Here is a 71,028-nt window from a genome sequence, read left to right on the forward strand (position 1 = left end):
TCAAGGCAGGCTCCGATGCCGGCCTCGCTGGCCCCAGCACCGGCCTAACCCCTTGGCAGGCTCTTATCCTGGCCTCGGAGGCCCCAGTACCGGCCTTGCCTCACGGCAGGCTCCGATGCCGGCCTCGCTGGCCCCAGCACCGGCCTAACCCCTCGGCATGCTCCGATCCCGGCCTCGGAGGCCCCAGCACTGGTCATGCCTCACGGCAGGCTCCGCTGCCGGCCTCGTTGGCCCCAGCATCGGCCTAACCCCTCGGCAAGCTCTTATCCTGGCCTCGGAGGCCCCAGTACCGGCCTTGCCTCACGGCAGGCTCCGATGCCGGCCTCGCTGGCCCCAGCACCGGCCTAACCCCTCGGCAGGCTCTTATCCTGGCCTCGAGGCCCCAGTACCGGCCTTGCCTCAAGGCAGGCTCCGATGCCGGCCTCAATGGCCCCAGCACTGGCCTAACCCCTCGGCAGGCTCTTATCCTGGCCTCGGAGGCCCCAGTACCGGCCTTGCCTCACGGCAGGCTCCGATGCCGGCCTCGCTGGCCCCAGCAGCGGCCTAACCCCTCGGCAGGCTCCGATCCCAGCCTCGGAAGCCCCAGCACTGGTCATGCCTCAAGGCAGGCTCCGATGCCGGCCTTGCTGGCCCCAGCACCGGCCTAGCCCCTTGGCAGGCTCTTATCCTGGCCTCGGAGGCCCCAGTACCGGCCTTGCCTCACGGCAGGCTCCGATGCCGGCCTCGCTGGCCCCAGCACCGGCCTAACCCCTCGGCATGCTCCGATCCCGGCCTCGGAGGCCCCAGCACTGGCCTTGCCTCACGGCAGGCTCCGATGCCGGCCTCGCTGACCCCAGCACCGGCCTAACCCCTCAGCAAGTTCCGGACCCGACCTCGGAGGCCCTAGCACAAGCCTTGCATCATGGCAGGCTCCAATGCCGGCCTCGCTGGCCCCAGCATCGGTCTAAACCCTCTGCAGGTTCCAATCCCGGCCACGGAGGCCTCAGTAGTGGCCCTGCCTCACAGCAAGCTCCGATGTCGGCCACTGGCCCCGGCGCCCGCCTAACCCCTCAGCAGGTTCCGATCACTGTCTCTGTGGTTAGTATTTCAAAGGTTCCAGTTGTAATGTATCAGATCTCTGCCTCCCCCGAATATTGGCCACTGGCATTGCCACTGCCTCCACCGTTTCAAATCCTTCCCAGGCTCTTTTTCCACTCTGAATGTTGTCCAGTGTTCCTAAGCATGCGTGATGGTAGCATTCGACATTTGGTGTAATTTCTCCAAAAAAATAAAGTTGGTAAGATCCGGTTTCTGCTTCTCCTGAATACAAGTCTCTACCACCATCGCGAAGAACTCTTTCAACACCGCATTTCTCCTTGGTCTCCGCTAAACTCTCTCCTTATATGTGATGTCTGAGATTCTTAACAATATAGAGAAATAGCAGCCCTCTTTCACGGCGAATTTTTCCATAAGTTCCAGTGCATTTAGATAAGTTTTGTCTGCATCTCCAGTGTCCTGGCATCCATAACGGCTTTCTTACCACCTCTCCGATATTTTTCTTTATCTTTTTCTGTTCTGGGCCCGGTTTCTCCAGGGGTCTGGCGTGCTACTCGCAGTTCAGCCGGGAACCAGAGTCCCGCGATCAGGGCCCCAGCTGGCGTGCCCTGTGCTCGACCCCCGCCCAGAACCCGGCGTCTTACTGGGCCTTGTTTCTCCAGGGGTCTGGCGTGCTACTCGCAGTTCGGCCTGGGGCCCAGAGTCCCGCGACCCGGGCCCCATCTGGCGTGCCCAGCCCGCGACCCCTGCCCAGAACCCAGCGTCTTACTGGGTCTGGTTTCTCCAGGGGTCTGGCGTGCTACGCGCAGTTTGGCAGGGGCCCAGAGTCCCGCGACCCGGGCCCCATCTGGCGTGCCCAGCCCGCGACCCCCGCCCAGAACCCAGCGTCTTACTGGGTCCGGTTTCTCCAGGGGTCTGGCGTGCTACGCGCAGTTCGGCAGGGGCCCAGAGTCCCGCGACCCGGGCCCCATTAGGCGTGCCCCGCCCGCGACCCCCGCCCAGAACCCAGCGTCTTACTGGGCCTGGTTTCTCCAGGGGTCTGGCGTGCTACGCGCAGTTCGGCCCGGGGCCCAGGGTCCCGCGACCCAGGCCCTGGCTTTTGTGCGCCGTGCGCGACCCCTGCTCAGAACCCAGCGTCTTACTGGGCCTGGTTTCTCCAGGGGTCTGGCGTGCTACTCGCAGTTCTGCCTGGGGCCCAGAGTCCCGCGACCCGGGCCCCATCTGGCGTGCCCAGCCCGCGACCCCAGCCCAGAACCCAGCGTCTTACTGGGCCTGGTTTCTCCAGGGGTCTGGCGTGCTACGCGCAGTTCGGCCCGGGGCCCAGGGTCCTGCGACCCAGGCCCCGGCTTTTGTGCGCCGTGCGCGACCCCTGCCCAGAACCCAGCGTCTTACTGGGCCTGGTTTCTCCAGGGATCTTGTTTTTATCTTTGATACTGGAAATTGAACACAGGGGCATTCTACCTCTGAGTGACTCCCTTACTCTGTTTTATTTTTTATTGGGAAACAGAGACTTGTTAAGTTTCTGAGGGTCTCAGTGAATTGTTGAAAACAGCCTTGAATCTGCTATCCTCCGGTCTTAGTCTCCCAAGTACTGGGATTACAAGTATGCACCTGGAGGAGAAACTTGCATTTTAAATAAGCAGAGAAACAGAAAATTGCTGTTTTGGTTATTGGAGGAATCCCTATTTGAGTCCCGTGAGAGCAAAAGCCACCTGTGGGTATTTAGGCTAACCATAGCGCTTTTTGCACTCATAAAGTGAAACCAATCTTCCATCCTTCCTTCCTTCCTTCCTTCCTTCCTTCCTTCCTTCCTTCCTTCCTTCCTCCCTTCCTCCCTTCCTCCCTCCCTCCCTTCCTTTCTCTCTTTCTCTTTCTTTCTTTCTTTCTTTCTTTCTTTCTTTCTTTCTTTCTTTCTTTGGCACTAAGGATGGACCCAGGAGCATTCTACCTCCAAGCCACACCCCAGGCCTATTTTTTTTTTTTTTTTGCGGGTCTGGGGATGGAACCCAGGGGCAATCAACCTCTGAGCTACACCCCCTGCCCTATTTTTTATTCTTTATTTTGAAACAGGGTCTCACTAAGTTGCAGAGGGCCTCACTAAGTAGTAGCTGAGGCTGTCCGCGAACCAGGATCCTCCAGTCTCAGCCTCCCGAATGCTGGGATTACAAGCGTGCACCACCATGCCTGGCTCCCTGCCCTATTTTTAATTCTTTAATTTGAAACAGGTTCTCACCGAGTTGCAAAGGCCTCACTAAGTAGCCGAGGCTGTCTGCAAACCGCGATCCTCCAGTCTCAGCCTCCCGAGCGCTGGGATTACAAGTGTGCGCCACCACGCCAGGCTGAAATCTCATTTCTCTAAAGGCAATGCCTTTATTTACTGTCTTCCTGAGAGGATGGTGAGCTCTTTTAGGGCAAAGGCAATCTTACATGATCAATCTACTGTATCTCCCGTGAAACCAGCGGCACGCTGTACCATTGTGGGTGTTCAATAAATATTTGTTAGGGAATGATCCAATTTGTGGTTTTAACTCCTACAAATTTTTATTTCCAACAAGATTTTCTCCACACTTAGCCTACTCTATGCCACCCCTCCCCGACTTGCCAGTCAACCTGTGCTGAGGGTATGCAAACAACATGTTAATTAGGAAGGCAAATCTACTTTGAAAATGCACTCCTATAAACAAATGTAGGCCAAAGGCACATTTAAATGATTCTCGGAATTGTCTGCGGTTATTACCCGTGACCCTATGCTGGCCCAATTTTTTCAGATAATCAGGTTATAGTTGGTATTGGTTCTGTATTTCCACTTTAGAGCAGAGGAAGAAAGTGGGAGGAGGCTGTGAGCATGGAGAAGGAGAAAATACAGTTATAAAAATTCAACAGTGGGTGAGCTGGAGAAAACAAAAACAAAGGGATATTATTTTTCTTAGCTGAAGTCTGTGCAAATTACCTTCAGGCCATCCCTCAGCAAATTCCTGTTCTATCTCCTACCTCATCAGGTGCTTTGGGGCCGAGGTGGGTATGGGCAGTAGGTAGGATTTGTGTAACTGGCAGTATTTTGTTCAGATTTGTGTAATCTTCTCTTGAGATGACACTGATTTTTCCAGCCAAGCCAGGAAAGGTTCTGGTTTACAGCTTTTGCTACCACACCTGCATCACTTCCAAAAATTTGGGGTTGCAGGAGTGAAAATGCTTCTTTCCGCTTCAGAGGGAATTTGTAGAGGACAAGGGATCTGCACAGCTTAGGTCAGGGCACGGGCTTGGCGCTGTGAACTTAGCCAGGGGTATTTGGAATGCTATTGTCTTGCCCAACATCGAGGAATGCACTGTGCAATAGGTGCTCAAATAGGGTAACTCACTGGAGAAGGAGTGAGTGGTCACATGAATGAAGCTGTTGGAAACAAAGTGCTCCTGTCCTTTGTCCTTTGCCCACACATTAGGATGACCCATCGCTCTCCCCTTTAGAGGAGGGCCATATATCCTTGCAGTGGGCCGTGAGTTAAGCACAGCAGTAGGGGGACGCTCACTTGGTTTAGATCAAAGGGCTAAAGTTCTTATCTCCCTCCACATTTTGTGTCATCTCCTGTGACCGGTGCCTTGGCCGTGGCCTGAAATTCCTACCATTATTATCGTTTAGGAGTTTAACCAAATTGCATTCCTTCGGACGTCAGTGGAAGTTTGGATGGAGAATGTCCCCCAAAGGCTCATGTGTTAGAAGCCGGGTCCCCAGTGCAGCACTATCACAGGTGAAAGAATTGAGTCATGGGGGTGCCAACTCATCAGTGGATTCGTACATTGGTGGATAACAATTTGAGTGGATTTCCTGGTGGTAACTATAGGCTAGTGGGGCCTGGCCGTAGGAAGGAGGTCACTGGGGGTTTGGCCTTGGGCACTGGTGTGTCCCTGGTCTCCCCTCCCCCCGCTGTTGTGAGCTGAGCAGCCCTCCTCGCCCACGCTCCCCTGACATGATGTTTCTGCCTTGGAGCTGGCTGAGCGTGGACTGAACCTCTGAAACTGCAAACTCCAACAAACATTTCCTCCTCTTAAGTTGTTCTTGTCAGATATTTTGGTCACAGTGAAGCAAATCTGACTAATGTATTGGATGAATGTATTTATTTAGGTAGTCGTGGATAGCATAACTATTTTTCTTAGGGCTGTCATGGTAGATGACAAATGACCATTTCCCAGGAGTTTGTCAGGTCAGCTGGTTGATCCCTTTGTCCAATACAGGCGATATAAGACAAGGATTTGTTTTAAATATATATTTTTTATATTATTGAGGGTGGAACCCAGGGGCTTTTCTACCTCCGGGCTATACTCCCAGACCTGTTTTGTGCTTTATTTGGAAACAGGGTCTCACTAAGTTGCTGAGAGCCTCACTAAGTAGCTGAGGCTGGCTTCGAACCTGCGCGATCCTCCTGTCTCAGCCTCCCAAGTGCTGGGATTACAAGCGTGCGCCACCACGCCTGGGTTATAAGAGAAGGATTTTTAAAGCAGGGTGCTCCCTCATGAAAGAGGGAAGAGTTGATGGTAGATGACAGGTCAAGGGTTACAGCCCAAAGACTGTAGGGTCCCAAGACTGACTGCGGAAGTCAAGATCTTTTGTGAGTAGCGTTCAGTTTTCTGGGCTGCTGGACATGGGGTTATATGCAAGAGGGACCTTGAATTCAACCTTGTTGTCTAAGCTCCTCCCAGTAGAGGCTACCTTTGAAGTAAGTGCTGTAGGAACCTCCTTTAAGATGACACTTAAGGGTACACTTTAAGGCAGAACACGTTGCAACTGTCTCAAGAGAAAAATCAGACAGACGGTTGCACCTGCCTTTTCCTCGGAGTCTGCCACCTCACTGCCCAGGGAAGTTTTTTAAAATGCTGCTCTCCTGATGTTGCAGTTCTGGGAAGGACATATCCACTCGCCTGTTGTCCATCAGTTCTAATCCTCACTGCTCTGCTTTGGTGCCACCGATTTCACTTATTTGTTTCATTTGGAACAGAGATGAAGGTAGGCAAAGAAGAAATTTTACATGTCACGTTTGATATGCTAAACGTGTTCTCAAGAAAACATACGTTGGGTAAATTTATTTACTTATCTATCTATTTATCTTCTGTCTTTCTATTTGTGGTCCTGGGGATTGAACCCGGAGGCATTCTACCTTCAAGCTCTACCCCAGACCGATTTTTTATTTCTTATTTGAAAACAGGGTCTTGATAGGTTGATGAGAGTCCTGTTACTTTCTGAGGCTGTCCTTGAATCTGAAATCCTCCTGTCTCAGTCTCCCAAGTACTGGGATTATAGGTGGGCACCATCACACCTGGCTACATTGGGTAAATGTATATGGTGGATTTATTTATTTTTGGGTACTGGGGTTCCTGGAAGCCCTTCTACCTCCGGGCTACACTCCCAGACCTATTATATATATATATATATATATATATATATATATATATATATATATATTTTATGTGGAAACAGGGTCTCTTAAGCCAGCGCGTCTGGCTCCGAACCAGCGCGATCCTCCTGTCTCCGCCTCCCAAGTGCGGGGATTACAAGCGTGCGCCACCACGCCCTGATAGATGATGGATTTATTAGGATAGTTTACAATATATATAATTTATTCATGAAGATTGCGGAGCTTGGAATGAATAGTGGACTGGGATTTAGAAAACTTGAATCCCTCTTTTATGTTACTCATTATAAGTTCCTTCCTACTTTCCTGTACTAGGAATAGAATCAATGAAAATTCTACCTCCAAGCTACACCCCAGATCTATTTTATTTTTTTATTTGTGTTTTATTTTTTGCAGTACTGGGGGGAACTTCACTAGGTTGCTGAGGCTGGCCTGGAACCTATGATTCTCCTTCCCCAGCCTCCCAAGTGTGGCGTCTTTATTTTCCCCAAAGGAGGTAATCCACCAGGTTGCTCTGATGGTTAAATCAGAGACTGCAGAGTCCTTTTGAGTACACAATTTAAAATTCAAATCACTTCCAAATGTGGCATCTCTTCAGCTAACAAAAATGAGAGACCGTATTAATTTTCAAGTAAGGTGCTATCTTTGTTTTGTGTACTTACTAAGATGAGAAATCTGACAGAATGTGCTCAGTCTTCCTGAGATACCCAGGATTTCTGGCAACTTTGGCACTGCATGAAGGCCGGGGTGGGAGGGGACTAGAGGGTGGGGGATTCCCTGTGCGCTTTCTGCAGCCAGGGTCACCTGGACCCAGGGTCTCATCTGCAATTCCACCCTGGATAGGCACTTTCTCCCCTTGAAAGAGAAGCCAACAGGACTAATGTTTCTATTACATTTAAAGGTAGAATGCTAAGTGCTGAGGATTGGTGTGCTCATTAAAATGTACAGAAGCCAGGTGAGTTCCACATTCCCGTAATCCCAGTACTTGGGAAAGCTGAGACAGGAAGATTGCAGGTTCAAAGCCTCAGCAACTTAGTGAGGCTCTCATCAGTTTCCAAACAAAAAATAAAGTAAAATGGGGCTAGGGGTGTAGCTTAGAAGTAGACTGACTACCCCTGGGTTCAATCCAAGCACAGAAAAAACATACAGGGACAAAGTGAGCCCCTCAGTGGGGCGCGGCTGTGCGTGGGGTACTGGGGAGGGTCAGGCTGGGGTGAACAGTCAACAGTCACACCTGCCTTTTTCCATTTTCCAGGGCAAATGGCTCCAGCTGCCACCCAGCAACAGCAGTTTCGTGAAAGCCTTTGAGAGGAGCTTTGAAAATGTGTCAGCCAATGGCTCAGCAGGCCCTGGCCTAACAGCCGAGGGGTGCCCTCCCCTCGCTGGAACAGAGAACCGTGAAGAAGCAGAAGAGCAGAGAGAGAGGCCTTTGGAGGCCTTTTCCCGCCGGGTCTCTGGCCACAGTGCTCTGCTCTGGATACCCTGCAGCTGCGCCCAGGGCCAACCCTTCCCAGAAGCCCTCTGCAGTCTTCCCCATGGGGTGGGAGGTGTCAGTCTCATCCAGGGCGGGCACCCTGGGAGAGCTTGCTCTCCGGTGGATTCACTGAGCCTTCTCACGTGTCATTAATCAAGCAGCTGCACAGGGCTGGCACTGCTGGAGCGCAGCATTCATTAGCGTTCCCCGGGGATCCCTTTCTTTAGATCTCAGAATGTTTGGCTCCAGGAATAGAGACATCCGTCCTGCCAGGAAGGCTCCAGGCCCGCGGCACCTTGCAGGCCACTCCAGGGCTTTCCCCGCATCCCTCCTGGGATGCAAAAGCCCCGCTGCAGTCCCCAGGGCTTTGCGAGTCCACCTGGATTTCTGAGGATCCTGCAATTACCCAAACCCGACTTTGGGGAGCCCCAGCACAGGGAGAAGAGTCTCCAACAGGGATCTGTCTGGAAGTTTTTGAGGACACAGCCTCATGCTGCACGTCTGTCTTGGTTTGTAAAATGTTTTCCCCTCCCCCATGGCTAGTGCCAATGCCGGGGGGCTGAAAGTTAGGAAAGTCCTCGGGCCTGCTTCTCTTGGTCCCTGTCACTAAGGCCTAAGTCCCCAAGATGAACTGTACTCCCAGGAAGGAGGGAGGAACTGTCTTTCTGCAGAAGCCCCACCCCCTCAATCCCCTTCCACACACACCAGGAAAGTCCTTTCTTTGATATCTAAAGAAAAACCCCATATAGCCATGGGTCTCCTTTCAGGGTTTTTAATTCCAAGTGGAATAAACCAAGTGAATGAAGGCCTGCCTCTGGAGTGATGGGAAACCCCTCTGGCCGAGCGATGGAGACTTGCATAGGTTAACAGTACAGCAGGAGGGAACGAAACTCCCTGTCTGCAGTAACATCTTCTCCCTCAATCCTAGAAAACACTCTGATTTCTTCCAAACAGTTGTCTAATCACGTCCAGTGCGATCGTCCAAAGATCTGGTCATGTAACTTAGAGGCAGGAAGACTGACTTGCTCATGGCTTCAGGTTCAGTCCCTGCGAGGCTGGGGACCGCGGATCTCAGGGCATGGTGGAGAGAAGTGAAGGGAGGGGAAGTGCGAGACTTTGTTCTCACATCATGGAGGCCAGAAACAAGAGGGGAGGAGAGTCATATTTGATGCCCAAGGCCATATCCCCAGGGACCCACCATCTTCAGCCACACTCTACCAGCCTAGACATATCCACTGCTGGGATCACAGCCCTCATGACTCTGTTGCATCAGCACCAAACACCAATTTGTGAGCTCTTAGATGCCATTCTATATCTGACTATAACGATACTTTTATGTCTTTTCTGGCTCTCTTTCTTTGCAGATGTACAGTAAGTCTCTGAACACTTACTAAACTTTTGGGGCATATGTAATTACACACTCATAGACATGTGTGCACAGTCACACGCACTGTTTGAGTTCATGCAGTGAATTCTGTGCTTGTGATAGGATTATTTCAACGTTAAGCAAAAGCACCTGACTTGAGCTAGGATGAGTCTACCCTCTTCCGATTCAGGACTGGTGAAAATTTGAACCTGAAAAAGGAGAATGCTCAGTTGCAAACATGCTGTCAACTAAATAATATTGCTGACACATTGTTTTTTCTATTCAAAAGAAAAGTAAAAATACTAGGGAAAGAGATATGTGACTTTAAATTTGGGGGACTGCTGGTCTCTGTACTGGCAGGGGTAATGTGATAAAAGAAATGCTCTTTAGACTTTATTCCTGATCTCAAAGAGGTAAGAGTTTTGCAAGAGGCAAACTCCCCAAGCAAAGCTTAGCGCTTTCTTTTATTACAGGTTTACAGAATTAAGGCTACGTCGTTAAGTCATTGACTATCTCTGGCTAAAGAGCAGAGCATTGGGTTGGGAATGCTTTAAAAGATGAGTTGTAAACTGGGCGTGGTGGCACATGCTTGTAATCCCAGCATTCGGGAGGCTGAGACTGGAGGGTCGCGGTTTGCGGACAGACTCAGCTACTTAGCGAGGCCTTCTGCAACTCAGTGAGACCCTGTTTCAAAATAAAGAATAAAAAATAGGTGTGGGGATGTAGCTTGAAGGTAGAATTCTCCTAGGTTCCATCTCCAGTGCCGCCAAAAAAAAAAAAACAACAAAAAAAAGATGAGTTGTTATCTGGTAGTGTTGCAAGAAAGGCAGAGGTTGCTGTCTTCAGCTCCTTTTTGGGGTAGTCTTCTACCCTTAAGCAAAGAAAGCAAAAGGTGTAGTAAGACAGGAGGAAAGAGCTTAGATAGTGTTAGACAGTGAAGGGGCATCAAGGTCACTGTCTTTAGTTCGTTCAAGAAGGCAGTCTTCTGCCAAAACAAGCAAGAAGCTATTAATCCATAAGCCAATAGTTTTTAGACTTAGAACAGTTTCCCACAAGGGACACATACACATTAGGAAGGTTGTTCTGGTTACACTAAGACATTATAGAATCTTTTTTTTTTGGTATAACTTTCCAGAGAAAAGGGATTATTATTTTTCAAGGAACTTTCAAGTTGAAAAGTGATCATAACAAAGAGTGTTTCCATGTGGCAGATAGTGCTGCAAGTTACAAATATCAGCTCATTTATGATCCCTGTATTATGGATACCAAACTGAAGCACAGCAGGGTCACTTGCCTAAGGTCATACAACTTTTTAAGTGGTAGAGCTATAGTTTGAACCAAGCCAGTCTGGATCCAGAGTCTTCCATCTTGACTAATTTTCTAGACACAGTAGAACCAACCAACCACGCTACCAACCAACGAGCCAACCAATCAAAGAATGCCAGCCGATGCCAGCTCCTTATCCCAAGGCTACCAACCAGGTTGTAGATGCCATAAGACTCCAGCTTCTCCCTTTCTCTGGATTTTTACATTTTTCTCCGTCCTATTGGCCATTAGCTCTGTGTCACAGGAAGCAGGGGAAAGGAGAGAAAGGAGATCTCAAATCTGTTCAGCCTTAGTGATCGTAAGCCGTTCTAGTAAATGCAGAGAGAGGAAAATGCGTGTCTCTTTGTGTCATTCTTCCTGGGGTTCCCTGAACTGGGGACATTAACACACCAAAGGTCTTGGAGTACTGGCAGGTCCCATGGCCTTACTTTTCCCTCCTTCAGTTTGACTTGTTCTAATAAATATTCAATTGGCACTTGCCAATGAAGAGCCGTGTCCCAATAGAATACTAAGATCCCATCAATTAAAAGATAAATTCTATGATTATGATTATTTTTTATGGTACTGGAAACTGAACTCATAGGAATTCTACCTCTGAGCTATACCCCCAGCCTTTGTTTATTTATTTATTGTTAATTTTGAATCAGGGTCTCACTAGGTTGCTGAGAATCTCACTAAGTTGCTGAGGCTGATCCTGAGCCTGTGACCCCCCTGTCTTAGCCTCCTCTAATCTGGGATTATAGGTACTACCATGCTAAATTGTGTTTTTATTACAGATTTACTTTTTGAGGTGTATTGGATAGGGTGAGGAGTTATCCACCAACCTTATGATGTTATAGGAACGCATTTATTGTACGGCTTCTTGGCTATAGAAATGTTCAAAGTGAAGAAAACAAAGTGTTTTAGAATCGAGAAAATGTGCTATTTTATCTCTGACTTTCCACAAGGATTGAGCCTTTTGTAAGGGTTCTTCTTGCGTGGTTTGCCCTCTCTGGGTATCAGAGTTTTGATTACAGTTGTCAGCTGGAGTTCAGCCTGGTTCAGATATCTATTTTTAATAATAGCTGAAGGGGTTTCTTTTTTTCAAGACAAGAGAAAGATTGCTTAATAATAAGGGAGCTGGCTCCTAGATGGGGTCTAAATTTCCTTCTTGAAATGAAGGACTGGCTTCAGGGGTTACCCCCTAATGGGCTGAAAATTGAGTGGAGATTCTTGCTTGATGGGAAGTCAGTGAGATGAGCCAGGCTTGACAGCCCCAGGGAAAGCAGAGAGATTTGAACTCTCGAGGTAAATTCAAGCTCCTAGGTTATGGTAGAGTCATCCTAAAAATGGTCCCAATTTTGTTCTTCTCCCTACATCCATGCCTTTAGAATGGAGCTTTCTCAGCCAGGCGTGGTGGCGCACGCTTGTAATCCCAGCGCTTGGGAGGCTGAGACAGGAGGATCTCACAGGTTTGAAGCCAGCCTCAGCTACTTGGTGAGGCTCACAGAAACTTAGTGAGACCCTGTTTCCAAATAAAGTATAAAATAGGTCTGGGACTCTAGTCCGGAGGTAGAGGAGGGTTCCACCCCCAGTAACCACCAAGTACCACCAAAAAAAAAAAAAAAAAATGGAGCTTTCTCATCAAGACATGGGGTATATTCCCACCCTCTTAAATCTGGGCTGGTTTTATGGTTTTCTTTGGAAGACAAAATGTAGCAGAGTGAGGCTATGCCACTTTCAAACCTGGGCTTCAAAGAGGTGATCGCACTTGTACTTTTTCTCTTGGGGCTCCTGCCTCTGCTGTTAAAAAAAAAAAAAAGTCTCTATCCAGATGGCTGATTGGCTGACAAGAAACATGCCATCCAGCCCACAGACAGCCAAATGCCAGGCATGCAAGTAAGACCCTTCTAGACCTGCCAGCTTCAGCTGGTCCACCAGCTGACTTGAGGTTCATGAGCCAGCCCAGCCAAGATCAGCCAAGCCTTGCCCAGATCAGCAGAATCAGCTGAAATAACTCAGACATACATGACCAATAACAAATGGTGATTATTTCACTAAGTTGCTCAGTTTCTGAGTGTTTTGTTACATAGCAATAATTAACCAGCACTAAGAGAGGATTAAAATCAGGGCAGTAGAATCAAGAGTTTAGAATCAGAGAGAGACTAGGTTTGGAGTAATAGCAATTCAGAAATAAAAGAGCAGCGAATGGGGCCATTGTCGAGCCTATTCTTGGGATGCTTATGAGTTGAATAGTTGGCGGATTCTTGAATTGACTGGGTTCTGCGGGGTATGGTACCACACACCTGTAATCTCACTGTTTGGGAGGCTAAAACAGGAGGATTGGAGGTTTGAGGTTAGCCTCAGCAGCTAGTGAGGCTCTCCTCAACTTAGTAAGACCCTGTTTCAGAATAAAAAATATAACATAGGGCTGTGAGTATAGCTTGGAGGTAAAATGTCCTTGGGTTTAATCTCTAGTATCCCCAACCCAAATATATGTGTATGCATGTATACATATATATGCATATATGTATGCATGTGTACATATATATGTATATCTGTATGTATGTGTACACATATGTATATGTGTATGTATGTATACATATATATGTATATATTTGTATTTATATGAAAGAGAGGCACGCTGAGTCTGACAGAGGCAGGGTAGGGTGAATGCGAACTAAGAAGAAATAAAGATTGTTTTGTTCATGGGAAAAGTCCCAGCAATGGTATCCTTAGCACAGTGCCTGGCTCATAGAAGGTGCTAAATAAATACAAATTGAAGCTGAGTATGGTGGCACATGCCTGCAATACCAGTACTCAAGAGGTTGAGACAGGAGGGTTGCAGGTTCATAGCCAGCCTCAGCAACTTGTTGAGATCTTGTTTCAAAAAAAAAAAAAAATGGCTGCTGGGTAGAATGCTCCTGGTTCAACCCCCAGTACCACCACCAAACAAACACCCAAGTTGATTTAATGAATAAATAAGCTCTCTTCTGAGCAGATGATTCATTCATTCATTTGTTTGTTAACACTTTCATTCATCCTTGCCCTTTTAACAAACTTCATATTGAACACTGCATATCAGTGTAGATGCTCACACAGGGGAAAATGTAGGTGCAGGATTCTTTGGGACTTGTGAAATCCCATGCCTTCCCGATGCAGAATTGTCTAACTCAGCGTTTGTCTTAAGCATGTGCACGCTGACATCAGGCTGTAGCCTGTGCTGCTCTTTGGTTCCAGTCTCTCCTATCTACTCACAGTGAATGACTCAGCTGGTGTGGACCAGGGAGTGTCTTTTCTGCTCTGGAAGGCCTTCTCTTGCTCATCCCTGTCTTCTGCATCGTCTGTTGATCACTTCTGCACTCCAGGCCATTTATATCTTATTTTATAAAGTGATGGCGATAGCAGAGAAGAATTTTTAAATTATCTTTGGAAAAATAAAAGATTGGAAATTTTAAAGTAAAAGTGGGAGGTCATAAAATGCACTTGATTCACAAGGCTGGAAGTCACGGAGAAGGTATGATTAGCTCCTTCCTCCCTTCCTCTCTCTTTCCTTTCTTCCTTTCTCTCTTTCTTTTTTTGTGTGATATTGAGGATTGAACCCAGGAACATTCAGCTTTTAAGCTACACTCTCAGCCCTATCTTATTTTTTATTGTTAAATAGGGTCTTCCTAAGTTACCTTGTGCTGGTCTGGAACTTGTGATCCTCCTCTCTCAGCCTCCCAAGTACTGGGATCACACGTGTGCCACTGCACTCGGCTGGAGTTAGCAGCTTCCTTTGTTCCTTTGAATCTTAACGCTATCTATCTATCTATCTATCTATCTATCTATCTATCTATCTATCTAATTTTCTTCTACCTGAAATCTGCTGGCCCCTTCCTGCCCCAGGACTGGGTTCTTCTGCTTGTGTTTCTGCTGTTACTTTCTTTCTTCTCACTGGCAGTCTTCTCTTTCTCCCTGCCAGAGGCTCTCTCTCATAGGGAGGCGGCCTCCTCTACTTTCCCCCTCTTAAACCTCAAGCATTAACTGTATTCTCTGTGGCAGACAATACTTTAGAGGGGAGCAAAGAAAGCCATGCTCAATAGTGGCTAATCAATGGGGCAGATAAAGCCTTTTTTTGCTGGAGGTTAACATATGCCTGGGAAGGGAGGGAAGCCTTACAAAATATTCAGACTGAGCTGGGACGTTCACTTGTGGGAGAGAAAGAGAGAGAGAGAGAGAGAGAGAGGGAGAGAGAGAGAGAGAGAGAGAGAGATATTTAGACCTTTCATTTCACTGAAAGACGGGCAATCTAATTTCTAATTTGGGGTCCCAATTGTCTTCTATATCTCTATATTGCTTATTAATAGTCATTATCTTTTGCTTTTAGCTCCTGTCTAAATGCAGAGATGCCCTTGCTACAACCAAGAACAGCCCCTCTGTATTAGTTTTCTGTTGCCGCTATAACAAGTCACCACATATGTACTGACTTAAACAGCACAGTTCTAGTACCTTACAGTTCAGTAGGCTGGAAGTCTAACCTACAGGCTGGGGTCTCACTAGGCTGGATTTTGAGTGTTGACTGAGCCGTCTTCCTTCCTGAAGCTCTAGGGAAGGTCTGTTTCCTTGCCCATTTGGGTCCTTAGGCTGCATATAGCTCCTTGCAATTGCATGGCTAATGTCCTGCATCCTGGAGGGATGTCAGCAGAGGCGGCTTCCAGCTTCTAGAGGCAGCTGGATTCCTCAGCTCCTGCCAGCCTCCTCCACTTTGAAGCCAGCAAACACGGCTTGGTGACCTCTCGGGTGTCATATCTCTCCTGCTCCTCCTCCTGTCCTATCTCTGGCCATCTTCTGTCTTCCACTTTTTTTTTTTTTTTTTTTTTTTTTTTTGCGGGTTTGGAGATGAAACCCAGGGGCATTCAACCTCCAAGCTACACCCCCTGCCCTATTTTTTATTCTTTATTTTGGAAACAGGGTCTCACTGAGTTGCAGAGGACCTCAATAAGTAACTGAGGCTATTCGCGAACCGTGGTCCTCCAGTTTCAGCCTCCCGAATGCTGGGATTACAAGCGTGTGCCACCATGCCCGGCTTGTCTTCCACTCTTAAGGACATAAGTTCTTAGAATGAGATTGTCTAGATAATCCAGGAGCATCTTCCTGACTTGAAGTCTTCAGCCTTAGTCACATCTGCGAAGTCCCTTTTGCCATGTAAGGGAACATGTCATAAATTCCAGGGATTAGAATATGAATGCCTTTGGGACCATTAATCTGCTGACCACATCCTCTAACTATGCGCTTTCTCCCCTGCCTTCCTGAATCCTTCATACCTGGCTTTCCCCTCCTTCCTTTCTTCCCCATGTCCTTTCTACACACAATTCTTTCTTACTTTTCTAAAAAAGTAAAGTCTTTTTTTAAAAGGGGGGATTCATCTATTATGTGACAGGCACTGCTGTGCAGATAGACAACAAAGAGATTAGTAACAGCTCCTTCCCTCAAAGAGCTTACAATTGAAGGGATTGAGAATTCATTTCAATTAAAAGAAAATAAACAGACAAAATAAAGTTTAAGGTGGTGTAAGTTTTCATAATCCAATCTTTTCAGTCTGTCTCTGTCTGTCTGTCTGTCTGTCTGTCTCTGTACTGGGGATTGGATCAAAGGTGATGGTAACTGTGAGCTACAACCCCAGCTTTTTTTTTTTTTTAATTTGTTGTTGTTTTGAAATAGTCTCACTAGCTAGGTTCCTGAGAGTGTCGCCATATTGCTGAGGCTGTCCTTGAACCTGTGATCCTTATGTCTCAGCCCCCAAGTACTGGGATTACAAGTGCGTGCCACCATGCATGCCTAGTCATTTCTTTCTTTTAATATTTAATTTCCAATCCTAGCTAGGTGTGGTGGCACATGTCTGTAATACCAGGAGACTGAAATAGGAAGATTGTAGGTTGGAGATTGGCCTCAGCAATTTATCAAGGCTCTCAGTAACCTAGAGAGACTCTTTCAAAACAAATAAGTAAAAAAGATATAGCTCAGAGTTGAATATGGGTATAGCTCAGAGGTTGAAGGCCTCTGAGTTCACTCCCCAGTACAAAAACAAAAAACAAAAAACAACCCCCCCAAAAAAACAAAGAATTCCCATCCTAAAAAAGAAAATAAACATTCTGTTAATTAGATAGTAAATTAATAAAGGGATTTACACAATAGCAGAAGGTTTCCAAACTTTGCATCTATAGAACAGTAAGTGTATAGCTAGAAAATTTTCATTGTAAGTCTATATAGCTATACCATGGATTATAGTTCGGCCCAATATCTCTTCCAGTCCCTGTTACCAAGAAAGTGGTGGAATTTCTTGGCCAGGGATGGGTAAAGAACTGTTTCCACTTTCTCCAACCTGGATTTCTTCCTTCCTTCTCCCTACAGTTTTGGTCTTGGGTCAGTTGGTTTTGTAGTTTCCATAGGCAACAATTCCTTCTGCCTCACTCTTCCAAAACAACTTGACCTCGATAGTGCTTTTCCCTGAAGCCGAGCCTGTTTTGCTTCTGAGTCTGACTTCTCCCTTCAGTTTCCACTAACAAATATAGCAGCTTCTACATGGTAGATGCTTACTTGGTGCTGAAGATACAGAGATGAGAGTCCCTCTTCTTCAGAGCAAAACCCATTTTTGTTGCTCTGACAGTTATTGTCCACTCATTCTGCTATTTGACCCTTTCCCTTTCATTTCTTTACAATGAGACTTCCCAACCTGTTTGCTTAGCATATACCCCCCTTCCTCCTCGTCCTCCTCGTCCTCGTCCTCGTCCTTCTCTTCTGCATTAGGGATTGAACCCAGGATATTTAACCTTTGGGCTACTCCCCCAGCCTTTTTATTTTTTGTTTAGAAACAGGGTCTTGCTAGGTTGCCGAGGGCCTTGCGAAGTAGCTGAGGCTGATCTCAAGCCTTCCATGCTCCTGTCTCAGCCTCCCAGGCACGCACCACCATGCCTGGCAGCATACACTTCTGTATGCTGAGCTGTTTCTTCCCTCAGCCTTTGGGCAGCCTGGCAGGGCCCTGGGTCCCATTTACTCCCGTGTCTCATATGAAAATCCCTTGCTGCCCGTGTTGTGCTGTGAAAGTCTAATGCCCAACACCCGCGGCCGGCCATCTTCGTCTTTGGACTCACGCCGAGTTCCCTCGGTGTTTGGCTCTTCTCAGAAGCCTGTCTTTCTCGACTCCTCTGCCTTTTCATTTCCCTGGCGCTTCTACTTTCTACCTGATCTTCTTCTCCGCATCTTCACTCGCCTCCTTCCTTAACTGTAGCTGCTTCCCAGGGCCCTCGGCCCCCGTTTCTTCCTGTCCTCGAGTGATTTCATGTCCTCCCATCATCTCTCATGCTCAGCTCCCACCTGGTGCCGCGTCTCCATCTCCTCTTCATCTTCTGTCCTGGCCTGGCAACGGAGCTCAACCGATCCCCAACCAAACACACCACTGGCTTCCTTTTACCAGCCTGAAGCTGCTCTTCCTTTGAGGTCTCCTAGCCTTTAAAATGGGTTGTTCTCTTATTGATTGATTGATTGATTGATTCTGGCTATTGGACCCAAGGGCGTTTTACCCTCAACACTACAAGCTCCACCCCCAGCCCTATTTTTTATTCTTTATTTCGAAACAGGGTCTCACTGAGTTGCAGAGCGCCTCACTAAGTAGCTGAGGTTGCCCGTGAACCACGATCCTCCTGTCTCACCCTCCAAATTCTGGGATTACAAAAGTGCGCCACCACGCCGGGCCCTATTGCATTTTTAAATTTTGAAACAGGGTCTCGCTAAGTTGCTGAGGGCCTTGCTAAGTTGCTGAGGCTGGCCTCAAAACCTGTGATCCTCCTGTCTCAGCCTCCCAGGTACTAGGATTACAGGTGTGCGCCACCACGCCTGGGTGAAACTAGTTCTTAAATGCAGATGGTAGAATTGCTCTCACCTTTTCCCATCCCCCACCCCATTCAGAACTCACCCAGCCCCTCCTGCTGAAGCAGGCGCTGTGGACACGCCCTCCCCACGTCTCCCCCTGCGTCCAGGCCTCTCAAGCTCCTCATCTTGTTGTGGCTCTCCTCTTCTCTCCCCTCTGAATTAGCAATGACTTTGGATTCACTTTGCTTCCCTCTAATTCCTCCACACTCAGTATCTTCTCAAAACACAGGCCCTGGGATGACAGTGATTTGGTGAATCTATTCTACTGTGGCCTCCTAGCACGCTCTGCCTTCTTCTTCTGCCTCCCCAGAAACAACTCTTACAGTCGCCCAAGCACACCAGGCACCTCTAGACTGTGCCCTCTGTCCAGGCTGTTGTTCCTCAGCCTTGAATTCTCTGTCTCAATCAACTCCACTGTTAAAAATCCAGCTGGGTGTGGTGGTGCACGGTTGTAATCCCAGCATTTGGGAGGATGAGACAGGAGGATCCGGATTTGCGGACAGCCTCAGCTACTTAGCGAGGCCCTTTGCAACTCAGAGAGACTCTGTTTCAAAATAAAGAATAAGAAAATAGGACTGGGGGGTGTAGCTTGGAGATAGAATGCCCCTGGGTTCCATCCCTAGTAACACACACACACACACACACACACACACACACACACACACACTCCACATATCTAGCTGGGCATGGTGGCACAAGCCTATAATCCGAGTACTTGGGAGGTTGAGGCAGGAGGGTCACAGGTTTGAGGCCAGCCTCTGCAACTTAGCGAGGCCCTCTACAACTTAGTGAGATCCTATTTCAGAATAAAAAATGAAATAAAGAGTGGGGTGTGTGTGTGTGTAGCTCGGAGTTGGAATGCCTCTGGGTTCAATCCCCAGTACCACAAAAAAAGAAACAAAGCAAAGAAAAAAAAATCCATGTCACTGCCAACATGCGGGTCAGATGTTGCATCCTTGAGGCGGGTTGGGTTCTTCAACTTCCCAGCTGGACTTGGTCTCCTTTGCTCTCACCTCCCACCCTCCCCGCCCCCCAGCATTTCCAGGACGCTCCTTAAGCACGGGCTCACTGGTGCACACATTAACATCATCTATTTAAACCTCTCTCCTCCTCTGGGCCACCTGGCAGGACGAGGTCACCTTTGTCGTCCCTGAATCCCCTTGGCCCCACCCCGCACATAGTAGGCTCCAGGCTGATTTTTTTTCCCCCTGGATTTTCCTGACTTTGTAAAGTGGGTGCTGCGTTTGGGCCAACAGTGCAGTAGTTATTTGAGTGTCCTGAAGGTAGCAGCCATCCCCCGAGGGGTCCTCTCCTGGTGCCCGCTGCTCAGGACGGCCTGACTGGAGAGGACCAGGGTGTAGGGGGAAAGGGCGGTTCCCTGGACGGCTGTAGCAGCCTGGTTCTTTATCTACGGTGCAGCTGTCCCCTCCCTCCAGATGCCTCTGTGCGAGATCTTGTGTCCCCTTTTCCCTTCATCAGCTGCGTTCCTCACTGAAAGGCCCCCAGCTGCAGTTGCCTGTGGTCTCCGCTATCGCTGTTTATTTATTTCCCTGTCAGCCTCTTTCCTGGGCTGTGGTTGTAGGCAGAGTCGGTGACCGTCAGCCCTAGGCCTGCGTGGCGAACCTGCGGCTTGTCCACTCTGGAATGGATGCGAAGGGTTGGCTCCGGGCACTGGCCCAAGCTGACCAGAAGGTTTCTCTCCTGACCATCCGGGTGGAACGTCACAGGCAGAAGCGTCACGCGGCACACTCTCACCCCTCGAGCCTTCTCTCTTGCCCCTGTTCCTGCTGCCTCCCCCATCCCACCCCTACCCCAGCCACAGGTTGGACAAGTGACAGGGACACTGGGGCTTGCCTCCGCCTAGGGTAAAAAATGACACTGGACACATTCTGTGTAATATTCCTCTATGTTTACTTTTTCCTCCTTTTTTGGTGCTATTCAGGATTGAACCCAGCCCTTTTAAAATTTTTTGGAAAAGGGTCTCGCTAAGTCACTGTCGCTGGCCTCAAACCTTCGATCCTCCTGATCAGCCTTCCGATTACTGGGATAACAGGCATGTGCCACCATGCCTGGCTTTCCCTCTACTGTAAGAATGTTGGAGGTGTGCTCAATATAAATTGCCTGGCCGTTCCAAATCTCAAGCCACAGTGCCTTTGTCGGTTATGGAAGGCAAGAGAGAAAACCTTGAAGCTGGGCCAGAACTCCGGGGCTTTGTTTTAAAACAAATGCCTCTGCCCTGGCCTGGTTTTGAGCAAGGGCAGGTTTTCTCTCAGGTCAGTTACCTGGCTTCATCTCCTTGCCCCAGATGACCTCCTCCTGTCACCCCATCTCCACCCTCAGCCACCCTCTTCAGCTCTGCCTCCCCCTGAATTCTAGAGAGCCCCCAGCCCCGCGGAGGCAGCTGCCCGGGAGCTGTCAGCCGGAGTCACACAGGCAGTGCCATCCTGCCGGAGCCCGCGGTCCTCCCGCGACTGCGTGGCAGCGCATCATCTGTCGAGCGCCCCCTCCCCTCCCGCCGCCTCCCCGCCCCCTCCCGCTCCTCTTTCATGAGATGCAAAGCCTGGTTAGGAGCAGAGCCAGCCGGAACAGCATGTTGCAGCAGCCATTCTAGGGGGGCTGCGTGAGGTGGGCCACCCTCCGCCACCCTCTCCCATGTCCCAGGAGGTGGCTGACTCTGTCACTCAGGGCCTCACTGAGTCATGCCCAGCTGGGGCCCGGACCCGTCACCTCTCCCCAGCTGTGTCGCCCACCACCAGACAGGTAAGAGAGAGCAGCTGCCTCTCGCAGAGCCCAGTGGGTCCCCAGAAAGCCAGAGAGCTGTGTGCAGCTCACTGGGAGGTGCAGGCTGCCTGGGAGCAGCAAAGGCACTGTCCCCTGCTGTGGTCCCCATTTGATCCTCTAACAGAGCTCCTCCAAGCAAGGCGCGGTGGACACTCTCAGCCAGAAAGGGCGAAGGAATCCTCCTGTGCTTCCTAGTGGGTACTAAGGTGCTTTTGATCTTCTTTAACTTCAACTCCTGGGGTCCCCTGAAACCTGCTTTCTGGTCCAAAGGGATCCCCTTTCTATCTTCAGATCCTCTGGGGGAGGGTGGTTCTGAAAACATTGCAGGTTGCTAACTGGACGGTGACACCGGCTCCTTATTTTTAGTTTCATTCATGTCGGGTTCTGTGGCTGGTTCTGAACGGGGCGCCTGCACCGCAGTCTGGCCGCCCGAGTGTCTGTCTTGTCTCCAGCGTGCAGGATCCTAGCGTTGCCAGTGGCTAACGCTGGTGACACATTCCAATGCAGAAGGTCTCACAATCACAGTGAGTTGGAGGGAGATGAAAATACATCGGAGGTCGCCAGTGTCTAAGCAGCAAGGTGAGGGCACAGTGCTGAGTTTCTGGCGTGTCCACCTAGTGACTTTTTTTGGAGGGTAGCCCTTTTTCCCGTGTTAGGGCTACTCGATAGCCATCCATTGTTTTAAAACATATGGATAACCTGGCTTCGAGGCTTGTAGGACCTGGCCTTGGGGTGCTTACCTTCTATCAAAACAATGAAGGAAAGCTTAACTCGTCTTGCAGTTTGAGTTAATTTTGGATCACTTGTTCCTCCAGATTTGGAAAAACTTTAAGGTTTCCTTGGAGGATGGAGGTGGTGCTGGAAAGTAGGAGTGAGATAACTGTACTCGTGAGATCATATTTGTGCCTGGGAAAAGTTAGATGCTCTAAACAGGCAGCCTGGTATTAGGCCGATATTGGCTGTTATTATTCTTTGGGGAATGGAAATCTCGTGAGCAATCAATCCAGTAATCTAGCTTTTATTAAATGCTCACTTGCTAGTCATCCTTAGGTAGGTTCCCTGGAAGAAGTATGTGTTAGGGTGGGGAGTCTGGTGGGAGCGGGGGAGTGGGGAGCAGAGAGCAGCAGGGCCTATGTCTCCCTGTGGTAGGGTCTCAGATCCTTTGGGCTTTCTTTCTTTTTTTCTTCCTTTCTTCCTTTCTTTTCCTTTCCCTTCTCCTCCCCTTTCCCTCCCTCCCTTCCTTCCTTTTAATTTCACAGAGCGCCGAACACACAGAAGAACCTGCAACCTTGTTCCTGCTCATATTCTCTGTCCAGTTGAGTCAGACCAGCTAATGAGGCTGTGGTCTCTCTCCCGTAGGTCAGTGAACTCTGACCTGGAGAACATGCTGCCTTAGCCACAATGGTCCTGTCACAGATGCCAGATACTCCCAGGGGACTGAGTCAGAGGGTGGATGGGGGGCTGAGCAAAATCTATTATTTTTGCATTAAGAAAACCCCTGGCAATGTGGCTCTCGGTCATGGATGCCCCTCCTCCTCACCAGTGTCATCATCATCCTCATCCTCATTAGCAGCAGCAGAATTGCTGGGGGTGGGGGGGGAGAAAGCACTGGAGGTCCTGGGTTCAAGACTTCCTAGGGTCATTAGGCAAATTATCTGGAGCCTTTCGCTCAGGGTCCCTGAGCAGCCTCACATGGGTAATCAGGAAAATGGAAGCAATGACAACGTCTTTACAAGGGTTTTTATGAAGCTCAACTGAAAGCTTTTTGTAAAGCTGAACTAAAATGATGATCGCTTTCCATGCTAAAGAAGTGCTTTGGCGTTGGGGATGGTGGTGCACACCTGTAATCCAAGTACTTGGGAGGCTGAGCCAGGAGGATCGCAGGTTCAAGGACAGCCAGAGCAACTTAGCGAGACTCTCGGCGACCTAGTGAAACCCGGTTTCAAAATAAAAACAAAAATAAAAATAAAAAGAGGATCTGGGTGTGTAGCTTGGGATTAGAATGCCCTTGAGTTCAACGTTCAGTAGCAAACAAAGCAAACAACAACAAAAAAGTGTTTTGCCAGGCACCTCCCCTACATTATGTTGTTTAATCCTCCTGACTCCCGGGATAAACGGAGGCTCGAGGAGCTTTACAAACCTCGACTGAGCTCAGCTACAGAGTGAGAGTACTTTCTAAGTTGTGGCCTTGCTAGACAAGTGTGAGTGTTATCACATGTAATGACTTTCTGTCTTGGAATATTTGTGCTGTCAAGTGCACCCCGGGTTCTCGGATTCGTGCTTTTTCATTTTCTCTTTGTCCCAAAACACCTACATCTCTAGAGATGCTGGGAATACTCTTTTGCTCCCCCCTGCCCGTTCCCAGTGGATTTGGCCATTTCTCACTTTCCAGAAATATCGCCATTCTCCTCAGGACCTTTGTCGACATTCTCAGTATGCAATTTCCCAGAGGCTTTTGAATTCTTCAGCAAAAAGTGCCAGGAGGGAGAAGGTCTCTGAAAAGCCAAGCGGCTTCAGGTAGCTTCCTCCCAGGGCCTCATCTGTCAAGGAAAAGTGTCAGGGAGAATCTGCTCAGCCTCTCTGTGCCTCAGAGCGCACCCACACAGCTCTGGTCCCTCCTCCCGCCCCCAGCGCAGACATGAAAGTGCACCCGGCAAATGCTCCTTCCCCGAGGGCTCCGTGAAGGCAGAGGCAGATTCCAGCAGGAGGACTGTCCCCAGCGTCCCCGCGTGCTCAGCACTATCTCCTACGGCCGCGCTGGGCCTGATGGCTGTGGACTTGCCCTTCCGCCTCATCTAGGTGGCTGGCTCAGTGGAGCTGGCAGGAAGGACATGAAAGCCCTTGCCTGGAGTCATTAAAAATGGAGGATTAGAACAAGCTTATTTTATATTCAGAGGAGGGGGAGAGTGCTGCAGCTTTCTGCCCACAGCTGTGGACACCGATGGCGAATGGGAAAGCTTTTGTTACTGTCGAGGGTGGAAAGAGATTGATAACCAGCTCCCTGGCACTGAGCGAGAGGAAGAGGGAGCCACGGTTCTGCTCCGGCTGTGCCTCCTGCTCACGTCTCAGCGCCGAGGTTCTGAGAGCCAGGTCCTCTGGCCTCCCTTCCCGCTTTGGCTACCTCCTCCACACCATTTGGTGTTGGGCCTCTGTGATCTCTGATTCCGAAGCTCTTCATATGACTTCATGTTTTCCTCAAGCTAAATAATGTACAACCGTGTTTGCTTCCTCATCTCAGTGCATTTTTATACAGCAACACAGGCGGTTGGCATTGCTTTGGTCATTTCGGTTTCAGAGATGAGAAAGCAAGGTTCTAAGTGCAGGTGAGCCTGCCATGAAGGCGCAGCGAGGAAGCTTGAGCCCTGGTCACTGACCTGGGACCCGGGCCATTTCCGTGACTCCGTGCCGCCTCTCTCCGCTAGCATCCGGCTCCAAACCCAAGCATGGTCTCGTTTCACTTACTGATGGCTGCTTCAGGTTAACTCACACACATTTTACAGAGCCGCTTCTTGTTACCAGGTACTGATACAAGTTGGAGATGCAGAGACGAGAACACGCCCTTGCCTGGTGTGGTGGTACACGTATTAGAATTGCAAATTCTAGTACACGGGTCGCAGGTTTGAGGCCAGCCTCAGCAATTTATTAAGACCCTCAGCAGCTTAGTGAGATCCTATTAAAAAAAAATAGAGCTGGGGGTGTAGATTGAATGTAGAGTGCCCCTGGGTTCCATCCCCAGTGCCCCAAAGGGGAAAAAAAATCCTTTATTTATATAATGTGCATAGGAAATGTGATGTATCCATCACTGGCATATTACTTGATGCACAGAGAGGATGAAATATTAGTTGGAATGAATGAATGAATCCTCCTGCCCTTGGTGAACTTAGTGTCTGGTTGGGAGAAGAGAGTGGTGAGCACTTGTCTATGCAAGGGGCCGAGATAGGGAGGCATGCTCAGGAGCCACAAAAACATAGAGGGCCTGTGTGCAGTGGGGTGCTCAGGGAGGCTTCTTGGAGCAAGTTGTCTTGAAGTGCAGCTCGAGTTGAACTTTGGACCAGGGAATCCTACGCAGAGGGAATGGGGTCAAGGAGGCCCAGAGCCATGGAGCCGTGCTACGTGCTCAGGGCTGTGGAGGACCTGGGGTTGTCGGAGCGGGAAGCTTAAGCCAGTGGAGGGTGGACACTCTCAACAGGACCTGATCTTAGAGAGCTTAGGTAAGAATTTAACTAGGTTCGAGCTTCCTGGGGAGGCTAGGGGGCTCAGAGGGCGTGAGAGGAGGGAGCACAGTCAGTTTTGTCAGTTTTATAGATGATGATGGCTGCAGAATGGAGCTGGGTTTAAGGACATAGGTTGGGATTATAGAGACCATGAGGACATGAGCCAGGGACCCTGGAGAGCACCCGAGGATATGAACCAGGATGGAGGGGGGGGACAGACGTGAAAATTATGAGAGATTGAATCAGTGTGATCTGGTAATTGACTGAGGACAGGAGAGGCGAAGAAAGGAGTCACCTCTAATTACACATTTCCAGTACTGGCTGGGCTGACTCAGTGGCTGGTGGTACCACGGAGACATTGCCATCAGCAATTCCAGAGGAAGCCAGGGTGTGTGTGCGTGCGCGCGTGCGTGCGTGCGTGCGTGTGTGTGTGTGTGATGGAGGAAAGTGTGGAAGGAGTAGGGATGGCAGATAACATGGATAAGGAAATGCAAGGGGTAGGCTGTGCTTGGTTAGTGGGTAGATAATTGGATCTGTTGCGCCCATGGCCTGAGGGGTGTGTTCAGCTACAGGATATAGGGGCCTATAGGACTAGGAGTGGTGCCAGGGTTGGAGAAATGGTCCAGTGTGCTTAGGACCATGGACGTGGGTACCGTTGCCCAGGCAGAAAGCCCAGGTGAGAGGCAGGCACTCACGGGGTGGAGCCAGCAAAGGAGCCATGGGGAGAGGCAGGGTTTTTTTTTTTTTTAATAATGTCCTTTGTTTATTTATTTATTTCAGTACTGGGGATTGAACCCAGGAGCATTCTACCTCTGAGCTACATCCCTAGCCCTATTTTATTATTTTATTTTGAAACAAGTTCTCACTAAGTTGTGGAGGGCCTCACAAAGTAGCTGAGGCTGGCTACAAATCTGTGATCCTCCTGTCTCAGCCTCCCAAGTACTGGGATTACAAGCGTGCGCCACCACACCGGGCTTACTTTGTCTTTTTATTGTTAATTTTATTTGACAGATCATAACTGTCTGTACTTAATGGGGCACGCTGTAATCTCATGATACATACATACACTGTGAAGTGATTAAATCAAACCAATAGCATAACCATCACTTCACCTACTTAGCAATTTTTTGTGGTAAGACATTTCAAATTGACTCAGTTATTTTCAGTATAATACAAAAATATTATTAACTAGTCACCCTGCTGTGCAGTAGATTTCAAAACTTATTTCTGCTATTTGTCTGAAACATTGCACCCTTTGACCACTAAGTCACCATTTCTTTCTTTTCCCTTAAACCCCCTTCACCTGCGGGATGGGCAGTCTTAAAATCAAGTGTCCAATGAGTGGTAAGTTTGGATTGTCCTATCACATTGTTTTCCTCCCCTCCCTTCCTTCTTTCTTATATTTTTTGCACTACTGGGGATTAATCCCAGGGCCTCTTGCATGCTAGGCAAGTGATCTACCACTGAGTTACAACCCACAGCCCATTATTTTATTTATTTATTTATTTATTTATTTATTTATTTATTTATTTATTTATTTATTTATTTGTGGTACTGGGGTTCCTGGAAGCCCTTCTATCTCTGGGCTACACTCCCAGACCTATTTTATATTTTTATTTTAAGTTTACATTTGAATTTGAATTTGAGTTTTCAGTTTGAACTGGGATCCAACAGAAAGCTCAGGATCGTATTTGGTTGATGGAGTGAGTGTGCGCATGCGCTTTAACACTGATGATCATCGTCAAAGAGACATCGTGTATAATCCCGTGTCTCCTGATTTTGTATGATTTTCATCAGCGTGGCTATACCATTTGATTTAAGGAGCCCCAAGGCACAATTGCTGGTGTAGGTACCTAAGCCTCCGAAGTTTAGCTTTAAGATTTCTTTCTAGCCGGACGTGGTGGCGCACGCTTGTAATCCCCGCGCTTGGGAGGCTGAGACAGGAGGATCGCACAGGTTCGAAGCCAGCCTCAGCTACTTAGTGAGGCTCTCAGCAACTTAGTGAGACCCTGTTTCCAAATAAAATATAAAAAAGGTCTGGGAGTATAGCCCGGAGGTAGAAAGCCTCTGGGTTCTACCCCTAGTACCACCAAAAAAAAAAAAAAAAAAGATTTCTTTCTAGCTACACTTAGAATGGGAAGTACAAAGGTAGCAAATAAAAAAAAAATAAAAAAGAGGATAGAAAGCTGAAATGCCTACAAATGAAGGCCCAGGAGGAGCTAAAGGAAACGAGAAAGGTGACATGTAACTAACCCGTCTGCCCAGACCTTCGAAAATTCTCACGAATGTGTTATACATTTTTGTGTCTCTGAGCAGGTGGTTAAAAAAAAAGTGATTCTTTAAACAATAACATATTATTCCCTAACAGCTTACTAAGTAACTGAACAGACATCAAGTAAGAAATTCCTCTATGAAGGCCGGGCCTGGTGGCGCACACTTGTAATCCCAGTACTTGGGAGGCTGAGACAGGAGGATCGCAAAGGTTCAAAGCCAGCCTCAGCTACTTAGTGAGGCTCTCAGCAATCTGGTGAGACCCTGTTACCAAATAAAACATAAAAATAGGTCTGCAAGTGTAGCCTGGAGGCCCCTAGGCTCCATCCCCGTACCAAAAAAAAAAAAAAAAAAAAAGAAAGAAAAGAAAAGAAATTTCTCTATGTAAGGTAGGGATGCAGTAGAAATTTTAATTCCCATTTTACCGACAGGAAAGTGCAGTAGGTAAGGCCAATAATAGCGATAAAGGTGGTTCGTATTTAGAGTCACTTGCCACTTGTCAAACCCCCCTCTTACATTACCTAACTTAGCCCTGATAACAAGTGTTAGGCATTGGTACAGCTATTGGCTTTCTTTCTTTCTTTCTTTCTTTCTTTCTTTCTTTCTTTCTTTCTTTCTTTCTTTCTTTCTTTCTCTCTCTCTCTCTCTCTCTCTCTCTCTTTCTTTCTTTCTTTCTTTCTTTCTTTCTTTCTTTCTTTCTTTCTTTTTCTTTCTTTTTTTTTGGTGGTACTGGGGTTTCTGGAAGCCCTTCTACCTCCGGGCTACACTCCCAGATACCTATCTTATACGTTTTTATTTGGAAACAGGGTCTCTTAAGCCAGCGCGGCTGGCTTCGAACCTGTGTGATCCTCCTGTCTCTGCCTCCCAAGCATGGGGATTACAAGCATGCGCCACCACGCCCGGCAGCTTCTTTTTACCTTTGACAAAAATGATTCTCAGCAAGCGCAAATACATGCCCACAGTTCCAGATCTGCAAAATGATGGAGTCGAGACTGAAACTCAGGGCTGTCTAATCCACTGGACCCCCCACCCCAGGTTTGTCTTCTCTCTCCTAAATCAACAATCTTCCGTTTGCATATATTTGCTCATGGGCAAAATTCCACTTGAAGGGAAGCTAAGATCGTCTCCAGATACAATAACAGAGGACAGTGTACTGGAATTTACAAAGCGCTTTCCCGCGGAATCTCTCATTTCCTGCTTCTGTTCACCCTGGAAGGTAGACAGGGCAGGTGTGTTCCTTTGTATTTTGCAGATGAGAAAATTGAAGCTCAGAGCTCTGGGTCTTGTTGGCTGGGGATTACAAAACTAGTCAGGGCACCTGGTGTCACAGAACCGGCTGAGGACAGAGTTAGGACTGAAGACTTTTCTTCTGACTCTACAACCTGAGTTTCTCCGGTTTTCTCTGCAAACCTCAAGGGCCCCCAGCTTTAGCTGCTGACCCCTCTCCCTGGCCCCCTGATGTTTCCGAGGAGTTGAGGAGGGTTATTACAAATTAAATATCTGCATGCTCGGACTGATGAACAGGAAATGAGGCTGCTAATGCTCAGAGGAATGAAACTGAGATGCATTTTTTTTTTAAAGTAGAATTTTGGGCCAAGTGGCCTCTTTCTGTCCTGCCCTTTTCTGTGTCCTTCCAGTCTCCATGGAAACCCCAAATCAATGCGGCATATGTTGATTCATGTTTCTACTGTTACTAGGAAGCTACGAAGTGGAAATTGCTTTTAAAAGATTTGCGGAAGAGCTTGAGCACGCTGACCAGAATTCAAATCTAATATCCAAATGACTGTTTTATTAAAAGCTTTTAATGTGGTACGATCCTAGGTGGCATGTTGATTAAATAAAAACACAGGGGGCATTTGGCAATAAACCTCCTCCTCTACTGGCATGGGTTTTAAAAATATTATATTGCGGATTTTAATTCCCTTTATCTTCAATTTAATTACATTTTCATGGCCTGCGTGGCAATGCCAGGTGCTCTTTGGTCTTGATTAATTCCACCCTGCCCTGACCGGGCTGCGGGACTAGTCTACAGAAGCCTTTTCTACCTGTGCTGCTGCGCCCAAATGCCATTAGCATTCTACTGACTTCAGCCATGACCAGGATGCTGTACAAGTCTAACTTGTTTCTGTCTTAAGGAATGCTTGGTGATTTTTCAAATAAATCTGTCTATCTATCTATCTATCTATCTATCATCTGTACATGCATATGATACATCCACATATGATTACATATATATAATTACACACATATATATTTTTTGTGGTACTGGGGACTGAACTCAGAGTCATTCTACCTCTGAGCTATAAGCCCTTTTTATTTGGAAACGCTTCTTATTTGGAAACAGGATCTTGATAGATTGCTGAGAGTCTTGGCCGTATTGCTGAGGCTGTCCTCTAACCTACGATCCCCCTGTCTCAACCTCCCAAGTCCTGGGATTACAGGCATGTGCCACCATACCTGATTCAGATATTTTTTATGAACTCAAAATCAATTTTGGCTCTGTACGAGGTAATGAGACGTGACAGCAAGGAGAGGAAGTCATAGAGTCTGTCTTTTTGGAGTGGGTAGTCTGTCGGGGGAATCAGAAATCATAAATGAAAAGGCTCCACTAGGCCTGCGATGGAGGCTGTTGGAATCCTACAGCTAGGCTGGAGGGGCTCCTTTTGACTGAAGGAGTTCTGAAAAAGCTCGGTAAGGAGAATTTTTAGCTTGTAGGTAATAGATTTAGAAAAGGAGCTGGGAGCTTCAAGCAACCCAGGGTGAGGACATTCTGAGCAGAGGGAACCACAGAGAAATCAGGCGCATGGGTGTGGGTGTGTGGGGTGAGCGCCACGGGTGTAAAAGTGGATGGGTAAATGGGACCAGGTGTTGCCGGGCAGAGCGAGGCGCTGCAGTGGATCCTATCAGAGGCGAGTATTCCGAGGATCTGCTTCCCCGTGTCTGGTCGGTAACATCAGGCCGCGCACAGTGCGAGGTTTGGGCTGGGAGGAGAAGGAATGGGGCAGGGAGATCCCCAAGTAAGGGATGAAGCTGCAGGCGGCGCTGATGGATGGGAGCGGGTGAAGCTGAGGAATATTTCAGAAGTATAATGATGAGACTTAAAAACCAATTCAGATGGAAGAATGAAAATAAAGAGTCAGAATGGTTTGCACTTCTTAAAACCCCCCCCCCCCAAGGGACTGGGGTAAAGTGATGTCCTGAACTAAGAGAGGAGCAGGAATGGGGGGCCGGGCGAGGCCAGGTAGTGTAGCTAGGTGGGGTCTGTGGGATGAGGAGCTGTCCAGCACCCGGCTACGGCGCGCGGCCTGGAGTCACTTAGGAGGAGGGCTGAAGCCCTGGCTCCGGAGAGGCGCGAGGTCTACACCTGGGGAAGGAAGGCAAATTTCCCAAGAGCAGTGCTGTAGAATGTTTAGACCAGAGGGGCCTCGGCAGCCGGCAGCTGGAGTGGGGCTGTCACTACAGTTTTCAGGAATCGTGGCCAGTCCAGATGTTCCATTCTTGGTTTTTAGCCAATAATCTGGCAAAGCGGAAGGGGAGTGTCCAGGAAAGATTCCAGAGCGCTACCTTCCTGGCAGGGCGCTGAGCCTGGGGAACATGTGGATGGAACTCAAGGCTGCTGGCCTCTCCCTGTCTCCTTCCTTCAGGGACGAGGACCATGCCACAGTGCTTTACCTTGGGCTCAGCTTATGCCCCCCTTGGCGTTCTTTATGTACCCGAGGCTTTCTTTGGAAAACTGGGCTAAAGCCCTCCCATAAGAGGGTCCCGTATTAGGTCTGCATTTCTGAACCTGGGGCTTGTTGTAGTTGCTCCTCCGTGTTCAGGAGTATTTTGATAAGGGTGTTTGGACTAGCTCTTTCTCTCTTGCCTCTTTTTTGCGTGTATGATGCTGGGGATGGAACCCAGGGGCATTCTACCTCCGAGCTACACCCCCAGTCCTATTTTTTATTCTTTATTTTGAAACAGGGTCTCGCTAAGTTGTGGAGGGCCTCGCTAAGTAGCTGAGGTCAGCGGTGAAGCCGGATCCTCCTGTCTCAGCCTCAGGAGCGCTGGGGTCATAAGCGTGCGCCACCGCGCCCGGCTTCCTTTCTTGCCTCTTATCATGCGTGTTCATACTCTCCTCGTCTCTCGGCTCTTTCTATTCTCACTCTTTGCTTCAATTTGAGTTATTGACTTCCTGCGGCTATATTATTGTTCTAAAAGCTAATTGAAGATGCTGATGCCTGGTTAATATTGATCGGCTTCACTTGAAGCTTGGGCCCATCTGCAGCCCTGCCCCTTCCCCCTGGTCCTTCCATACTGGATCCCAGACGTGGCAGCAGGAGATGTGGAGGAGACCTTGTCCCTCCATCTGAGCACTGGTAAGAAGAGTCCCAGGATGACACCACCTTCGTGTTAGAGTGAGGGACGCTGCAGCCCCGAGTTTGGTAGCAGACACCAGCTCTGCCACTTATAAATGACTTATCATTGTTTTTCTACCCGTGAAAGGGGTATGAGAAAGATGTTGGCCTTATAATTTGTTGTGAGAATTAAATAAGATAACATAAGTCGGATGTTGGGCTCAGTGCCTGGCACGTGCTAAATGCTCATTAAACGTTAGCCAGCTGCATTAGTATTAGCTATGTGGACTAGATCGTGGTAGAAAGACATTTCGGGTTAGAGGAGTGCTTATGAATGGACTTTTATTTGCCAACGTATCTATGTATCTGTTTCTTTCTTTCTTTCTTTTTTTTTTTTTTTTTTGCTGGTCTGGGGATGGAACCCAGGGGCATTTGACCTCCGAGCTACACCCCCTGCCCTATTTTTTATTCTTTATTTTGAAACTGGGTCTTACTGAGTTGCAGAGGGCTTCACTAAGTAGCTGAGGCTGTCTGCGAACCGCGATCCTACAGGTCTCAGCCTCCCAAATGCTGGGATTACAAGCGTGCGCCACCACGCCCGGCTATGTATCTGTTTCTTATGGGACAATGGACTAGGAAAATGTCCAGATGTGAAGGATTCTCTTTCTGCTTAGATTCTGAATTCCAGTGTGCATCTGGGTTCAAGACAGAAGCTATAAAGAAATGCAAAATGCTTGCACCCTATTTTTAAATACTTTTATTGGTGCATTATCATCTCACATCACAAAGTCGTTCCCCGTGACAGTGACGTCCATGCATGCAGCACTTGGTGGGTTTCTCCCCGGCTCCCTCCCCAGCGCCCCCTTCCCTGTACAGGGTATTGAGATTGACGCTGGTGTTCTCACATACATAAGTCAACAGAAGTGATTCCTTCATTGACCCTCTCTCTCCCTCCTCCCTTCCCCTAGACCACTCCCTGGCTCCACTGAAGTTCCCCTCCACTATCTGAAGTGCCTCTGGTATCCCAATCACTTCCTAACTCCACGTTTGAGAGAGCACAGATGACCCTTCCCTTTCTGTGCCTGGATAATCTCACTTAGCATGATGCGCCCCGGGTCCTTCCATCTTCCTGCAAATGACATTATTTTGTTCTTCCTGATTGATGAGTAGAATTCCACGGTGTATATATCCCAGGGCTTTGTCATCCATCCATCTGTTGGTGGACACCTGGGTTGGTTCCATATTTTGGCTATTGTGAATTATCGCATCCCATTTTGTAACACGAAGTCTCCTTTGTCCAACAGAGGGGCACTGTGGGCATTTCCGAGAGAGACAATGAGTTGTTGAGGAGGCAGCCTCAGAATTTTTATTTCATCGTATCATTGGGTAATGAATAGTTGTGGCAGAATCATTTCACTGTCAGAATACAGGTTTGGCATCCATATCTGCTCAGAAAAACTGGGTCCCGGCATGGCGCAGTAGAAAGAACTCTGCTGTTTGAGTCATAAGACAAATTTGGATCCCCGTGCTTCCTCTTTTTTTTTAACTTACTTTTACTTAATTGATTTTTTAAAAAAGGTTTGCCGTGCTGGGGATTGAACCCAGGACCTCACTCATGCCAGGCAAGCGCTCTACCACTGAGCTATACACCAGCCACATGTTGTCTCCTGTGCATCACATCATGTCTATCCTTAGGTTTCTCAGGTGCAACGCAAGAGTAATAATAACCTCTCTGACTATGGCACGGGGCTGCTGAGAGCCGCTACAGGAAAATGCTTCATACATTTTGAAGAGTTGAACAAATGGAGTCTGTTACCTTTATTGGAAAAGCCACAACTTTCTGGAGCCATTTCTGCTCCCTTCTGGGTTTCAGAAAAGACTTGCAGGATGTCTAGATGTGTATGGAGCCAGCTGGTTCCCGAGTGGAAATGGATACCACTCGGCCTTAGAGCCCCAGAGTGTAGTGAACTGAGGACAAGCTTTATTCCAGAGCAGTGGTTTACAAATGGTAGCATGCATCAGAATCACCCAGAAATCAGAATCACCTGTCCCCAGAGTTTCTGATGCTGTGGGTCTGGGTGGGGCCTGAGAATCGGCACATCCAGCACCATTCCAGGCGATGCTGATGCTGCTGGTCTGGGTACCACTCTTGGAGAACCACGGTAGTGGGGCCAGCAGGAAAGGTCTTCCTTCTGGAGCAGAATCAGGCAGTGTGAAGACAGGTCCAGGTGGGTAGGGAGATTTGGAAGAAACCTGGAAGAGAGACAGAAAAATAGAGATGATGTGCAGATCGGGCAGAACAAAGGGAAAAGTCTCACTCCATCACGAATGCCAGTAGGGGGAAGTTGCTAGGTGATGGATGAGGGAAAGAGGTGAGTTTCTACAGTACGAAAAACCAGGTGAGAGGCAGGAGCACAGGGTTGGAAATCTGCACGTTTGGGGAGGCGGAGGAGGTGGAAATTTCTCATTAAGGTGTGGGGAGCGGTGTGGTTGGCACTGGTGGGGGTTGGGGGTAGAAATGGGCCGGGGCTGGGGGGGAGAGGAAGATGCTGCTGGAGAGTTAGGGGACAGCTGAGATGTGGCAGAGAGGGGTAATTTCAGGGCTACGGGGTTTGATTTGGTGGTGCAGCACAATAGAAATTGGGAGAAAGGGGGTGGAATTTAGATGTGTGACCTGCCCCGTAGCTTTCTCGCTCTCTGCATTTATCACATCACATCACACCCAGCAAGACAGCCCCCCTCCTCCCGGCTCATTAGGAGATTTGATTCGGCTGGGCTCCTGCTGTCAGCAGCTGTCTGGGGCGAGATCTTTCTGCTCCTGCTCCCCTGTGCAGCCCCGAGCCTCCAACCAGCAGCAGAGCTCATTAGACATTAGACGAGGGTCCTCTGGACATTTGATTCTCAGCTCACTGGTGGCCCGAAAGAGTTAATACCTACTCTTGGCTGGGTGCAGAGAGAAGCAGCTGTGGGCTATGGGGACTTCTTTCTGAGCGACAGCCAAAGCAGCTTCAGGTTGGCCGGGCTGAGGAGGAAGGCGCGGGCAGCGCTCCAGGTCCGCTCTGCTCAGGAGCACCTCCAGCATCCCTGCCAACGAGGATGGGCACGCGGGCTGTGCCCTGGAGCCGAGCTGCCGCCCGCTGGGTGTAGGCTGCTTCAGTATTTACTGGATGTGACAAGCAGAGAGAAGAGCTTCCAGCAGCTTGCAGCCTGGCTGGAGTGGTGGGAGGTGTGTTGTGCGTGCATGCTCGTGTGCGTGTGTGCGCGGGAGCCCGGGTGTCCATGCAAACATGCCCTTCGCCCGCCAAGGACTTCACTGCTAAAAGAAAGATCTACTCTCTCCTCAGAGCTCCTTAACCTGCAGCCTCTCTGACCATCCAGTTGCCAAAGCCCCGCAGGCCATGAGGACTGGTCAACGGCAGTGAGTATTGATTTGGCTTCTTTCTCCTCTCCGGGGGGTCTGAGCGCTCGGATAGCATTATCCATATTTAATTAACCTGCCTCTTCATGCATATTGATTGCTTTCTTCCCGCTGAGGCTCTTCATTTCTCTCCCCCTCTTTAGAAATCTTTGCATTTTGCTTTTAACCTTCTTTCCCCCCTTGAGTATCTTCTCTTTCCATTGTGTCCCATCCTGTCCACCCCAGAGTCACCAGCGACTTGGCGCCCGTTTGCGAGGGTCCACGCACTGTGGGGACAGTCTCACTTTCTGAGCTCTGGGTAACCCCTCGGTCTGTCTCCCATAAATCAAACAGAATAAGAGCCCCGTGGTGCCAGGATTGTCCAGCAGGCTGGGTCAGATATTCTGCTGGTTCTCATTTAGTGGGGTCCCTGGTTGAGCTCATCAGAGGTGTAGGGGATCTGAGGGGCAGTTTGATTAGTTCTGGGTTTGGGAGAGAGACAGAGGGAGGCAGGCGTCTGGGTAGCACTGAACAAGCTGATGTGGGCGGGCAATAGGGAAGGGAAGAACGCAGAGGCAGGGCTGGATAGAGGTTGGGCGGCCCCTGCCCTAGATGACCTTGTCTGTGGGTACATGGGCAGCAGTCTCTGACTCAGCTCAGCTCCGGGATAATGAAGGCCCCTGGCCTGGGCTTCCCCCTGTCTGGGGGCAGATCCCACAAGCAAAAGAAATGAGGCATAGGCACCCCATATCTGATTCTAGGTGCCCCTTAAAAGGGCTTTGATTTCCTGACTTCTGGGCAAGCAGGTAGAGCGCAGTTAGGATGCTAACTGATATTCCTGTTGTCCAGGAACCCAATCCACGGAGATGAGCCTTTACATGAAACCTAATAATTTTTTTTTCTTTTTAGTTTCAACAAAGCCATATTTTATTTTATTAATGAGACTATGATTAGGGGAGATGATCTTAAAAAAAAAAGGTATTTGTGAAGCGTTCAGGGTAATACCAAAATAATTTAAATGGCGTAGCTCAGATCGGAGCCTTATCTATCTAAATTAGGTTTCTTTGAAAATGGATTCTATGTTTGGAGTCAGAGTTCCCCAGGGGAACCCTTTATGGATAGGTTGTTCCCGTGTTTCCTCCTATCTATTGGTTCTCTTCTGGGGGAACAAAGGCTTTGAGAATGGGACCCTCAGGACAGAGAGACTATAAGTCAATCCGCCTCGACCTCAGGATCCCCCGTCCCCACCCCCACGTCCTTCCTACCTCGGGTCAAGAATCGGCCAGTCCCAGGGCCCAGGAAGGTCATGCAACCTCCATATGGGCCTGGAAAGGTGATTTGAATATTCATTTCCTTAGCGGGTGCGGAGGAACCAGTGTGCTGAGGGTGGGGACACGCCTGCCTGCCAAGGAGTTCCTCCAACCTCCCTCCCACCCCCACTCCCCAAGCCTCCATGCACGCACACGCACGCACGCACGCACGCACGCCCACCTGGGACAGGTGCCTTCCGAAGGAGCAGACCAGCAGCCAATCAAATTATTCTAGAGCAAGTGCTGGTCCCCTCCATCATTTCCCTCCCCTCCTCAACCCAGGCTGGTCACTTGGGCCCCACTCTAGTAAGAGAAAGAGAACAGTCATTTTTGGTTTGCCAGGCTGTGCCTCCCTGGGGGCGCACGTCCCAATTTCTACTGATGGCCAGTGGTTGAGGAAGTAGGAATTCCTGACCAATAGCCAGCGGTAGGAAGCCACCCGGTGGTGTGCTCTTGTCCATCCTCGGTTGGTTGCCCTTGATGAGGACAAGCAGGTGTTTGCGGGGACTGGTGTGTCTCTGTGTGTGGGGTGCTCCGTTGGTGAAGAGCCATCTGAAGGAAATGTCACGTAGTCAGACGAGAGAGGGGGGCCCCTCTCACGGCAGACTCTTTGATTTTAGGTGAGAGGACGAGAAAGGGTAAATCCCCGAGTCCTGCAGGCTTATCTGCTGCCCTGACGTCCCTGCCAACCGGCCCAAGGGGTAATCGTAAGCGGATGCCTGTATGGCTGCCTTATTGATGCCACGCAGGTAATGGATGGATGACCTGTCTTCTCGCCCCTGCCCCTACCCCCTTCTCTCTACCTTCCCACCTCCCCTGCTGTTGGAGGCTGGCGCAAACCTTTAAGCCGCTGGGTGGTCCACTTGCCTCTGTCCCCCTGGGTCTCCTGTGTGGACTGCGCTGTTCTTGCCTGTGCTTCTTGCAAACTCGTGGCTTTGCAAGCAGGACCTGCCTGGGCTCCACGGCCTCCCACTGACTGTGCATGAGCTTGTATGGACCCATTTAGGACCCCTGTGAATTCCTGGCACAAGGGCTGGTAGAGAGAAGGCAGATGAGGAAAAGCCTAATTTCTAATTTTCTTTTCTTTTTTAAAGTAACTTTAAACTCGGACTCTTCTGCCCCCATTATTATTGAGACCTAATTAAGAAGACTTTTAACTCGGGCCTCAGCTAGAAAAGTGGGAAATCAAAACCACTTTGTCCCAGAGTATATTTTGTTGAGGACGTTCGTAAACTGCTGGGGAGAATCTTGGTTGTCTTGGTAACAAGTAGCACCCTTTACACGGGCCCCGCTAAACTTCATTAAATGGCTGGTGTGGAGTTGCCAATTTTTGAGAGGCCTCCTAATGGCTCTGGGGGGGGGGGCCTGACCGTTGGATGATTGATGATCCCGAGGCGCCGTGGAATGAACTACCCCCTTGGAAGTTGGCTTCTGGCCTGTGGTGCGGCCCGAGCAGGACCTGGACTTGAATTCACAGAGTGTGATGACTTAAGGGCCTTTAATCAGTGGCTCTCACGGCCCGTGTCAGGCACCCTGTGATCTGTAAGAGCGCACATGTAAGATGCTAGCTGTCTCAGGAGAGAGAATAGCTATTGCCGACGTTTTGAAATGTGGTGAAATAGACGGCTTCACAGTGTGGTCTGCCTGAGATGAGAGGTGGGAGCAGGGACTTGCAGCCCAGTTTTCTGCAGGAGAGAGGATATTTCTGGAAGCTTGGATGTTCCAGCCCTAAGAGGCTCTTCCAAGATGTGCTGGAGAATTCAAATGTTGTCCATTCCTGCCAGAGCTAATGCTATCCCTGAAGACGTTTGTTGGATAAGAGTTCTGTGAGCAAAGGCAATTACCAGGGTCAGGGATGGAAGTCTTTTTGAAATAAAAAGAAGTGATTGAATTGGATGACCTTTAAGGTCTCTGCCTGGCCCCAGGAGTTGTCAAAAGGAGGAAGAGAAAGCCAGGCCAGAAGGGCTTGTTTTCAATAAGGAGAACCGTATCTTCCAGGACCATTTCCACGGTAGATTGCTACCAACGTGTGTGTGGTTGTTCCCTTTCATAAATCAGCCTGAAGCCCTGATCTCATTATCCCAAACCCTCCCCACTTACCTTTGCCCACAACATGAGGAATTAGCCTGCTTAAAGGTCAGGGGTCAGTGAGCGAATTCTGGGCAACAGAGTAAATATTTCTCAGCTATGTGGTCTGTGTTGCGAGTCCTTAACTCTGCTCTTGTGCTTGAAAGCAACTTTGGACAGTACATGAATGAACGGTATTGTTGAGCTCCAATGAAACTTCATGTACACAAACAGCCCCTCGCGGGCTGTGGCTCGCCAGGCGCTGGTGGAAGATAATAGGGGCTAAGGCCGGGAGTCAGGAAGAGACGTCTTACTTCTCATGGGATCCTGATGCTGTGTGGGTCTTCTGGAAACTAAAAGTATGAGAATTTAAATATTCATATCCAACATTCAAACCTGCTTACTGAGACAAGTCAAAATATAGACAGGAAGGAAGAGCTTAGTGAATCAAGTCTGAGCACTGACAAAGGGGACACTGGTGCGCAAGGGTATCAATCACTCTTCCCCTCACCTGCGGCCATCGATCCTTGCTAGTCTGCGGCACCTTCGCGTATTTAACCCGACTGGGGGGCTGCCTGGGGAGACCCTGAGTGGGAACCCACCTGCCCGGAAGCCCTATACATTGTCTGTGCTCTGACTCTCCGATCTGCACCCCTGCATCCTGCGAGCACCCCTCTATGCTCCATGTGGGCACTACTTCTGGGGTTTGGCAACTAGGAGCTGCTGCTGCTGCTGCTGCTTGGCTTTCCTAGTGGAAAACCCAAAACACGGAGTGTTATTTTGTCACCACCGAATTTCCTTTCCCCACAGACTATCCTAATTTAGAAATTCTTGCCATAATGACCTTCATTGACTTACCATCAACGTGCTCTGTCGACTTTAAAAAGCACTAAGCCTCTAGGGGGAGGTAGGGCCCCTATTACTGTTGCGGTACTCAGGCTAACGGGCGAATGCACCCTGACCCTGCGGGTGCTTCCTTCTTGTTCTGGGGGACCCTGGGGATGGGGGACGGTGCTGGCTCCTGCAGCAGCAGTTCCAAGGGCTGGAATGGTGACAGTCCCCGTCCTTCTGCCCCCTGTGCTTGTTGCAGGAACAAAGGCATGAGGACTCGACTGGGGTGCCTGTCTCACAAGTCAGATTCATGTAGCGACTTCACAGCCATTCTCCCCGACAAACCCAACCGCGCTCTCAAGTGAGTAGTAACCTGGTGGCGGCGCCTTCCCGGGTGACCCCTCCTTCTCCAGCGAGTTGCTGACCAGAGACACCACAGGATGAGAAACCCCTGCTTCCCCATCCCTGGGCATGAGTGAGAGGGATGTGTGGTTCAGTGATGTTGAAAACGGGAGCCCCCTTTCTCCTCCGAGGAAAGCCTTATCTATCATTCACATAGCTGTGGGTGGCGAAGGATACTTCTTGGTTCTCCTGCATTGTCAGTCTGAGCTCTCGATATGGAAATAAACACTCAGACTTACTCTAAAAATATGCTCGGCTCCAGAGGCGCTGGATTCCCCACCTATTCGGTGCAGGCGCCGTGTTAAATGATGTCACCTCGAGTAACCCCGTGGTGGCATTATTAGCTCCACTTCAGAGGTGGCCGGAAGAGCTGGGGGCCTGAGCCCAGCTTAACTTTTCTGACTCTCAGGCTGGTTTCTTTGCACTATGACCCTGATGTCTTTAAATCACGAAGTTACGCAGCTTTGTTATTTAGACTGAATCCAATAGGCCAAATTCCCACCCTGAAGTTTCTTTCTCCCCCGATGGTCACTTGAGGACGTACACATTTACAGCAGTGGGATTGCAGGAGACCAGGCGCAGTCTTCATTCGCCGCCCCCTCCATTGTTCCAATTTGTTCTCCTGAGCAGAACTTAGTGGTGGGCAAGGGAGAGGAGGTCATTTCAGAAATATTCAAGGGAGATGTTTCTTCTTTTCTAGGAGATTGTCCACAGAGGAAGCCACGAGGTGGGCAGATTCCTTTGACGTGCTTCTCTCTCATAAGTGTAAGTAGAATTCAGGTGGCATCTGGTTATGGCAAATCTTCTGTTTGGTTAAAAAAAAAATGTACCAAATGCCTCTCAGGTTCCAGGTCCTGTGCTAGGTGACCCAGACCTCTGTGGGTCCCACCCTCGCAGAACACACAGATACGAACATGCACCGTTTAAGTGCGGAGGAGGGATGAGGGCCTTCTTTTCTGTTTTCTGAATTCAAAGTCTGGTCCCACTATACTTTGTGTTCTCGGCAATTTTAGCAAGAGAAGTTGAACCTAGAGAAAGGGAGTGATGGGCTCAGTAGTGTGAGAATCTATGTTCCTGCCCAGACCTTGTTTATAAAATTAGATGACCTCAGCCAGGCACAGTGGTGCACACCTGTAATCTCAGTACTTGGGAGGTTAAGATAAGAGGATTTCAGGTTTAAGACAAGCTCAACAATTTAGTGAGACCTTGTTTTAAAATAAAAAATCCAAAGTGCTGGGGTGTAGTCAGGTGATAAAATGCTCCTGGGTTCAATCTCTAGTACAACAAACAACAACAATAAATAATAATAATATTAGATCACCTCCTTTTAGGTTATTGGAGAGTCTTGGACTGACTAGTTAAGTGCATATTCTGTGTACTTTGTTATTCTTTTGAGTTGATAGAATTTTTATTTTCCCGGTCGCTTTTTGTTTTGGGGGATCACTGTCTCAGGTGCACAGACCCTCCAGTTTCTGAACACAACTTCTGATGTCTCTCCCCCTTCATTTCTTCCTTTCTCATTCCTTATGTCTTTTGTTTCCTATAAAGGCACAGAGACGTTGTGCATATGGCCTCGTGGGGAGGGCAATTTGTCATCGGTTGAACTTTCCAGCCCTTTCTTTGTTCTCTTCATGAGCAAGTCCACGTTTGCTGAGCTCTGAAATCCCAGAGGCATTGTATACATGGTGGTGACAGAGCAGGGGCTGGGAAGAGAAGGTGGTGGTGTGAAAAAACAGGAAGGTTCTAGTCAGACATTTGGCATTCCTCTTAACGTGTCACTGTGTCAGTACCGGAAATCCTAACTGATCTGGGAGCAGCAGTGTTTGGTATGGCGTTCCCACCTAACTGGGGGACACAGTTTGGTACAATTAAGTTTAAGGCACAGTGCGTATGTTAGATCCAGACCCCTGCCCCTGATTCTGACCCAGCTTGGTTACTAGATAGGTGAGTGGTCTTGATGGAGTCCCTTGGTTTTCAAAAGATGTCTTTAGAAGTGATTGCTTTCAACTTGATGAACAATTCCTTTCAACTCTGCCCCTGATTCTTAACAAATGAATTAACATATACCTTTTTATTTTTTGGTGGTACTAGGGTTCCTGGAAGCCCTTCTACCTCTGGGCTACACTCCCAGACCTATTATATATATTTATTTGGAAACAGGGTCTCTTAAGTCAGCGATGCTGGCTCCGAACCAGCGCGATCCTCCTGTCTCCGCCTCCCAAGCGCGGGGATTACAAGCGTGCGCCACCACGCCGACTAACATATACCTTTGAATTGCTTTTTTTTAAAAAATGCAGAATCTAAGAATATGTACATATCATGAGAAGTAATTTTGTGAGGCATGTAGTCGTTTGAGCGTCCCATGCATTGCTCTTAGGTGAGGGCAGCGTGGACACAGAATACGAGACATGCGACTGTACCCCAAACAGCAGGCTTCCGTGACAGGCTTGCCAAGGGAATGGCGTATTATGAATGGTAATGCTGAAGTTTTGACAGTAAGACTTCTCCTCCTCTTCCTCTTCATCCTTATCCCTCCCTCTCCTCCTCTCCCTCTTCCTCTCTCTCCTCCTTCTCCTTTTCTTTCTCCTTCCTCATCTTCTGCTACTATTCTGTTGTTTTTATGAAGGCAAATTTGGCTAAGCTAGTGTCGCTAACAGCTGGTCCCTTCTTTTTGGTCTAGATTTATTTCAAAGTCATCTTGAAGTTTGATTTCTGTTTAAGCCTCATAAATGATTTGCTCCGTTCAAGTCGCTGAGGTTGCTTCCTCGTTCTAAAATGGGGTTAGAGACACCTGCTCCCTCCCTATCACTTGCACGTGAGAAACTGAACAAGCAGACACCTTTAGAGGGCTCTGAGCTCTCTACTCAGGGGTATGTAGTAAGGATATGGTGGCATATTTTAAAATGATACTTTTACTTACCAAATGCAAAATAAATAGAGCCTTGAGAATAAAGATTACAAATTTTGTGGCTACTTATTAACATGAAGCCATTATGGACGAAGTCTGTGGAGGTGGGATTAGTAGAACTGGTAGATGCTTAGTGTGTATTTGTGTTGCTGTGGCTCCATGACCTGGGAATTTAAGAGACTTATTCCTTGATTCAATGACCCTTGAATCTAAAGACACCTGATTTGCTTCCAACAGGAATGCTCTTGGTGTTCAGGAAGGTGGCGACATTTTTCTGGGCTGGGGGTTTTGCTAAGAGATTACAAAAATGACACTAATTTTCTTCTCTGTCAGACCACTATAGAAATAGGCTTTTAAATTTCAAAGTTCTGTGATCATTGTGGAGTTTGATGTTCTATTTTTATTTCAGTTTAGTATGGAAATAAAAGCCAGTGAAGTGAATGTTCTTTAGAAGAAAGGGGTCCTTATTTGGGGAGACACTGGTAAGGCTTTCAGCTTTAAGAACTTGAAAGTTTACCCCCCGCCCCTGTGAAGACCACAGAGGAGCAGAGCTCAGGTTATCTTAAAATGTGTTGATGGCTTTCTAAAGTGTAATAAATTTGGGTTGGTACTGTGACTCAATTAGGGCTAAGCTTTTCAAAAGAGATTGTGCATGTGCTGGTCTCTCAGGAGGTAGGGCATTGACAAAGAGCGTGCAGAGTTGCCAATTAAGAAAAACATCCTAAGACGTAGAGTGTAGCATCCTTGAATGTCTGGGCTCCAGAAAAACACGTGTTAGTCTAGAATCCACTCCCCGGCAATTCTCCACAGCCAGGTAGCTGTCCACCCTAAAGATTCTATTTTATAAAATCCAGACAATTTCTCCCTATTCCCAATATATAGACCATCTTTGCTCTTCCTTTTCTGCATGGGTATTTTTGGCACTCATATATTTTAATAATAGATGTGCTGTCTGGAGCAGTGGTGCATGCCTGTAATCTCAGTACTTGGGAGGCTGAGACAGGAAGATTACAGGCTCAAGGTCAGTCTCAGCAACTTAGCATGACCCTCAGCAATTTAGTGAGAACTTGTTTCAAAATAAATAAGCAAAATTAGGGATAAGGGTGTAGATCAGTAGTAGAAGTACCCCCAGGTTCAATCCCCAGTATTCCCCTTGCCAAAAGAGCTTAGTGTTCCTTGTGCACAAAAGCCTATGCCATGTAGCTGGGAGGGGCACGAGGATGAGCAGGACAGGTCATCCATGCAGGTGAAGAACGCGGCCCTCTGGGAAGGCGGGGATGTGTCCTAATCTACACGAAAAATACAGTGTGATGCTACATACTAAGGCCCTCAAGACTTCAAATGAAACCCTGCCCTTCTGCCTTCCTCTTAAATTCCATCTTGTCAATATTAGATGTCTGGGATCAAAAGGGCTGCTTTTAGTTTAGGGACTTGTCTCTAGTTCACTGGGAAACGTACTTTTGAACAATTAAGTGAGGACCATTGGCTGGTAGTCACATCTGTGTTCCTGATTTAAAAAGAAATGATTGGTGTATATGAAATAAATCTTTGTTTTATACCAAAGATTGAACCCAGCGTGTTCTACCTCCAAGCTCTACCCCCGTTCCCATTTTAATTTGAGACAGGGTCTCAATAAGTAGCTGAGGGTCTTGGTAAGTTCCTGAGACTGGCCTCGAACCTGTGATCTTCCTGTGTGTTGGGTAGCCTTGATGGAGTCACTTCAGCCTCTTGAAAGATCTGTTACTTCATCCCTACAGAGAAGGATTTGGACTAGTGCATGTTGGGGCTGAATCCAAGCCCACCTCCTTGTCCCAGGGTGCTTGCTGTAGCAAACACCAGAGCTGGGCAGTAAGCAGCCACCTCCAGCAGTCGCCGTGGGCAGGGTACTGTAGAACTGCTTCAGAGCTGAAATGGCACCAGCAGCCAGAAGAGGGACCAAGGTGCCCGTGTCTGACAGCATCTTCTCTCCTAGACAAAGCACCTCTTAGGCTGCTTCTTAAAACCTTAGGATAGAAAAGAATACGGAAGGAAAATATTTGGAGTAGTTTTATTTCCAGTCATATTTGTTTACAGATGCAATAGTAAAAGCACCACGGAGGTCTGAGAGGCAGTGGCCAGCTAAGTGCTCCTTCTCCCTTTCTTCCTTTCTGTAAATTACCAGATGAAACTGAAATTGAAACTGTGGGTGGCTTCATTAACTAGGAAGGCTTTTTAATGTGTTTTAATTTGGCATCTTTTTCCTGTTCATTGAATGACAATTAGACTTGGTGTCTATAAGTTGTGTATGTAGTCTGCCCCGAAGGAGTATGTGTGTGTGTGTGTGTGTGTGTGTGTGTGTGTGCGTGCTTGCTTGCGTGCATGTGTGTGCACGTGCACGCTTGTGTGTATGTACACTCAGACACCTTTCTACTGTGCAGCTCATACCCAGGAAAAATGAAAGCTCCTAGCTTGTGGGAGATCTTTTTTGACAGGTCACAGAAGAACAGGAACATCACTGGTGCGTTTTCCCTGTCTCTTTTTCCTTCCCCCCTTCCCTCCTTGCGCTCCTCCTCCCTCCCTCTTCTTTCCTCTTCATCCCTCTGCCCTTTGTATTGTTTGAGACATAAAGGTTAGCTCCATCAGGTTTTTTTTTTTTTTTTGGTGGTGGTACTGGGGTTTCTGGAAGCCCTCCTACCTCCAGGCTACACTCCCAGACCTATTTTATGTTTTTATCTGGCAACAGGGTCTCTTAAGCCAGCGCGGCTGGCTTCGAACCAGCGTGATCCTCCTGTCTCCGCCTCCCAAGCACGGGGCCTGCGCTGTATGATGTAGCTGTATCTCCTTCCCTCACGTCTTAGCCTGGCCCCACACTGGGAGGACCCACGCCTCACGCCAGGCCTGCCCTGGGTGTTTCTCTGGAGCCTGACTGCGTTGTTGGCACAGATCGTGGAGTGCTGACCCGGCCCAGCCAGGCCCGGGAATGCTAGGGGAGGGGACCAGAGGATGCGCTCTTCAGCATTTGCAGGGTGATTATCTATCCCCGACAAATAGGACCATTATAGAAGCTTTTATTGGATTTAAAAAAAATTAGTCCTATTTTAGATAATGTTTGAGATATAAAAAATATAATGACTCAAAGTGGTCACATAGCCACCAAGCAGAAAACCCAAAGCAATCAATCCAATAAATAAAGACTAAATTATCAGCTCATAAAATGTCTTAAACTATTCATTTAGCCAGGCATGGTGGTACGCTCCTGTAATCCCAGTCCTTGGGAGGCTGAGAAGGGAGGATTGCAGGTTTTGAGGCCAGCTTCAGCAATTTAGTAAGACCCTCAGCAACTTAGCAAGACTCCTGTTTGGAAATTAAAAACAAACAAACAAACAAACAAAAACAATAAAAAGGGCTGGGACATAATTTGGAGGTAGACTGCCCTGGGTTCAATCCCCAGTATCCTACCCCCCAAAAAAGTATACATCTAAATGGCCTTAACTCTAGAACATACACATAGTTTGACAGTCAGACTTCATTACCCCACCCCCACCCCCCGCCCCCCTTTCTGGCTTCTCTAAACCAGAAGATTCTAAAACAGTGTTACTCAGGGTGTGATCCAAGGGCTGCTGTGAGCTTTGGAGAACTGACATCTTTGGGTCCTGTAGTTCTGCGTGAGACCTTGGGAGTCAGAGCGCTGGGCTCTGTCACCACCTCCTCGGCCCTCAAGGGAGCGCCGGCAGATCTACGCAAGTTGATAGGACACGAATCTAAAGTGTCCTGGTGGTGCCAACTGGCCAAGAAACACACAAAAGACCGCACTTTCCGTCGTCACTTTCTGGAAATCTCTGGCAGCGCGGCCAGAGACACCTCACGGATCATGAATTCCATGTTCGCAGGGGAGAGGCTTCCCAGCACATCAACAAATACGGCAGGCCTGCTTTCTGGGGAAACTGAGGCTCAGGGTTAGAAATGGATGTGTGCAGTGAAGGCAGGGGGGGGGGGACAGAAACGTCTTAGCTTCCTCGCCACCCTCCACATAGCTGCCAGTTTCTCTTGTACCTGGGAGGTGGGCATATCCGGCCTGTAAGGAAGGAGTGCCTGGACCCTATTCAGCAACTATTAAAAGCGTGTTGGAAGCCTGAGGGAAGCCAGCACAACACCGGTTTCTAGCGCGGGCTGGTTCTGTCACTTACTTTCTGCAGATAGCTCCACGCCGGTGACGCTCTCGCTCCTGATCTGTGGAAGGGGCGGGGCGTGACTGTCCCTGCCGCTGGGGGGTCAGTGCAACTGCTGCTCCCAGATGCTCGGCAGGACCCCCTGTGCACAGAGGGGCTCCACGAAGGAGAGCTATTATTAAATGATTTTGCTGTCATCAAACATTAAACTCTTTGATGAAACATGCATTTTTGCCCAAGGTTATGTCATCTCCCTAGTCCCACAGACAGCTCACGGTGGCAGACTGGGGGAACAGGGTTGGAATCACCAGGGGGCTGAGTCACTCCTCCCCCTGCCCCTCCTGAGCATGCGCATCCCCTCCTCCCTCCTTCCGATTCTCCTCCCTGTGTGCAAGGGAATGGAGTTTCAAAACCCAGTAGGTGAATTTGATGTGTTCCCTCTTTGAGAGTCTCTGCAGTATCCCCCTATCAAACCAACTTGAGAAATATTCTCAGATACTGAATTTTTTAAATCCTTCAGGCGGTGTGAGCGTTCCCAGTTCTTCTTCATTAAGGCAGTCGCTGGTGAATGCTGAACTTTCACCCTACTACGGATGCGTCTCCTTTGTCCCTCCATAATGGAAAATTCCTTGCCAATTTCTTATATTGGTTGCAGATACAGGCTCTACCTTGTTTTTCCTGATTGCTTAGCTTAGCTTCTGTTTGATGTGATGGGAAAGAACAGGAAGAGGATCTGTAAGGCCTGGGTCTCTTTTCTCTTCTGCTCCCACATTCTAGGGAGAAACCAGGTAACCTGAGAATTGCTGTTTCTTCGTATCCAATGTGGGGCACGATTATAGGACCTCTCTCTTCCCTTCCTTCCTTCCTTCCTTCCTTGGGATTGAGTCCAGGGGTGTTTGATCTCTGAGCAACATCACTAGCCTTATTTTTTTTTTTTTTACTTTGAAACAGGGTCTCACTAAGTTTCTGAGGGCCTCACTAAGTTGCTGAGGCTGGCCTCAAACCTGCAATTCTCTTGTCTCATCCTCCCAAACCCTGGGATTACAGGAATGCTCCACTGTGCCTAGCTTAGATTTTTCTAACACAGACGGTTACAATCTTCCCATTCTACCACAACCATAATATATTTTCTTGCTCTCTCTCTATATGCCAACAAAGTAGAGATATCATTGAACAAAATTATGTTAATCATGAGACTGAGGTATAATTAGCATACCCATTACTCACCAATAAACATTGTAACTGGCAATAATTTGTTCTCTCAGGAATTTCCCTACCTAAATCTTGCTTAGGCCCAGTTATTTGTTTAAAAATCCTTTAATGACACAAAAGAAAGACTGATTGTGATGGTATTCTCATCACAAACTCCAAATCAGTGGCTCGGATTTGAGTGGCTCTAGAATATGTATCGTGGATTTTATAAATGTGTTTTCTTCTCGTCTCCTTCTGTCTGACCTTGGAACTCATTCACTGGATTACTTTCTCCAACTGATCAGGAATACAGGAGGACTCAGGTCGCTGGAAAGCACTTTGGTAAACACAGAGCTTTAAAAAATTATTTTTTTCTTGTGATCTTGTATTTTTCCAAGCCTGGGGACTGAGTGAGGCCCAAGCCCACCCCAACCCAGCCAAATGAGGGCTGCTGGACCTTAAACTGTTACCTAAGCCACCCTCCCTGCTGCACCAGCTGCACGGCTCATTCATAGTGACCCAGTTTCTGGCCTTATGTAAGCATCCTGCATCAAAGAACCAGAGGGAGGGAGCCGGCAGCCGGCAGCACGCGCAGCCCCGGCGTGTTCTTGGAGGTTCTGTGGATGCTTGAGAGGATGCCAATATCCTGCCCACTGTTCCAGGAATCCTGGACACAAGCCTTTCCCTTCCTGCTACTGGAGAAGCCCCAATCTCAAAATCTGTACTGTTCCTAGAGCCTTCATTCCTTAGATGGCCTTGCAAAGAAAACCCAATTGAAATGAAAGGGAAATGAATGAAAGGCTGTTTCCTTCTGCTTTTCTGAGCTGCTCACTCTCCACGGCCTTTACTATGGCATCAGGACTGTATTCAGTATTAGGTGTGTTAAGTCCTGCATGCACCCCCCCCCCCACAGGAGCACTAGCAGGAGCCGACCTGCCCGGCCATCCCATCCCGCAGTCCTGTCGAAGACACCATGTTTGTATCTGTGCTTCACAGATGGGGGAGCCGAGGCACAGGGAGGTTCTGGCTCTCGCTCAAGCTCACACCGGGTGGGTGTGCGGCAGACCCAGGACACGACTGCAGGTGGAACAGCTTCGAGGTCAGAGGGAAGTGGCTCTTACCAGCTCCCTGAATCTAGTGCGTGAGAGGCCCCGTCCTGGCGCCTCGAGTGCAAAGAAGGCAGGAGACACTGTTCACCTTTCAGAGACAAGGCAGCAGTCTGCATTTTGGACCCACTGCAGTTTGCTGGCAAGGGCTGGGGAGGGGGTGGCAGAGGACAGAGAAAGGATGCGTGGCAGGGAGAGGTGCCCGCCCGGAGTCCGCAGAGGAGAGGCGGAAAGCTTTGGGGGTGGGGGGCGCGATGGACAGGGAGAAAGATGTGGCTGTGCAGAAACGACACCGCGCTGGGTCTTGTGCTGCCGATGCATTGGCTTGGTTGCAGAGCAGGAGAGGTGGACCAGGCGGGGCAAGCGGCCGTCCATGTCCACGGGAGCCCGCTGCCGCCATCTGCTCTGGGCGGGAGGAGGGCTTCTGCAGCGGATAGGGTGGGGGCGCCTCAGGGTGAAGCTTCTCTGCCTGGTGACCTGCCTCACTCAGCACTGGCCCTGGGAATATGAAGAGGGAGGGAAAAGCAGGCAAGAGGAGGAGGAGGGCTGAGAGCAGATCTTTGTCTGTCTGGGGCATCTTTGCTGCTTCCTTGGTCCAGATATCCCCCTGGGAAGGGCCGACCAGAGTAGGACCAGTCTCTCCTCTTTCTCCACCTTTCAAGCTTTCTGGCAACTTTCAAGCATCCGTGTTATACTTGTCCGCTCCCTCTGAATCCACCCTGGAAACCCAGACCACTAACCGGGCTGAAAGGGCCCTGCACTGGGTGGGAGAGCGCTGTGTACCTCGGGAAGGATGCTTTTGCGCTGTCTGAGTGAAGGAGCAGAGATGGGGCTGGCTGCGGGCGCTGAGGGGGAGAGGAGAGGTTAGGAGGAATCCAGGTTCTCAGAGGCACCGAATGGACCAGGTCTCACCACCAGGAAGGGGATGGTAGGTGTCCTGCTGCAGAATCTCCATGGGCATGAGCCAAATGCGCACCCGCGGGCTCTGGCATCCTGTTTGCCTGGTCGGGGCTGCTAGGCTATCGGTCCTTCCTTTTAGGAAGTGATAACCGGAGGCCCCACAGCCCTCCCTGGAGGAGAGACAGGCGGCGGCAGGGCTCTGAGGCCCCGCAGATGTGTGTGCAAACCCAGTCCCCTCCTTTCCCTGGCCGAGTGGCCATAGACAGTTCAGCTCTCCACAAACTCTCCTCTAACTTCTGGGAGTCCTGATTATGATGAGGCGTACTGGGTGCCTTTGCATGGGCAAACTCTCTTGATACTGCCAGCAATTAACATAGCAAGTCCTGGGGTTGCTCTTATTCTATATAAGAGAAGAACTGGGCTTCAGGATGTGAAGGTACTTTTATGGGTCATGAAGGATTCAAACCCAGACTGACTCTAGAGCCTCTATTCCTCCTCCTCCTCCTCCTCCTCCCCCTCCTCCTCCTCCTCCTCCTCCTCCTCCTTCTCTTCTTCCGCCTCCTCCCTTCTCCCCCTCCTCTTTCTCATACTGGGGATTGAACCCAGGGGCATTCTACCTCTGAGTTATACTCCCAGCCCTATTTTATTTTTTATTTTGAAACAGGGTCTCATTATTTGCTGAGGCTGGCCTTGAACCTGTGATCCCCCTATCTCAGCCTCCCAAGTACTGGAATTACAAGTGTGAGTTGCCACACCCAGCTCAGAGCCTCGGCCTTCTTAATATGTTTAGAGATGAAGTGGGCTCCTTTAGATAAACTGAGCAGCACAGAGGTTGGCCTGGGGAGACCTCAGTGTTTGACGGGGACGATGTTGAAGCAGGATGGGATTGTGGGTCCGGGGGAGCAGTGGCGAAGGGCCCTGTGTGGCGTAGAGAGGTCTACGTTGCAACAGGGCCTAGAGTTTGAGCAGAGTGCCAACAGCCCTGTGTTTCACTGCTGAGACCCAGTGACACTGAACGTGTTGTTCAAGGCCACACAATTAATTCCGGCCCGGCTCTGACCAGGACATGGTGCTTCCGCCCGGGCTGCTGGCAGGCCAGGCTGGCTGTGGGTGGTGGTATTGCGCTCCAAGTCCCCATGCCGGGAGCCGGCCCCGCTGCCTGCGGTGTGATGCAGTCCAGCTGTGCCGCCTTGCCCTCCTTTTCTCCTTTGACTTTCAGAGACTCCCCTGCCTTCTTCGGGGTCTTTATTCATTTCCTCTCCTCCCACCTGGGCTGTCATTCATGGGGACGGCGCCCTCGCTGGTGTCGCTCATGGCCTCCTTGTACACGCCTGGAGCTCCTCCCTCTACTCCAGTGGTCACCAGCCGCTCTTGGCAGCTCCTGGGCCTCTGGAGCGGGACCTGAAGCATACTCATGAGTGCCGGCCTTCTAGTTTGGCCTCCTGGCCACTACTGAGGGACCTTGGGAAACTCACGCCACTGCATGCTTTGATTTTTCTACTTTCAAGGGCTCAAAACATCCGGGCCTCTGCTATCCATTTGCCATTTGGAGCAAATGCCATAAGGTCTTTAAAACATTTGTATGGCACGCAAAACACATGTTCGATGAATGTTTGTGGTGATTGTTTTAAAATGCCTTCTCTGACTTCAACTTTTTTTTTTTTCAATACTGGGGATGGAACCCAGGGGCATTCTACCTCTCAACTATACCCCCAGCCCTATTTTTTATTCCTTATATATTTTTAAACAGGATCTCACTAAGTTGCAGAGGGCCTCACTAAGTAGCTGAAGCTGTCTGCAAACCGTGATTCTCCTGTCTCAGCCTCCCAAATGCTGGGATTACAAACGTGTCACCATGCCTGGCTTCAATTTCTTATTTTTTTAATCTCCAGCTATCTTTCTCAGCCTCTCTTACGTTTCAATTTGTAGTTTCTAAATCCTTGCTGTTTTCCAGGCTCAAGGTTCATTCCGACCTGGATTGGATGGTCTTCTCTTTGATAGATACACTCTCCAATCAAAAGTTATTGTTCCTTTCTTAGTGACTGGGACCCGCTGCAGGCCTCCGGGGCTAGGCCTGCACTGTCGTTTGCTGTTACCGATCCCATTTGTATTCATTTTCCCCAGCTAGCTGTTCCTGATTCTCATTCTTTTAGATGTCTTCATTATAACACACGCTATGCTTGTAAGTACTCAATTAGGCTGGGCGTGGTAGCACATGCCTGTAATCCCAGTACTTGGGAAGCTGAGATAGGAGGATCGCAGGTCTGAGGCCAGTTTCAGCAACTTAGGGAGGTCCTCAGTGAAACATTTTCAAAATAAAAATTAAAAAGGGCTGGGGATGTAGCTCAGAGGTAGAAGTTCTCTGGGTTCAGTCCCCAGTATTCCCCTGCAGTATTCAATTAATTATTTAAAATTATTCCTAAATATCTTTTACGTTAGACTAGCCTGAAAGTTCTGTGAGTTGGTGATTTTACATGACTCATTCATCCCATGGCTCTAAAACCTAGCACGTGGAGGTAGCCTGCCTTCATGGTGACCCATCCCAAATTAATAAAGAAGATCAATACTCTCCGACTTGATGTCTGTCAAATGTGTCCCTTCCGTGACCCCTGTCTTCACCCACTTCTCTTTTTCTTCCTTGACTTTTTTTCTTGAAGTGTGCCTTCTTCCCAAATACTCTTTTGCTTTTTTATTTCTTTCCCCCTTCTGCTTGTAAACACATCATGGAGAAAACTTGCTTTGGACTCCCGTGGCCCTGGTTGGAAATCTTGGCTTTACTCTTACCAGTTCTGTACCGGGGCAATGAATTCAACACCTCTAAACTTTTAGTTTTCTCCTGTGGAAGATGGAGTGATACTTTCTGGGGATCAGCATTGCTCTGAAAATAAATGAGCTGGGATTTTGTAAAACCCTGAGCAAAAAGCATGGCACATAGTCAATAAATAAAAGCCCTTGCCCGAACCCTCAATAAACAAGCAAACAATACAGCTCTGCCCTCCCTGCCCATCCCACCTGCCCAGCTAGGCTCAGACAGCCTTAAGTTAGAAACGTCCCTGCATCCACACACAGCCCTTTTGCTCTTTTGTGCACCATAACTGTGTTCTTGGGCCTATTTCTTTGGCTTTCCAGAGGCAAAATTTTTTCCAATTAGCCTCTTTCTTTGAACTCTTCTTGCTCAAGTCTTTTCCGATCAGATCATCATTTAAACATATCCCAAACTATCTTAAACAAACAATCAGACAAGCCAATAAACACCACCACCCTCTCTGTCCAGCTATGGTATCTATTTCCTTCTCTGTCAAATCTCTTGCCAGAGACGTCTGAATGAAGTGCTTCCACTTCCTCTCCCTCAGTCACCCCTGTGCATGTCCACGCGATGGCCAGGGCTCCTCACGCCACCAGCACCTTCAGCCAATGGCCGCGGCCTCTCCCGCCCCCTTCCCAGGCTCTGTCTGGCTTGACCTCTGGTGGCCGGGACACAGTGGCCTCTTCCTCCTCCTCGCAGCCTTCTCTTCCCTGACCGTCTGCAACGCTGTGCAATCCTCCCCTCTCCCTGGCTCTTCCGCAGGCCGCTCGGTGTGTGCCTGTCCTAAAGGAGACCCAGTAGTCTTAGCTGTGTTATTAATAAACACCATTCTTTCTAAACTAGTTTGAATTACTCAAATAAGCTTTCTTCATTCAAGCCTGCGTGCGTGTGGTTATCTCTTCCTGAAATTCTCCTCCTTCCCCTTCCTCCCCTTAACTTCCCATCTGGGCTTCGAAGCCTCTTCCCTGCAGGGCTTCCTTCCCTGTGCAGGGCTGGCTCAGGGCCCCTTCTGGCTTCTTTCATAGCGCCCTGAATATACTTTCCCTATCGAGTCTTATCATACTATATAATTGCCATATTTCTATATTTGTTTTTTTTTTGGCTCAAACTGCCCTTTGGTAGCAGTGTTTGTAGAAGGCCACATAAGTACAACGTAGAAGACCACGCTGCTGCGTCTGTTTTTGATATCCAGTAGGATACCTGGCTCACCCCAGGAATGAATGAATGAATGAATCAATGAGAATGGCGTTATTGCGTTTTTGGATTGGGAGTTAGTAGACCTTAATTTATTTTTTTTTTAAATACTGGTGATTGAGCCCAGGGGCATTCTACTTCTGAGCTACACCCCCAGACCTACTTTTTTTTTTTTTTTTTTTTTTTTGCAGTACTGGGGATGGAACCCAGGGCATTTTACCTCTGAGCTACACCCCAGCCCTATTTCTTTCATTCTTTATTTTGAAACAGGGTCTCACTGAGTTGCGAAGGGCCTTGCTAAGTAGCTGAGGCTGTTTGCAAACCGTGATCCTCCAGTCTCCGCCTCCTGAATGCTGGGATTACAAGCCTGTGCCATCACGCCCGGCCCAGACCTAGTTTTAAAAACAAATTTTTGAGATAGGGTCTAAGTTCCTGAGGCTGGCCTCAAGCCTGCGATCCTCCCATCTCAGCTTCCCAAGTACTGGGATTACAGGTGTGTGCCATCATGCCCGACTTACCTTACAGTTTTAATTCTACAGATTATCAGTCGTATGAGATCGGGCAGGTTGCCTCTTTCAGCCTCACACTGTCCTCTGTCAACTGGGAAGAAGGACAGGGCAGCCCCGGGAACACTGTATAGGTCTTATCTCCCACAAAGGCCCACCAGGCCTGGGGCCCCGCAGAAGAGAGAAGCCTGCCTGCATCTCCACTCGCCCAGGGCCAGATAGTTTCCTGGCAGGGTTGTCCTTACCGTGGGGAAGGCAGAAATGCAATTTTCTTTCCTTATCTATAATGACATTCTACTTGCTCGCAAGTGCCTGTTTTGTTTGGTGAAAAGAATAAAATCAGATGCAAATGGCACACTTAAAGCTCTCCCGTTCAAAGAACGTGGTCTCTTCCGGCTGAACAACGGCAGCAGGCTCCTCTGAGTCAGGCCCTGGTTCCTCTTCTTGGAGGGTCTTCCTCACTCCCCCTCCCACTCCCCAAACACGGTGGGACGTGGATAAAGTTGGAGGCAAGTACGGCGTGGTCTTCCTGGTGGGTGGAGTGTAAATGCAGCGATCTCATAGGAGTGGGGAGTAGGGCAGTGGTAACCGGGGATGGGAGAGGAGGGGAGGGGGGACCAGGCAAGGTTGGTTAAAAGATGCCGAGTGACAGACGGGAGAGGGGAGTTCAGATCTGCCAATGATGCACGATAGTGCAACTGTATATACCGATATTGTAGTGCACATATTATTTTTGTGGTACTAGGAACTGAACCCAGAGGCATTCTACCTATGAACTACACCCTCAGACTGATTTTCTTTCTTATTTGGAAACAGGGTCTCACTAGGTCGCTGAGATCCTCCCAGAATTGCTGAGGCTGTCCTCGAACCTGAGATTTTCCTGTCTCAGCCTCCCAAGTACTGGAATTAGAGACATGCGCCACCATGCCCGGCTCAAAAGTTTTTACTATCAGGAAATGATCAATGTTTGAGGAATTTATGTTTAACCTGATTTAAACATTACATACATTCCTCCCATCCCTCCTAACCAGGGGTTATTTTGAAAGCAAATTTGGTTTTTAAACGGATACATAAAACTATAAAAACAATTTTGTATTTACTTAAAAATTTACTCTGAAAAAGCAGAGGGAGTGGCAGGTGGGGAGACCCTAGGCTGGGGGCCTCGGGGCCTCCCTGGATCGCTCCTGGCTCCTGCTTAGAGTCCTCCCTCGCTAAGCAGGCCTCCTCACTTCCAAAGGGCCCCAAGTCTCCTCAGAGGCAACTCCAGCTGGACCCAGCTGCCTTTCCATCCCGCTCTGCCACAGGGGTCCCTTCTGCAAGCAGCTGCCTCCTCTGGGAGGAGTGCTCATTCTCCAGTCCAAGTTACCCGGAGCCTTAGAAACTTCTGGGTCTTCTCCTCCATGGGAATTTGGAGGAGGACAGTGTGGGAGGGGCACCAGAGAGAGCACCCACAAAGGATTTAATGGGGAACACTTTTATACTTTGTTCTCTGATCATCTCAAGACCTTCGATGGTCCTTTGTCCATTAGTAGTCTAAAAACCATAATTGAGTTGAATAGATGAGTCTCTGTCTAAACAGCGCCATGTCACCGTGTTAGGGCCACTTTGACTCCCAATTGCTTTGTGATTTTTCTAGTTCCTTCTAGAGTTTAGACTCCAGTGTAGGAATGGGGGTGGGAGGCACCCTGAGATGACCTTTTATGTGAGTCTAAACTGTGCTACTTTCTTCTTCCTCCAGTGCACAGGAATGGTTTTATTTCTATTCTGCCCGATGGGAAGTAGCTTTATACTCTATCCTGCTTTCTCCACACTCTGTGGTTTAGAGTTAGGCGACCATGTGTCCTGGGTGTCTGGTGGTCATAGCTTATGTGGTTTGTCCCTGTATGATTACCAGCAGTGTACCCTCCACTCAGACATGTCTTGGCTTAGATGATAAATTATGCAACCTCTCACTTTTCTTAAATACTTTAGGCCCAGACCTCCAAACTTAAATTTATTTGTGATTTAAAGCTTAGCTTTGGGTGCCCTACGAAAATCCTTCTCTTTCTCAAGTCCCTGGCTCTTATGATGAAAGGTTTGGCTTTTTAAAATTCTTTACATTTTAAAATTGGGGAGGGGGGGGATTGAACCTAGGGGCAGTCTCTGACTACACTCCCAGCTGTATTTATTTATTTATTTATTTATTTATTTATTTATTTATTTATTTATTTATTTATGGTACTTGGGGTGGAACCCAGGGGCTTTCTACCTCTGGGCTATACTCCCAGACCTATTTTCTATTTTATTTAGAAACAGGGTCTCACTAAGTTGCTGAGAGCCTCACTAAGTAGCTGAGGCTGTGCGATCCTCCTGTCTCCGCCTCCCAAATGTGGGGATTACAAATGTATCCCACCACACCCAGATTTGTTTGTTTATTTTGAAACAGGGTCTTACCAAGTTGCTGAGGCTGGCCTCAAACCTGTGATCCTCCTGCCTCAGTTTTAGGTGTGCGCCACCATGCCTGGCTTGTCGTACTTACTTATTCTGGTTTTATCTGCCTTTCTCACAGTTTTTAGAAAGCTACACCTGTTACAGAGAAGAGTACTGTAAGGGTAAAAATAATATAAAAAAGTTTAAAATAAGAAAAGTAACTGGAAATGCAGGGTATAAATAAATGTGATTTCCCTTCCGGAGTGATATATTGATCCTGCTCATTTGTGCTGATTGGAAGTCTGTCTGGCATTGGTTAACAAGAAGGAAAGGATGTGGTAATCATTACATTACTTGGTAGAAAAATTATAATCAACTTCAAATAAAAAATAATTTGATAGGCAAGTCTTAAAAATGCATAGAAGAAAACATCAAAATACAGGGCCTCAAAATACAAGACTTTTTTTTTTTTTTTGGTGGTACTGGGGTTCCTGGAATCCCTTCTACCTCTGGGTTACACTCCCAGACCTATTTTTATATTTTTATTTGGAAACAGGGTCTCTTAAGCCAGTGCGGCTGACTTTGAACCAACGTGATCCTCCTGTCTCCGTCTCCCAAGCATGGGGATTACAAGCGTGCGCCACCATGCCCGGCATAATACAAGACTTTCTAAAGGAGGCTGTCCATTCAACAGAATGGTGTTTTACTGAATTTTAGCAGGGTGTTTACTTTTCATTGGGTTTCTGGAGGCAGTAAAGGGTTGACCCTGGAACCTTCCTATTCCTCTCTAGTTTTTCTTGCAAATGACCATGCATTTTCTCAGGGTATTGACTCAGATTGGGGTAGAGGATGGATTACACAAATTACCTTGGCCCAATTAGCAGCACGGGCTCACTAGTAGACCTTGGGGAAAACCAGTGCTATGCGAGGGGACAGGCAGGAAGCACTGAGGGCTGGTCAGCCATGACCATGCTGTCAACAGATGCATGCAGATGGAAAAGGTGCAACATACGTATAATGGAGTTTTACCCAGCCACAGAGAAAGACAAAATTATGGCATATGAAGGAAAATGGATGGAACTTGAGAACATTAGGCTGAGATCAGGCAGTCTCAGAAAGTCAAGGGTCAGATATTTTCTCTCATAGGTGGAAGCCAGAGAGAAAATAGAAAAGAAAGGGAAGTTGAGATTTAAAAAAAAAAAGACTAGTAGAATAGTGATTTTAGAAAAGAAATAGAAAAAAAAAAAGAACCTCTCTTTCTTCTACAGTTCTTGAACTTAAAGTTCTTCCTCTCTCTTCTTCTCCATCTTCCTTCGTCTCCACAGATGGAGTGGCCGCCTTCCGGGCCTTCTTGAAGACTGAGTTCAGTGAGGAGAACCTAGAGTTTTGGCTGGCTTGCGAGGAGTTCAAGAAGACCAGGTCGACTGCGAAGCTGGTCTCCAAGGCCCACAGGATCTTCGAGGAGTTTGTGGATGTGCAGGCCCCACGAGAGGTGTGTTGGCCATAACATCCTGTCAGACCTCTCTCCAGGCAACTGGCTTGCATCTCTCTCCTCAGAGGGGGTTTGACCCAGGCTCAATGAGGAGTTTCTTCTACTGAATGGAGCCTTACCATCTTGGTGGCTCTTGATAAACAAGAGATTGTTTTTAAGGGGCAGAAGCTCAGGGTTTCTAGCAGAGGAGCTCTATTAGAAGTGTTTTAGCAAGCTGGGCATGGTGGCACATGCTTGTAATCCCAGCATTTGGGAGGCTGAGACAGGAGGATCGTGGTTCACAGACAGCCTCAGCCACTACTTAACGAGGCCCTTTGCAACTCAGTGAGACCCTGTTTCCAAATAAAGAATAAAAATAGGACTGGGGGTATAGCTTGGAGGTAGATTGCCCCTGGGTTCCATTCCCAGTACTTAAAAAAAAAAGTGTTTTAGCTGTCTGTCAAACACATGCTATCAGGGACCGTGTTGCTCTAGAGATTTTTTGCAAGAGTAGATGCCACTGAGTCTGTGTTTATTTTCCTGGTAGAAGGCAGCAGAGCTTAATGGAATAAGTACCCAGTTTGGGATTTTGTTTCAATCTTAGCTCCACCACTAAGTAGCCGTTTGCTCTTGCCAAGTTAGTTAGCCTCTCTGAATTTACTTTTCCCCGATGTCAAAGACAATAATATCACCACCTTGCAAGAAAACTCTGTGTTAGAGATAAGGCACCTCTTCACTGTCCACTGCTGCTCACTAATGAGCACAGTTGCTTATATTATTTTAATTATATATAAGAATAAGATGATTTCTATGTATTGCTGTTCGGAGTTATCATACAGAATGTCACGTGGAGGGTTTAACTAAAAAACAATATTTGCTTGGAGTTTAGATTTTGAGTTTGCTTCTATCTTGGTTTCTGGTCTTTGGGACTGAACATGAAGTAAGAGCTGTGGGAAGGTCTTGCGCTGTGCGCCTAGAGCCCTTCATCTATGCTTGGACGGGGGCTACGAGGCCTTTATCAGTTGCCTCATAATGCTGGTTGGAATAGATACGAACGTTCTAACCAGGGTCTCTGTCTATAGAGCACTAGTTAAGAAGAGCCAAGAAAGAAAGCTCACTTCAGGGAGCTGGCATTAACACTTGCTGAGGCTAACTCTCTGCCTGACATGAAGATCCTTAGATGAGGAATCAATTGATTTAGGTTTTAAAATTTTTTTTTGTTTTGCCTTTGCTGTATTACTAACCTACCATACTACTTTAGACAAGCTTTGAAATCTCTCTTTTCTTTGGTGTCCTTATTTACAAGTTAGAACTAAGAATAACTGGTTTGCAGACCTCACAAGATTCCTCCTGTGACTTCAAGAACACAAGAACGTGTCCATGAATGCCGTTTGTAAAGTATAAGTCACCTTAAAGCTATCAAGTACTGTTATTAATGATTCTTCCCTAGCCGGGGCCAGCTGCCTGGCGCCTGGGCCCTGGAGGCTCTGTGACCTTGTTCTCTGTTTGTACCTCCAGGTAAACATCGACTTCCAGACCCGAGAGGCCACGAGGAAGAACATGCAGGAGCCATCCCTGACTTGCTTTGACCAAGCCCAGGGAAAAGTGCACAGTCTCATGGAGAAAGACTCTTACCCCAGGTTCCTGAGGTCCAAAATGTACTTAGATTTGCTGTCCCAGAGCCAGAGGAGGCTCAGTTAGACCTCAGATGGGAACTCTTGGGAACCACCGGCTTTCCCCTTCCCTCGCTGCCACGACCATATTCTAATGTGAAACATCATAGGTGTTTAAAGCCAGTGGCCTCTGGGGTGGGAGGCTGGGGGTGAGGATGAAGGAAGAAGGACTGCTCCGAAGTGTGACCCAGCTGCCAAAAGCTGCCAAAAGCTTGGACTCTTCCAATTGCCAACGTCTGTGTTTTGGTTAGTGGTAACCTCTTGCCGCTGTTGCCCTTCTCTGGGTCAGAAACTTGCCCTTCATAACGCCTTGGGTCATGGGGAAGGCAGATTCGCTGGGCTAGGCTAATCTGTAAATAATGCCAATGCAGTTGCCACCGCCTTTTCACCCTCCTGGGTTAGGATTCCTGACTCTCCACTTATCCCTTCTGCCTGGGAGGAGTAGCTGCAAGACGTGGGCTGTTTCTCTCTCTCTCTCTCTCTCTCTCTCTCTCTCTCTCTCTCTCCCTCTTCCTCTCCCTCTCTCTCTCTCTCTCTGTGACTTACTATCACAATACAGCAGGCAGCCTCGGGCGCCGAACCCTCAGTTTAGGGGAGAAGTCTCTGTGTAATCCCAGTTTGCTAACACTGTCACAAGGAATCCCGGATTTGTTGTACCATTGGCAGGCGACCGCCGGGAGAGGGCAAACTCCACGGAGTGGGCTGTCTCTTCCATTTACATCAGACAAGTGTGAGAATCTGTGGACACTGCCCATCTTAGCCTAGGAAATTCATAGGACTTCCTTACCTTTGCATTTCCAGGAAGGGTCTTGGGTGAGTTCCTTCATAACTTCTGAATGGAGCTGTCATTAAGAAAAATACGGCTTGCAAATCTTCCTCAACTCTACTGAGAGAACTTCTCCAGAAGTTGAATTACCAGGGAATGTAGCACCCGTCGAGTTTTGTGCAATGGGGCTCCTTAAAATCTGTTTGTTGCTTACTGTATTCTCTGCCTTCGCCTCCCTGTGGTATCGCACATCACCGATCTCTTAGGATGACCGACAGCTTGGCAAAGGGACATAAATTCCCATAGCATGACAGCTCTCTTGGTGCCTAATACCTTCCCTGCCTCTCCCCCTCCCCCCTTCCACACAGTCCATGTCATTATGATGGAGGAAAACGAGAACTTAGGCTGCCCCTCTCTTTCCAGTTTGCTTCCTGGGAGCATGCTTCCTTAGAAAAAAAAAACACTATTCTGGCTACCGAGGAACAGCTTCCTTCTTGGTGTATGGTCTTTGGGATTGCACACGAAAGAAGAGCCGTGGCTAAGAAGATCACTGTGAACATGAGTCCTTCCTAAAATGCTTTCACGGTGCCCAGAGACTGCATAGGAAATGTGCCGGGAAGCTATTCCATGGAAGATGAATTTGTAACATGGAACCTTCTCTAGCTACCTAAAAAGCTGGTGTGGCTACAGGAGAGTGCCAAAGGACTGGATCCTCGGCAGAGAGACCGGGCATGGAAGAGGAGCCCGGAGGATGCTGGTCTCCAGGTGAACAGGTTCACAGAGAATGTGGTGGAACTGCAGCTGAGATAAATGACAGCTGGTGGATTCGAATTCATTGCAGATCTATATACCTTTTGGTTTGACTGATGAACAGCACTCAGGTATAAACTCTGGAGTGCAGGTGATGGAGAACTGGTTGAAGCATTCTTCTTTTGTGGGATGTGAGGCCTTTTTAGATTATGTTGGGGTTCCAGGGTTTGCACTCCTGTCCAGTAACTTTGAGAATCACTTTCTTCCTTGGCTCCAGCCAGATAAGGCCAAGAAGGTCTTTGAATCCCACTAGTGTTAGTGCCACTGTCCTGCCGTGGCACACTGTCCTCTGTGGGTGGGGTTGGCATGTCTATATGACCCTCAAGGAAAGAGAAAACACCTGCTTCCTAGGCCTCATGCTGAAGAGACCCATGGAAGCTCACTTTTAAGAACTCCAAAGCCTCATAAACTGGTCTAGTTAGATGAGATAGTATCTCCCCATCATGGTAAAAAAAAAATCATTCTTAGCTAAAGCTGCCAGAATTCATTTAATGATGAAATTCTCTAACAGGGTATTTTAAACACTGTTTACATATGAAATGTGCATCTGCTGCCAACTCTACTGTCCAATATGAGGTGCATATAAATGGGACTGCACAGGGTTATGGAAATGTGAACCAACCTAGGAGGGGCAGGAAACCACTTCCACCATCCCACGGAGAAAGGTCTACGCGGACGTGTGGTGACCTCATCTGGGGCCTCGCGTTCTTGCCAACTGTTGGTGGAAGGAGGATGAGATGTTGCGCTGGAGACTATTCCACAAGGAGAGGGGTGAAGGGCCCCACCTGGGTGTCCTGAGTTTTGCAGGGAGAGCAGGGCCTGTGGGTGTGTGACCGTGGGCCGAGGGACACGGTAGCTGTCTCTTGTGACACTCCTGCGGAGTATCTCTGTGTGTGTATGTGTGTAACAATCGTGAACACTGGAGTAGTGCACTGCAGATGTGATCTTCCCATGGGCGTGGCTCTCCTCACATCCCCTATGCCCCCTTTCCACCGAAGGCACAGAGCTCCCTGCTCTGATGCCGCTTTTAGGCACGTTGGTCATGCCAACCCGGATTTTGGTCTGTGAGGAATCAAAGAAAAATGTTTACAACATCTAGAGCAATATCCAAGCATACCTCGTCCCCGACCTATCATGTCTCCAGCTCCCCGCGCCCCTCTCCTCCTCCGCATGCCTCACCGGCCTCCTTAGCTCCCAGGCGCCGCCCCATTTCCCGTCTTCCTTTGCTCCTGGTGCCGGACTCGCGTTGGGAACTGCCTTTGGACCCGAGGCTTGCTCTGGGCTTGGGCCTGTGCATACTGGCAGCCAGCAGAGCCCTGGCTTTGAGATCTGCTCTCCATCTCGGAGCGGCCTTTTGATCCTGCAGGAATGCTAACATGTTTTGGGCCTGGCGTTAAGAATCACCATTGCCGGTGGTGGTGGTGGACTAGGCAGGGAGAGCCACTGGTAACCATTTTCAGACAGCCCCAGGCACCTCTGGGCGGAGAGGGATCCTCTCAGAGGTCATGTTCTTACTGAACTTGAGTGTGCACGGGGCTCACCTCGAGAGTCTGCTGCAAATGCTAATTCCCAGGTTCTGCATCCAGAGACGCTGAGCCAATTCGCCTCTCCAGGCTTCTATGTGTGTCTAGTGACCTGCAGACTTTGAGTCAAGATGGCCTAGTCAGTGGCTGTCAAACTTGGCTTTCACCTGGAGCCTACTGAAAACCTAACTGTCCGATCTCACCCTAGAAAAGCCGAATTGGAGTTTTTTGGTTGGGATGGTGGGGGGCAGTTGTCTTGAAAGCTCCCCCGGTGGTTCCGGTGTGCAGATGAGGTCAGAAAGCACTGGTTAAGGAGCCAGGGGGAACACACAGCTGGGGATAAAACAGCCGAGGGCCAGGAGGGCCAGAGGCCACCACCCAGAGGCTAAAAAGCACATCACCAGGAAACTGCCAGCTCTGGATTGGACTCTGGGCGTGGCCCTCTCAGTCTGACCTCCTCCTTTGAGATCAAAATGTTCTGGCCCAAGTACACACACATTGTTTGGGTGTGCCAAGGATGGGAAGTGGGCCATCCTTGACCAGAGATGCTTCCCTATGCTCTGGAGTCTTTTCCACAGTGTTCCCTCCAGGATCGCCTTGTGACCGTGTCCTCCATTGTTCGTTCTCATTTACCGCTGTGTTCGGCCATTTGTCAGACCGCGCCTCTGTACCCGAGGCTGTGCAATAGGGTAGCTGGAACTCAGGTAGCAAGTGAAGAGTGTCGAGGTTGTGATAAAGTAGGAACGAGACTTCCAAATTTCTCAGTGGAGGGTGTCACCTCCTGGGGAGTATCAAGATCCAGGAGGCTTCTCCAAGATCGCAGTGGGGTTTGGTCCCTGCTCTGAGCCTTCTCCTTTCCCTTCTGGTCCCAGGTTGGATGGGCAGCTGGGAAGCTGCTAGCTGGCTTTACTCTCTGGTGCTCTCTCCAGAATTTGCTGCTCTGATAAGCCAAAGCTGTGATAAGGCGTCTGGCGAGGCTGCAGGGTCGGCCCTGGGCACCTCTCCTTTGCAGGGCCGGAGTGTCCTGGGACTCTGGGCCCTGGGCAGTGGAGCCGCTCTCTCTGCTGGGTGGGAGGGCAGGATGCTAATGTGCTGAGAGCTGGATGAGGGTGGGGACGGGGGGACCGAAGAGGAAGGGGCTGGCACGGCAAAGCATCTGACCCTCCGGGTTCTGGAGGGGAAGGTGACCACGGCGCCTGCGCAGGCACGACCGACAGGTGTCCACTCCCCAGCCAGGCAGAGGAGCTGTGCTCTTTGGTCCTCGGACTTCAGCGTGGCCCGCGTCATCTCTCTTTAAGATCTGCGTCCCTCTGGGTTAAAACAAGTGGCAAACTCCCTCCTGGCATTGAGAACTTGTGCCACCATGCCACCTGGCATGAGACTGTGGAGGAAGGAGACAAGAGCAGAGATGTCTTCCTGTCCCCGTGGCTTCTCAGGATTCCGCAAGATGCTCTGGTCCACGATAGGAAACTTCAGGACGGGGCCTCCGGCCTCCCCAGGCTTGGGGTCCAGGTCCCTTCAATAAACTGTTTCTTTCTTGATTGTTATTCCCTTTGGGCCCATCTGTTCCCTCCCCTCTGCCAGGGGCAGAAAAGGTGGCCGGGCGTCGATAGCTCGGAACGGGCTGGTCACTCGCTGTCAGGACAGATCCGTAGACGTGTGTAGAAGCTCATTGCCGTATAGACCGCTTGGCTGACGGAGTCCTCACTGAGTTGCTTCATTACCCTGTGAAGTGAAACAGTGTCATTCACCTTTACTATAAACATAATAAACAGAACCTAAACACGCTGCCCTTCGCTCTCTGCCCACATTTCTGGCTGGCTGACTCCGTATGAGGAAACCCTCCACAGAACACGTGGCCGCGCGAGGGCCAGCACGCGGCCTCCCCCTGTGGAGGCCGGCAGGGGCTGGCCACCAGGAAGAGCGGGGTGTGGGTGGGACAGGATGCAATGGTCTGGAGACGAGTGCGGGGGTGGAGGGCGGCTTGGGGTTAGGAGTGGCTTTGAAACTGTAAAGTGCTCTACAAATGCCAGCTGGTATTTTTATTTTTACCACCTACTGTTTGAAACGCAGGGAGAGAAAGAGCCGGGAAGGTTTGTGTATTTGTTCAGCTGGAGCAATTTGAAAATGCAGTGGGCTGATCTTGCCCGTAGCTACACCTCGCTTTATACAATTGGCCCCGAAAAGGGAATATTAGTCATCAAGTCTTTCACTGTCCCTGGTGATCAGGTCCTGTGGAGGGGACCGAAGGAGAAAACGGCGCAGTGTCTGCTGGTAAAGGCTCGTCCTTCAGGTGGGGTGATAGAACAGAAAGGGACAAAACTCTTAATAATCTGGGGATGATTATTAAGTCTTGTCTTTAAAGGAAAGCTGACTCCACTCCTAGATCACAGTGGCCAGACATCCAGTTATAAGAACAGAAAAGCTACAGCCTAATCCGGACGTGGTGACACATGCCCGGAATCCAGTACTTGGGAGGCGGAGACAGGAAGATCGCAGGTTTGAAGGCAGCCTCAGCAATTTAGTGAGGCTCTCAGCAACTTTGGGAGATTCTGTTTCCAAATAAAAAACAAAATATGGTTATGGTATGGCCCAGAGGTAGAAGGCTACTGTGTTCTACTTCCAGTAGGGCGCACGCACGCTCGCGGACACACACACACACACACACACACACACACACACACACACACGAAAGAGAGAAAGGAAGAAGGAAGGAAAGCCACAGCCTGTGTTTGCCTAGGGCTCCATCAGCTCAGAGTTTAAACTCTGATACCTAGTTGTCTAGGTTGGAGTCCCAGCTTTAACCCTTACAGTTGGGGAGAGGGGAGATGGGGAAGTTACTTCCCTGTGCCTCAGTTTCTCATTTGTCAAACTAAAATAATAACAACAGCACCACCACTTGGGCCATTAAGTGCACTGGGTAGGTTGACGGGGGAGAGAGCGGCACGCAGTGGGCACAGGGCATGTGCAAAACGGCTTTTCCTGCCACTCTCGAATCACCAGCCGACCGAGTCAAGCCAGCACCTCCCTTCATAGCTTCTTGGTTGAATGCAAAGGAAAACTACTGACAGCAAACGGCGTTACGGGATCCGCGTCGCATCCCTCCCTGCTAAGGCCAGAGGCAGTGTCTAGCTTGTTCTCAGTTCTGCACCCTAAATATTGAAAGAATATTGAGGCCACAAGAGCACTTTGGGTACCTCTGATAGATTAGGAACTTGGTAGATTGGGAGTGGAGGCAAGAAATCCAAATCCGAGCTGGCGTGGTGGCGCACACTTGTAATCCAGCATTTGGGAGGCTGAGACAGGAGGATCATGGTTCATGGACAGCCTCAGCTACTTAGAGAGGCCCTCTGCAACTCAGTGAGACCCTGTTTCAAACTAAAGAATAAAAAGTAGGGCTGGGAGTGTAGCTCAGAGGTAGAATGCCCCTGGGTTCCGTCCCCAGTACAAAAATAAAAAAATAATAATAATAAAAAAAGAAATCTAAATCCGGACCTTTGAAGAAGTTCCTTAGCTCTTACAAGAACTTGCCACTTTACAAACACTAGCACTTATCAAGGGAGTGGTGTGGATCACAAGTGGCTGCCTGCTCACCGGCAGGAAAATTAATAGGAAATACTTGGGAGCCAGGAATTTTGCTGAGCAATTTAGTCAGACTCTTGCAACAATTCTATGAGGTTGCGCATTGGTCTGTTTGGGTTGCCAAAACAAAATAGCACAAACGGAGCAGCTTAAAGAATGGAAATTTATTGCCCCATGGCTCAGGAGCTGGAAGTCCCAGGCCAAGGTGCTATCAGGGTTGGTCCCTTCTGAGGCCTCTCTGTGGCTTACTTGCCTGCCCTCCCATGACCTTTCCCTTGTGTGTAGGGTCTTAGTGTCTCTTCCTCTTTTTACAAGGACATCAGCCATCTGGGGTTAAAGCCTTTGCCCCACAGCCTCATTTTATTTTATTTATTTTATTTTTATTTCTTTGGTGGTGCTAGGGTTGGGACCCAGGGGCTTTCTACCTCCGGGCTATACTTCCAGACCTATTTTATATTTTATTTGGAAACAGGGTCTTATTAAGTTGCTGAGAGCCTCACTAAGTAGCTGAGGCTGGCTTCGAACCTGTGCAATCTTCCTGTCTCAGCCTCCTAAGTGCGGGGATTACAAGCGCGCGCCAGCACACCGGGCTAACTTAACCACCTCTTAAAGGGCCTGTCTCCCAATTCTAAGGCAGTAGGAGTTAGGATTCAACATATTGTTTTTGGAGAATGTGATTCGCCCTATAACAGATAGATACTGTCATTACCCCATGTACAAAAGAGGAAACTGAGGCATGGGAAGGTTAAATCGTATACCCACAGTCATACAAGGTGTAGATGGAAGAACTGGGCTTTTGAGCCCTGGTGCTACAAATCCAGGGCCGGCCTCCCAACATCTGCTGAGCTGGGGACTTCGGGGTCATGCGGGGAGAGCGTGAGCTGGAGGTGGTGGAGGGACGTAGGTACTTGTGGGAGAGTTTAGGGGTGCCGGAGCTAATTTTCTCATGGGATGGGAAGGGTGAGTATACATCAGTGCAGGCCAACGAAAGGTGAGTGTATGAGTAGAAATGGGGGTCAGTTTTCTGTCTCTGACCTGCTCAGAAGTCTGGCCTTCCGGAGAAGCTATTTGAATATGATGGTGGTTGAAAGACAAGCGCCAACCCCGCTCAAAGATGGATTGGCCAATTATGTGTCAAGTTGTTCCCTGGCAGGGAGAGCAGGCACAGTCCTTGGGTTTGTTTTGCTTCTGTCCTGCCCTTTATCCTCTTTCCACGAGGACCATCAGTGTCCCACAGCATAGTGCAAGCCAACATCCTTATAACATGTTGTTCTCCTTGGGAGTCACAGCCCTGCCCACAGCCCGGGGCAACTATTGGCTTCCTTTATCGCATCTGCCATGGAGAACACATCTGTGGGGTGCAGGCTCCAGGCATATCCTGTTGGAGGAGGGAGGAGTAGCCCTTATCCCCACAGGCACTAATACCAGCCTAGCCAGCACTCAGAGGGGCCCTCTCCTGAGCCCCACGGTAGGAAAGCACACAGGATTTAGAAGCAAACAGGCCAGAGACTGTGGCAGATGTTGCTCTTTACTCTGTGGGGTGACCCTGGGGAAGGACTTAGTCTCTCCTGGCTTCACTTGTCTCATTGACGTTTCCAGCTGTGGTTGCTTCAAAGGTTGGAGATGATTTGTGCAAAGCACCTGGGGCATGACTGGTATTATGGAGATGTTTAAAAAAACAAACAAACAAAAAACTATAGCCAGATGTGCTGGGGTCCTGGCCCTGGTGCATAGACATCTCAGCAGTAGACCCCTTGACTGTGGCTAGGCTCAAACCTGTCCTGGGAAGCTGGCAATAGAAGGTCTGCTGAGGTTGCTGAGTGCAAGTGTGCTTGCAGGAAAACAGGCCCTCTGCCAGCTAGAACCAAGCTGAGGGCTTTTCATCCAGGAGGGCGGCCTTCCCAGCCGGAGCATCTGCACCACTCCTAAATATAACAAGAGTCACTCACTGGTCACACAGCCTTTCAGTGTAGCACACAACAATGCAAACAGATGAACTGGATGTTTGAGTTGGCCGAGTTTAAAAAACACAATCTTTGAGCCAAATCAACTGATCAGCCACTTTCGGCATGCTCTTAACCAACTTATCCCGGCATGACCAGAATTATACTTTCGACCTGTGGATGATGGAGCAACACAGGAAGTGGTGACGTGCACGTGGGTGCTCAAGGTGCAGAGCCTGCAGGCGGCTCTGGAATGGATTGAAGCGGAGCCCGCCTCCACGACAGAACTGCTGCGTGTAGGTTTGCTGGGACGCTAAGGGAAATGGTTTTCATCATATGTTCTAAAAATGAAATTGTCGGGGTTTTCCAGTAAGGGCCTCATCAGGTCAGTTGTAAACAATAAGCAAGGATGATTAAAACCCACGACTTCTCAGAGCCTTGATTAGCAGCATATTCTAGGAAATGGCAAGGAAGTGTTGAGTCCTGGGGAAAGGGTTCGCAAGGGTGGCTTCTGGGACCCGATGTATCAACCCCCTTCAAAGCACAGTAGCCAGAAGGGGTCCGTGGCGTGCTGGATCAGGGCAAATTCCTCTCCTGCGAGGCAGGGAGGAGCACTGACTCCTAGGGAGTTGGAATCTTACTCTATAGCTTGGTTATAGGAAGGCAGGTCCCTTAGGGACCAATCTCTGCTGGTGAGCAAATAGGTTCGCATCCCTGACTCAGAGGCTGCCATTACTAAGATAAATTAGCTACCTGCCAAAGAACAGGGGAGAGAGTGCCTGTAGGTGGCCGGGGAGCCGAGGACCCTGGCCCCTCTCCCTGGCAAATGGCCCTGTGCAGGCAGCTCCGTTGAGGGACTTGTCTCATCCGGGAGGGAACATTCTCACGCAGAGGGGCGACATCTGGCCTGCTCGGCAGCCACGGAGACAAGCTCTCTCTGTTGAGGGAGCAGCTGTCGGCCACCTGCTCACCGGTGTGGGCTAAATCCTCTTCTGAGCAGGAGTTGGGGAGCCTGGCTCTTAGAATAAAGGGCTGGAGGGACACTGGAGGCACACCATGGCGTGTTCAAGGCGTCCTGCCCGGGTCGTCTTGAGGTGAGCCCTGTGCGGTTGCTCAGGCGCCTCTCACGGGGGCCCGAGTTGCATCACCCCAGGTCCCACCCCAGGGTCCCTCCGCTGCTGGCCTTCTAAGTCCTGCTTCCAGAGCCAGGCTGGCCGGCAGCAGGCTAGACAGAGCCCAGAGAGGCCTGGCACTTCCGAGAGACCTGGAACATGAGCCTCATGCCCTCGCCCTCTACTTCGTGACCTGCAACCTATCCCAACCTATGCCACAGGCTGCCGAGTACAGCCAATCCCCTTGGGGTGTCTAGTTTATGTGTGTATGGGGGTGTGTGTAAGTGGGGAGCTGTTTTTTAAAGCTGTAGGAAACACTGCCATGCACACACTTCCCATCAAAAGAGAAAGGAGATAGGCAGAGGTGAGGGGTTACACACGCTATAATCCTTGAGTTTGGATAGAGCTGGATGGGAGGAGGGGCGCAGTCTGTCTCTGCTATAAGGTCTTAATGAAGCACCCTTTGCTTGCCTGTGTTTTATAAATATCCGTATGTTTAATCTTCTCTGTAGCCCTCTATAGCAGATATTGTTCCCATGATACAGAAAAAGTAAATGAGGCTCCTAAGAGTTAGCTGACTCCCCGCTTGTCATGGGAGGAGGGATATCTCCAGATAGCATCCTGAGGAGTTCCCAGCGGAGTGAGACTTGACTTGGGACTACTGGGCTCCTTGACATATGTGATAGAAAGAGTTTTAGCACGTGCCAGTCGAGGCTCAGAGATTTCTTTAGGAAAGCAAGGTGTATATACGTTCAAGGGGGAATGCTGACCATCTCCAGAGAGAGATGTTTTCAGGGTTCTGGGATCCTCTTTTAAAGGGAACTTGGTGAGGGGTGGGTATGGAAAGGTATGTAAAGACAACAGCTCATGATGG

The 71,028-nt window shown here is 48.9% G+C and overlaps 1 protein-coding gene across 2 annotated transcripts; it reads left to right on the forward strand.

The window, feature by feature from the left end:
• Positions 1-35,497: 35,497 nt before the first annotated feature.
• Positions 35,498-60,446, forward strand: RGS8 (regulator of G protein signaling 8; the record flags this gene model as incomplete). Of its 2 annotated transcripts, none has more annotated exons than XM_080699177.1 (5): positions 35,498-35,517; positions 39,964-40,065; positions 40,807-40,871; positions 58,600-58,766; positions 60,264-60,446. In XM_080699177.1, 5 exons carry the CDS (start codon positions 35,498-35,500, stop codon positions 60,444-60,446), a joined length of 537 nt encoding a protein of 178 aa, XP_080555303.1. The 2 variants fall into 2 exon arrangements, with proteins under 2 accessions (XP_080555303.1, XP_080555302.1); XM_080699176.1 differs by lacking the exon at positions 35,498-35,517 and adding an exon at positions 37,530-37,555.
• Between the last annotated feature and the right edge of the window lie 10,582 nt (positions 60,447-71,028).

This window comes from Muscardinus avellanarius (genome assembly GCF_963383645.1).
Source record: "Muscardinus avellanarius genome assembly, chromosome: 7".
In the NCBI taxonomy this organism is placed as follows: Eukaryota; Metazoa; Chordata; class Mammalia; order Rodentia; family Gliridae; genus Muscardinus; species Muscardinus avellanarius.